The sequence below is a fragment of the Aulostomus chinensis genome, chromosome 2 (genome assembly GCF_037954235.1).
Source record: "Aulostomus chinensis isolate RoL2024-O1b breed Wild chromosome 2, RoL_Achi_v1.0, whole genome shotgun sequence".
Classification (NCBI taxonomy): Eukaryota; Metazoa; Chordata; class Actinopteri; order Syngnathiformes; family Aulostomidae; genus Aulostomus; species Aulostomus chinensis.
In genome coordinates, this window is record NC_141321.1 from 29704144 (window position 1) to 29773067 (window position 68924).

Consider the following 68924-nt stretch of genomic DNA (forward strand, 5'->3'; position numbering starts at 1 on the left):
ATATCTTGGATTTTATGTTCATATTTTTGTTGGGTGAATTCTTATCATAATTCTGTTTGTTCATAACCTGAGCCAAACTCTCCCTGCAGGCAAGGAGTAATTTGAGCCTGTGCAGTAGGTAGCCTACATGACGACTCAGCATGAACTCTGAGCACTGCTAACTTTAGCCACATTGTCATGGAACATTTCAGCTGCAGTAGAATTACTGGGATTTCGTTATTTGTTATTTATTTCATAGGGATTTACTTTTTCATCAGCATGATTAATTATGGATGTTTCTTTACATTTGCCTTGTGTTGAATATTGATACAGAGAGGCACAACAGTATTTCAGAAGCGCACAATATTAAAGGTATTTTTCATTGAAATTTCTTCTGGAAAAAAAAATTAAAGGCAGTTGTTGGCAGATTAACTAGATTGCACATTAGCTGTGAAAAGGTTTGTAAACTCTGTTTCAAAAAGTATGAATCACGTTGACAAAGACATTTATCAAATTCATGTATAAAAATTCAAATGACAACAGGTGAAGGTGAATATTAAATCAATCATAATATAATTAAATATTTATATATAAACAAACAATTAGGGAGACCCCAGGAAATAAGTTTGGAACCACGACAAGAATTTTATGAGAGAGAATATAAGGAATGGAGTTATTCTTTGGCCATTGAGCTGAGAATAGAACCTCCAGCACTGCAGAAGGTCAGTTTTATCGGATGACCTACACAGTGCGATGCAGTTGTGCGTGGTGTGAAGTCATGCTCTTGGCAGGAGAGTGACCATTACGCCAGAACAAAGTTCCTCCAACAAAAGACGGTTATGGACTCGCCTCCTTTTTGTATTTGTGTCTCAACACCTTGCTCAAGTCCTCTCCACAGTTTGCACTCTCGGGCAAAGTTTACATCTGTAATGCATTCCTCATAAAGGCCAAAAGTGCCCAATCACACCTAATGGTGGCGTGTTAAAACTCCGCCGGCGTAGCCTCTGGGGGTCCATATACTACCCAGAATGCATTGACCACTGTGACTACATCAAGAAGGGCATTGGTTGTGATCAAAAGACAGCAGTGAGGCTAGTGGGACTGGGAGAGCAGAATCAGCTCTCATTATGGCCGTGAGACATCCATTTGAGCATTTTTAATATGTGTATCCTATTAGGCAGTTTAAGTGCTTTTTGATAATTGTGCTTTGTACTTTTACAGCACTTCAGTCTATTCCCAGTTCAATTTCCTCTTTTATCGGACGTTTGAAATATTGATCTGTGACAGATAAAAGCAAACACCATAATCTCACTCGGGTGAGCTGGTGAGTGAGTGAGAGCACAGTGTGAGGGGAATACACGGGGGACCGGTCGCCCCTCCTACCCCTCTCTCTTTTATTACCTTTATTCGTCAACAGAATTTGCTTACTGCTCTGGGATGTTTATGTAAAGCACCTGCGTACTGATGGGTGGTTGATATGACCATCTCTCCCAGTCACCCCCCCCCCAACAATCTCTCTGCTAGCTCGCCTGTCTCCTCCCTTTCCATCACCCCCCCCCCCCCCCGACATTTTGCAAAACGCAGCACAGGGGCTCCCGGGGTGCTTCCGATGATTGCTGCTGCTTAAACTGCTGTCAGCGCTGTCAGGATAACAGTGATTTATCTCCATAGCACTTTATGGAAGTTAGTGTTTTCTGTTAACCTGAGCCCTGAAATGCTAGTCGGTGCGGGCTTAACCTGAATCAATCACATCTTGATTTTTCCATAAAATAAAAAACCTTCTGTAAATAACACTTGAGCTATTGGCGCATGAATACACTAAGCCCAGTAGCACCCCAGCTGAGCCCTGGTTGACACACAGACATCATTGTTTTTAGTATCCTTGTGCTATCGCAGGGATTCCACGCTTTAACTTTTGTGTATATTTTCTTCAAATGGGTCAACATCGAATACCAGAGCTGTCAAGATGCACACTGAACTTGTGGTGTTAGCTTGAGACCCAAAAAAAACAAAAAAAAAATGTTTTAAGTGAAACAATCATGCACATCAACTGTCTATGAAGCAGGGTATTCTTTAGTTTGAGGTGAATCTGTTCAGTTCTAGATAGCAGCTCCCTCTTGAGAGAACAGAGAGAGCTGTTTTGATGTCTAAAGCATTGCTAATCTCCTAAAGACTTGGGCTACTCATCCTGCTGCATATTTACAGTCCTGTCAGTTTAAGACCAGGCAAAGGGAAGGCCCTCCGGAAAATTATCCATCCATTTTCGATACTGCTTATCCATTAAGGTTCGCGGGGGGGGGGGGGGGGGGGGGGGGGGGCTGGAGGTTGGAGCATATCCCAACTGACATCGGGCGAGAGGCGGGGTTCGCCCTGGACGGGTCGCCAGTCCGTCGCAGGGCCATCAGGAGCAATTAGGGGTTCAGTGTCACTCTACATCTGAGCTATGCCACCCCACTGTGGAAAATTAATATTTTGTTTTTCTATTTGTTTGTTTATTTGTTTGTTTGTTCTCTCTTTAGCTTTGCAGACACTTCTTGAGATTTACCGTGGACATTTTACCACCGGCATGGCGTATTGACTGCGTTTGACAAGCGTAATCCTTTTCTTCTTTCCAGTCACTTCCATTCTGTGATCAATCAGAGCATCAATGCCCTGTAGACTGCTATGAAGTGCAAACGCAGTGTTCGATCATGAGCCAGGCACCTTGTGGACTTTCACTATAATATAGTGATTGATTCATCTTCAAAGATATCTTAAGTGGTTGGCCGGGCATGGTATATAATGCCTTTTGTTGACTGCAGCCCTTTCCTTTACCCTGCTTGCAATCCTTTAAAACAGCAACACAAGCACACACATCAAAACTTAACCTAAGAAAAATACACTGCCTTTTGATGTGATTCATTCCCGCTCACCCTCTGAATTTCTCTTGAGGGACAGACTAGAAAAATAGTCAAGTGTTGAGCAGCGTACAAACAGAAGATGCTCTTTGAATCCATTTTGATTTCACTTTCCTCTCTGAAAATTGCAGATTAATCTGGCGGTAACCCTGTACTTTAAGAGTAACTTGCAGTAGACCTATACTTCCAGCAAACACAGAGTACAGCCTAATAATATACTTTAGTGTTTTTTTTAACAGAGACCAGATCAAACCAAAGGATCAATATTAGCTTTTACCTCTATTTGAGTTAGTCTGTTCTCAGGTTTGGTTTCCTTATGTCTTCTATGATCAACTGTGACCTGACCTCCATGCCACAATTACAAGAAAACAAAGAACAGCTTTTATTATGTACCTTAAACCCCTTTACCATTGGACAGAAACCCACTAACACCTGCTAATATCTGGCTTTTGTCTGCAATGGGAAGGGCTTTCAATCCCAGGTCAAATGACCCTGCAGTAGACACGGGTGTTTATCGGCTGCAGCTCCGATCGGTATTGATGTAAATACAAAACCCAGGTGAACGCAGTAATTTGCCACCACCCACATACGACAAGCGGTCAGGGCTCCACTATCAACCACACATGCCAGGAGGCTTTGAAACTTGTCGCCTCCTCCAGTGAATTCTGTGACTTTTTTATCATCTCAACGTTGAACTTAAAACTTTAAATCTTCGTAATCATTTAACCGTCATAAGAATGTTGTTTTAAATGATCTCACATCTAGGGCTGCAAGGTGGTGCAGTGTTCAGCACTGTGGCCTCACAGCAAGAAGGTTCCGGGTTCAAGTCCCGGCTCGGGCTCGGGATCTTTCTGTGTGGAGTTTGCATGTTCTCCCCGTGCCTGCGTGGGTTCTCTCCGGGTACTCCGGCTTCCTCTCACCATCCAAAGACATGCAATTGGGGACGAGGCTGATTGGATACTCTAAATTGACCGTAGGTGTGAATGTGAGTGTGAATGGTTGTTCGTCTCTCTATGTTGGCCCTGCGATGGACTGGCGACCTGTCCAGGGTGAACCCCGCCTCTCGCCCGTTGACGCTGGGATAGGCTCCAGCCCCCCCGCGACCCTTACTAGTAAGGAATAAGCGGAAGATGACGATGGATGGATCTCACATCTTTATAATGTTGGATTAAGAATTGAGCTTTCCGTTGACACCAGTAGAACTTAACGTTAGCCGAAGTTATGGCTTTCTACTATACTGTTTGTTTACCTTGTTTTCCAGTGCATTCGTGACATCCAATCGGACCCACCAGGAAAAAAATTAGAAAGGCATATCTTCTTCTTCTTTAATGGGGCACCTGGGTTTTAAAAAAAATCCTCATATATGTGTGCAGCTCTGAGGATATTATTGGCTTACTGACAGTCACTGGAGTGAATAGTGAGGATATGAGGTTTGCCGGTCCGATTCAGGGGTTGAGTTAAAGAGTCAGAAACCTGATCTTTGTCATCTAATATCAACAAGATCAGCACATTAAAAATCAGATCGGCAGATCCCCAGAAATGAAGACAGCACTGAGTTCACACAATGCAGCTGTAACAGTGATCTCGTATTGATACGTTCATGTTCATCTTGTGGATGTGTGTGTCGGGAGGGTGGGAGAGCAGTTGCATTGCAAAAGTATTAAAGGAAGTGTAGTAATTACAGCCGAGGCAGTGTCAGTGACCTCGAGATTGCACTATCTTGTCTCCTTTGTGCCTGCCTTTGCAGCCTGCCTCATTGAGTGAAATTGTATCTTTTCACTTTGGCTCTCTTAAAAATGTTCATGGTATTGAGAGCCACTGAGGCGTGATGTTTTTTTATGCCTTTTCTCCACCTCCTTCCCCACCCCTCCCTCCAGCTCCCCCCAGCTGCCCCTCTCCTCCATCCCCACTGTCTTACTGGGAGGTATTTCATGAACAGCTGGGTCCCAGGAGAGGAGAGGTTAGTGAAAGAGGCGCACTGTGTATAATTCAATAATTATCAGGTGGGTGTATGTGTTCCTGTGTTAATATATAGATATGTGTGTGTGTGTGTGTGTGTGTGTGTGTGTGTGTGTGTGTGTGTGTGTGTGTGTGTGTGTGTGTGTGTGTGTTGCCCTCCCCCTCTATTGGCAGGTGTCAGGTGACAGGCCAGCCATGTCACTGGCTGTCAGCTGGCTCTCTATTGGAGCAGTCACTCTGTTCACAACATTACCATAAGCTGATGAGGAACACTTGAGCTTGTCTCAGCACACACACACACACACACACGGATGCGCAGTGTCTGCACACAGGGGACCCAGACCGTGTCCACTGTAACACACTTACATCTGAAAACACAGCTTCCACTCTGAGCTTTTATTTCCCACCAGTGGAAAATGAATTTATCCAGCGCTGAGCTGAAAACACTAGTTGTGTTTTCATAAACGTTTAAAGTTTCCCCTGAGAGACGGTTTACAGCAGACAGTCCCTCAAAATGCTTTTACACTCACTGTGGGTACACAGTTGTTGCCTTTTGTAGAAAAGAGTTCATGGGAGACTTTGTGTGCTTTTATTTTGCTTCCCAAGTGCAGCTTATCTGAGTTTGTTGAATGGAAGTGCACTCACAAGTCAGGTTTCCAATCATCATATTTTGCTAGATACTTTGGATGCATATTTTCTTTTTGGACAAATGTATGTTGGAAATGGCAAAAGAAAAAAAAAGAAAAAAGGTTTTTGTGGCGGTTTTTGCCTTTTGTGGAAAAAAGTATGTATGCACAAAATAGGAGATGAAAACCATTATTTTGAATAAACTCTGACATTAAAATTCCCTTTACAGACTGACCAGCTGTCTCTGCCACCATCATCATCTTCACGGATATTCCCAAACTCTGTCTTTGTCAGTAGACAAAGCTGGTTCTTAAGAACAATTACAAGTTTTTCCCACTAAAGGTAATTCCTGCAGACGTCTCTCCATGACTCTCTGTTAGAAGGCTCTTCCTCCTCTCCTCTGTTTGTCCCATCTGTGTGTTTCACATCAGAAAAGGCAGCAAAATTAAAAACCCTAACAATTTCACACGACGCATTTTTTACAGTTGCTGGATAGGGTTTTTGCCTTTTTCAAAAATAAGAGTGGAAGGAAACACACCTACCATGCACTTCCTTTTTATGTGAATCCTCCAGTTTAAATTTGCTTGCGTGACACCTAAATGGAAACACTCTCTCTAGCATCAAGTGATGGTGTGAAAGCTGTTACAGCTTCTCATAGTGGTAAAGTTCAGTGTTGGCTGCCACGTACTATGTTCACATATTTAATGTGTGAACATAGTACGTGGCATTGAACGCTCAAGAAGACTGCAAATGTATCACAGTGCTTTAGCAGCTGACATTGACTGACAATAACCTTTTTTGTGTGACTGTTATTGTGATTCTAGACAATACAGAGGCGCACACTAAGCTAAAATGAAGGCAACTAAAATAGCCGGGTGAGACAAAAGCTCTCAAACTGCAGTGACAGTTACTTACCAACTGACTTTAAAATAATTAATGAAAATTATCATTTGCTCATCATTTTACTCACCGTTATATGTATGTCGAATTCATGAAAACAATTATCCCTTTGTGTGGCTTGCTAGCCAGTGCTAGCTGTTAAGCTAGCACAGACAACTTTGGTTTAAAAATAATTCTGAATTGGGCCTTCATACAGTATTTGAGACCAAGCAGAAATGTGTGTTTGAACCTTGTTTGACACAATAACATAATTTTTGAATTTACTCAGCTTTTAAAATGTATGACTTTTATGTGGATATAGTTTTAAAACTCTATCCATTTAAGAAATATTGACATCAAGCTCATGCAAACAATTAGTGAGAAAGGGATTGTGAAAGATTTCTTCCGTTAACAATTTTGTATTTTATCCGCAGCATCTTGTCTACTGCAGGAGTGTTTTGAGTAAATAAATCACTTCAATGTGGTTGCATGTGACGCTCCATTTCAGATCCCCCCTGACTGACTCTCTGACCCTCCTTTTAACACAAGTTAACCTCCAAAATTTGCTCTCTAAACTCCGCATGCTTGATTATGCTGTATAAACACGGAACCAATCTGCCCATTACAGAGACTCGTTATGGGCAGATTGGTACAGAGGGGGTTCAAAGAAGGTCGCGCATTAGTGCTACCTTTAGCATGCTAATTTCTATCCCGCGTTGCAGGGGGGATAGTGTTTGAGATGGAGGGGATGTGTGAACTGGATCTGTTGTTTTTGTAGGTGGAGGAGAGGAGAGATGACACCAATGTAGCAGGACATCTTTAAACAACATCCTCCATTCATCTCAGACAGATTTCTTTGGATGCTGGTGTCAGAGCTGCTTCTGCACAGCTGTGTACGTATAATGTAGGCTAATGTATCAAATACCCTGTATGAGGTGAAGGTGTCAGTTGGAGTTTATCTTTGCAAAGGACATCTTATATAGTCAAAAATGTCTCACTTTTTTTTGTAATTTTCCAAATACACAAACACTTTGTGCTTTTTAGGAACACAATCTCCCTCCGGGGATGACGCCTCTGAATGGACATCAGACACTTTTGAAGGATGAACAGCACACACACACACAATAAAGAATGTGTTTGGTGGCCGGGCTACTTGCAGCAGTGATCGATAGCATTTGCTGTGACAAAATACATAAAAAGCAAATCAATGCTAATAAAGTGAGCTCAGCCTCACAAGAAAAGCCTCCACCCCTTCTGTTCACCTCCAGATTGTTGTCTTCTTTGTCCAGTCCTATAAGACACGTTCCAAACAAGGTCCGGGTCAGAGATCACATCCATTAACAATAATGACTGCCCACAGCTAACTATCACAACAGTAAGCAGGGAAGAACCCTATAAAGAGCAAGCATACTATTTTTGAGCAAAATCACCCTTTTTCCTCTTTATAAATTATTTTATTTTAATTTTATTTGATTAAAAACACTGATTTAGTGAGAGATTACAGTGTTGTTGAAATCTTCTTCTCAGTGGAACAGCGCTATTGCAGTATTTAGGGGAAGTATGTAATGAGGTGGTGTACTACTGTATGTCCTATATGCTCTTGTCCCTGTTTTTCCAGCTCCGACGGCCAGGACTTCACTCGACATACCTGTGCTACCCTCCACACTGTAAGTATGTCTCCCTCTCTTAAGTCTCAAGCACCTGTTAAACTCTGAGAACACTTGACAGCATGACTGAGTTCTCTAAAGAATCTCAAAATGGCCGAGTTGGGCCTGTAGAGCACAATGAGCTTGGAATGATCAACACTGTTTTTCTGCTCAGAATTAAATTAAAATACCATAAATCAGGTTTTCCTTTAAACCTTTTGTTGTTGTTGTTGTTGTTTTTGTAGTATGACAAACAGTCACCGCCAGATTCCCAATATGGGCCTTTTGTATACAGAAAGGAGAAGTGCAAGTTTTGTGAATGGATGAACGTTACTCATCCATTTCACTGCCATTACAGCATCACTTAATATTACTTTGAATTTGATAAATGTATTATTTTATGCATGTGATACTGGAAACGTTGACATTTCTACATAAATAAGTCAGAATAAATGCATTTAGGTGGATTTATATTACACATAAAATATAAGCGACATGTTTTAAATGCTCTTTAAATAAGACCTCTTTGCTGTAGTCGTGTTTGAAACAGGGTGTCTTTTTGCCAACTTTCCGTGTTTTTGTGGCTGAATCTGTTGGAAATTATGAAAGAAGCATTCGTCGTGGCGGGAAAACCAACAAGGTTCCTTTCGTGACTCTGAGATGTGCTGCGAATATAAAATATGAAACGATGAATGTGAATCACAATGCTGCACATTGATTTGGTGACCCAGCTAAAATCTCCCCTGTGGGCTGTGACCCAGGCTTCGGGAGCGAGGGCCATATATTGAGATTTAAATTAACTCAATACTTTAAAAGTGTAACTGTAAAGAATGAAGCAAGATAATATATTAGTGTAGTAAAAAAATCCTGTTCCACATCGTAGAGGTTTCACAGGTGTTGTTGTTTTATCGAGTTTACAGGCCTACTATGATGTTTGAATTAATCTTCATTCATGCAGTATATTTTTATGGAACCTGAATGAACAATCACATCACACTGAAACTTGTGACTTTATTTAACCAGAGATCAAATGAATGTTATTGAAACAACTTTAGAACATTTTCATTTCTGTTGTAATTAATAATCACTTATGCAAACCATTCTTGCATGAAATTACTGAACTGAATAAAAACCTGACAGCCCACCTGACAGCCCACGTTAAACATAGAAAAGATGGTCTGATACACTGCTGCAAATAAGTGAACAGATAATTAAACAGATAGTGAATGCAGTATTGGTATAGATTCTAGCATCGTCTGACTATAAATTAGACCCTTAAAGTACACTTCACAATTCAATGTGCAGTTATATACAGTCAACATTCTGTACACATATATATAGTTTAAGCACACACCCACACTAAAATATACATGTACATACATATATACACATATATAAATATACATCCATACATATAAATGTACATACATATACACATATAATTATCACATATATACATAAAATATACACATATATAAATACATGTATATACATATGTACATAGATACAGTATATACATTATATGCACATATAAATATGTATGTATGTATGTACATATACATATATACATATATGTGCATATAAATGTACATACTTATACAATATAAATATCACACATAAAGTATACACATATATACAAACATGTACATATATACATTACATGCACATATATAAATACATATATACACATATATAAATATACATTCATACATACACATATAAATGTGCATACATACATATATTTTATATATGTATACATGTACATACACATATGTATATACATACATATATAAATATACAAATACATACATATTTACATACATACATATACACGTGTAAAAGTATACATTCATACATGTGGACATATACATACAAACCTACGTAGATAGATAGATTTTTCTGTTTGCGCCCCACTATGAACCAAGTGTACATAAGTATATTTCTGAGTACAACTCTGGTGAGTACATTAATAGTAAATTGACTCAGTATTATTTTTAGTATGCAAATAGCACACCAGAATAAACTTTTTTGAAGGGATGTATTCCAGTGCCAAGTGTCCAAGGAAAAGACACAACTGGTTAAACTCCCTTCGTGTGTGTGTGTGTGTTGTTGTATCTGTTTGCGTGTGTGTGTTTGTGTGCATATGTGTGTGTGTTTGTAATATGTTTGTTCATGTGGGCCCAGCCTGTTTGCAGTTGGTGATCTGGAGCACAGCGCCCCACAGTGGCTGTGATGGAGACAGGTTTCTCTGTCCCAGCTCTCCCCAGCATCATCTCTGTCCTCCTGGCTACATGAGCTTCTGTTTCATGGTGGACAGAACATTTACATGAAGGTGCAACCACTTTGCGCCTGTGATCATCAACACTGTTTATCGTTAGATCAGCTATGACTGATGCTCTGTTAATACAAATTTAACTTAGCGTATTTTTCCTACCAAGGGACCCATGAAGAGGTTCAATTACAGAGCAATCTCATTAATTCGAGAGCTTGTTAGGGAGAGAAGACAGCGGCTTTTTTTAAATTCTGGAATGCAGATGTGTAAGGGACATAATTAGTAGATAAGAGTCCTAATTGGATCCTGCTGTGTGGATGCAGAGGGTGTAGCCCTCGCTATGTTTTACAAGTTCCACGGTGTGGAAGTACACTTTTTTTATAACCTACTCTCACACACACACACACACACACACACACACACACACACACACACACACACACACACGCACCATCCGTCACACACCAAGTGGGTGGGGAGTCCTCACTGCCCTGTGCTGTTGGTGTAGGACATGTGCTGCAGAATAATTTCCCTTTGAGTTGTGTGACAGTTTTAAATTGATTCCATCAGTTTGTAACTGATGTCTTTATTTCCATAATTGATCGAACATATTTCAGAAATTTGTAAACTTGAGAGTAATACACATGCAGCCAGTGGACATCTTTTTTCGGTTGACAAAGAATGTGGGGTGAAAACTTCAAACAGTCCTGCTGCCTGCTGCACAGCACCGTTGTAACGTTTTTATGGCAGGTTTTTTTTCCCGACCTTGTCTCCCAGGCTATGTAAAATGTCATAGAGGTGGAGGGCTGAACGAGCCCACAGGGCTGCTCGACGGAGGCATAAAAGGCAGACCACCCCCTGGTCCAGCACACACAGCCAGATTCATTGCGCTTGTTAGAGGGCCGTGTTATTTAAGCATGCCAATCTCTTGGCCTCTGTGGGTGGACCTGCTTTCTAGAAAAGGGCAAGCAAGTTGCTCTCTGTCCTCTAAGGGAAGATACAAGCTTTATGCTACTCATCATGATGGCCCTCTCAGGTCTGGAACCTCCCCCTCTGTTAGGGCGGGAGTACTGGGCAGCAGACTCAGACCCAGTAGTGCCACAGCAGGACTTGAGAGGTGGGGCCAAAAGGAAGGAGGCATCAGCTGGGTGTGGTGGACAGAGTAACTTCAGCTCTTGGTGGCGGATCTCCCCCAGCTGTGCCTATCTGAGGGGAAAAGCAGCCCAGAGGAAGCTCCATTAGTTTCAGGGATGGCCGGGGCCTTGAATGGCTAATGGCAGCAGCAGAGCAGAAACACACTCTCCCTCTCTTCCAGCATCACTGACCCTCCACACTCAATTACTTCTCTGGGAAAGAGGTCTTTGGACAATGAACGCAGCCTCACGTTGGAGCCTGTGGAGCACAGATTTATACCTTATTTACACAAGCTGCTTCTTGTTCTACACCAAAATAAGCTTTTGGAAAATTTGCAGTGGAACTGTTGGGATGCTATTTACAGCATGTTTCTCTCTGATGACCACTGACTCTGAACAGCATCCAACTTGTACTTAGTTCCAAGTAGTGTATCACTTAAAAAGCAATCAGTAAAGGAAGTCTTACAACATGTCATGTCTACACAACAAAGTCAAGACGCAACAGAGAACAGGAGCTGAACTTAAAGTGGTTGGTTTTCTTCTACATTGCAACATCAGTATAAAGACCTTCTCCCTCTGGCCCAGAAACCTGCTAACACCCTCTAACATCTGGCTTTTGTCTGCAGAAGGAAAAGTATAATTGGCATTCAACCCCGAGTCAAATGACTCTGCAGTAGACACGGGTATGTGTCGGCTCCGATGTAAACATCCTGCATGAACACGCTAATTCTTCACAACGCACATGCAACGAGCAACCGGTGCTCGGAGATCGACAAAAACGTTAAATACCATGGAGGCAATAATAGCTTGACACCTCCACTGCTAACTTCTTTGACTTTGCGTCATCACCTCCATGAATTCGCCGTCCTGCGTTCATGTAAAACTCAGTTGGGACTGAGTTTGGAACGAGAGCAAAAAAATATTAAATTATAGCAATAAAAACAAGTCACTGCCTGGGAGTTTTTGCATATAAAATGAACACAGACAGTTAAACAAATAAACATAAACTCCCCGGTGGAGGCAATGAAGTTGGTCCAGCATCAGGATAAATGTGTGAAGTGTAAAAGTGTGAAAAAGCAGTATAATACTACTTTTTCAAAACATTTGTATTGCTGGAGGAGAACAAAGTCACTGCGTACAGTTTTATAGAGTAGGATTGTGTTAAAATCAAAGAAGCTCTTGCTGAGTTCTGATTGCTTCTCCAGATGTTGAATCATTCACATCCTGTTGTTTCTTTTAAGCTAAAATGAGGCAGAAATGTTTGGTATTCTGGGAGATGGGACTCTTCATCTTATTTCTCTGTAGAAAAGGCTTCAGTTACCTACTGAGCATTATCTAAATTACAAATATAGTCTCCTGTTCAAATATAGTATCTCACGTCCTCAGTCAGACCATTTCCACGAATAACTTATTTCAAATGTTGCAGCCTTTTACATGTTGTCTTCATGTAATAAACATAATATTTTCCCTTTGTCTCGATCAGCCAGGGGATTCTTTCCTATCTTGTTGTGATCGTTGTTGTAGGTTAACTGGAGGAATACTTCAAAAGTCTTCAGTGGGAATGATTTGCTGCAGGTTTTCAAGGTTCAGGTTGTTTAACGTACATTTGTCTAGTGCCACAAAGGCAGACCACTTCAACATTCTCCCTCCTCTTTCTTCTTATTTTCATTTGTCTGTACTTTTCTGTTGTTGTTGTTCATTCCACCTAGTGTGACTCTGTGTCTGTGTGTCCGTGTTAACCCTTGTTTGTGTGTGTTTGTTTATGTGTCTCGTAAGTCTTGGCCAAGCAATCTCGGCCTGGCTGCCTGCTGTGCTGCCTGTCATTCTTGCTTCCATTGACATTCAGACTGAGCAGCTGTGCCTCTTCATGGTTTTCAATCAGACATCACTTCAAACCGGCCCGTTTGGAATTTAAAGAGCTCACTTTCCTTGTTTACACACTCTGGGAACACGGGGAATAAAAGTCTGGTGCATGGATTTTTTTTTTCTGAAAAATATTGACATTAAAGCATCGTTTCTTTTCTGTGACCTTGTACTTTCATTGTGGATTTTCCGATCGTGGGAGAATAAGAGGAAGCATATGTCAATCAAATACAAGAAATTGCTTTTCTGATATGCACACAAAAGGGGTCTCCATTTCCTTTAAAATGTTGGGGCACTTCTCAGAATTTTAAGAATTTAAAATCATCGGATGATACTCTGCCTTATCTCAACAGGTGTTCCCTTTGTGCCAGGAAAAATCAGAGCCCCCCAGTTTACGGACTAAATAACCCAAAAGGTTGGCAGTTTTCCAATCACAACAGAGGTGTCATTTATGTCCCCGTCACCAGGCATGACCTGGACCCAGACTGAGCCCTGAGGAGACATGCTATTGATCCGCACAGCCAAGAAAGCCAGCTGCCATTAAAGCCATGACAGTGGAACTGTACGGCATCGATCGGCAGCGCCAGGGCCCCACCATATTATTTATAGAGGAGAGCTCCATCTACTACTCTCTTACGTCTGATAATTGATGGCAAGTGGGGCCTTGCTTCCTACCCTGACCCCGACAAACTGAAAGTCAGATGGATTACAGCTAACACAATTATGATTGATATTATCAGATTACGCCACCCATGACAAGGCATGCTGGGTGACCCGCGCCGTGCTATTCACTCCTTCACGATGTCTCGCACAATTCCTCCAGTGGGAACATGGAGTTACTGTGTAGAAGGGATGAAGGCACATGCAACTGTGTGCAGTGCGTGTGTGTGTGTGTGCGTGTAAATTGGACAAAAGTAAGATTTATTAGCTTGTAAACCCAAAAATGAAGTCCTTGAATATCAAGTAAGTAGGAAAATTATTTTTATTAATATTATTAAAATATTCTCTCATCCATGATGCAAATGGTTAGCAAAAAGACAAAATATGGTTTTCAAGCAGCATGGCAACATTTCTGTCTTTTTTTTTCCTCCAGGCAAATCCTAGTCGTCGAATTTCCTTCCCTTTACTCTGCAAATTAATTGTTCTGAAACCAAAGTTGCTGCATTCCCTCATTGATTTATTTCCACCACATTAATATGACTCCCCAAGTGAAATGATTGGATTGAGCACTTCACATTTTCTTCCACCTCAATACATTAACAGTGTTTTATGGTTTGTGGCTTCCATCTAACCCATCCTCCTCGACCAGCATCTTCTCAAGCAGCAACAGAAGCCACTGAAGCAATCAGACGGAGAATTTTATAATCTGGTGGTCTCACAACAAAAAGAAAAGACTCTCTTCAACTGGTGTTATGGTAGCACTGAGGGCTACGCTGGCGTGCTAGATGGAAGGTCAAAACTCACCTACACACAAAAGATCAGTAGATGCTAACTGCATGACTGGGAAACAACTGCAACTTTGACAGCAGAAAAAAAAAAAACCCTCTTTGAAACACTTAAAGCAAAGAGACACACAAGAACGTGTGTGCAGACAATAGGTTCATCATTTTATTTATTTGCAAACTAAAGTCTGAGAAAAAGAACTTGAAAGCTCCACGTCAGAACACAAACAAGCAGCCCATCATTTACCGTCGCATCCCATAACCTGTAGCTGCCCTCTGCAGTGGGAACCTCAACTTGCCCCAGTCTTCAACAGAAGCCACACTCTTGGTCTGTAATCATTTTTCTAATACTTTCTCCACTTCACAAGAACAAATACATCCAGCATTCTGCTGTAATAATATTAGCTTGAACTGGAGTCAGAGCCCGAGAAGGAACACAGAACCTCACATGCAGAACCTGAGGTCAACACGTAAATGTGCATGTTTACAGAGTGGGACTTGTGTTTGCATGCACGTGTGAGCGAGCTTTTCCATGTTCGTTGGAAGGAGTTCTGTTGTCGACGAGGCAGGCTGAAAGTGGTACATTCAGAGAGCTGCTGCAGCGCAGACCCCATCAATGACCAGCATACTGCTCTCAATCCATTTCTTTATATGTTATTATTATGTAATTTACTTGCATTTTTCCTCTAATCCGATTACTCTGGATGACCATAATGCAATTTAGACATTGTTTATTATTCAATTACAGGACATATCTCTTCCTCCCAAACATGCAACGCTTGCCCTTACAGCCCCAATTTTATGGTTCAAAAGTTTCTGCTTTCTGTGGAGATCATTGTGATCAGGAATTGAATTAACGTGACAGAAGAAGTAGCTCCTTATGAGACTTAAACTGTAACGACAAGCCTGTTAAAATTCATTTTCCACTCTGCTTAGATTTAGTGTGATCATCATCGCTTCACAGATATGTCTGTTCTTGGTTCATTTTTCTGAGAAAAAAACATAAATCTCACAAATTGGTTCCTGTCTCTTCTTGTTAAAGTGAGATTTATGGTTCAGCTGTAGCACAAGGTCTTAACTGTTGCCCGTCCTTGCCCACATCAGCTGCCTGAATACACCAACAAAAATGTTTCATTCTCCAATAGTCACAGCAATTGTATCAAATCAAATTAAATCTGCATCTGTGTGCTGTTACATTTTTATGTCCAATTCATTAGCAAAAATAACATTCTTATTAGATAGTCAAGGGAGAGTAGCAGTGGAGTACTTGAGCTAAATGTCTGCTTGATGTTTTCATAAACATATTTAATGTAATGAGCACTTCTACTCTGTGTGTGTGTGTGTGTGTGTGTGTGTGTGTGTGGTTTCTTGTTTGACATACTTTGTGGGGTCTGAAAATATGGAGCTCACTATATTTTCACGGCTAAAATGCTGGACCCTGAAATGTGAAATTGTTATTTTATGGTTAAGAACTGTGGCATTATTGTCACTTTTCTTGGTGTGCGTGTGTGTGTGTGTGTGTGCGTGTGTGTGTGATGACATTTTGGCAGTATCAAAAGATAATTTCCAAAAATCAACAGAAACAGGGTGCAAGCACATGTCATTTGAATAACATCTACAATAAAACAGACAGAAAGAAAGAAAGAACAATTGTTCCTTTTAGAGTGTGTGTGTGTGTGCGCACAGTGGGCCTTTCTTAAGAAATGTTCTTGTGCACAACTTTGTTGACTTTTTTAACCCTCTGTTTAGTCTGACAGGTAGGAAGCAGAGTCTGATAACTACTTGTAAGGTCTTTCTCCTGAGATCTATTGTAACTGTCAATCGCTCCGCCTTACAAAGACTTTCATGTTACAAGCTAAACAAATCTGAGTGTATTAGTCCCATTTTTTGAAACTGCCAACTCTTCCAGGGATGGTAGCGGATCTCTTGTACCTTTGTGTTTTGGGTCCAGTCTGAAGAGTTTGGGAAGCCCTGTCCCAGACATCAGCTGTGTCAATCAAAAATGACGGAAAGTTACATTTCATTTGGGTTCATAGTAACACTGGTCATGTATTTACAGCTAAGGGTCTTGTTTTTTTTTTTTTAATGTAATATGTCTGTCCTTTCTGCATGAATGAGTGAGGGAGGTGGGGGCGGGGGGTGGGGGGCAGGCAGACTCTCCTGCTGGTCTGGTCTACCAGCTGAGCCAAGTGTGTTTTAACACCTGCAGTCTCTTTCTAAGTAATTCACTATAATATTGTTCAATAGGGCCAACTTAACTGATGGGGTGGGGGGGTGGGGGGTGGGGGGGTGTAACTTGAGATACTGAGTGTCAGCCAAACACAAAAATCTCCCATTCAAAGGATGGTGTGTGTTACACTATGGTTAGTCTCTATTATAATGGGCTCTCCTCATTTGTGATATTTGATTTCATTTTTCACCTCAGCAAAGACAAGAGCTGCTGTATGTATGGTCAACATATGGCACAGATAAGATTACTCATATATTGTGTTTAGTTGGGGCAGTCTCATCTTTCTCATCCAGTGGCTTCATGCAACATATGTTCTCTCCAATTCCTCATATCACACCAACTATTGAAGTCATGAAGATTTAATACCCGTTGTACCAGCCCGAGTGGCAAACAAGCTGCTTTTATTATAACAAAGACGCTAACTATGAACATGGTAACATTCAGGATCAATCAGCCACACTTACTGGAGCCAGTTAGGGCTTTGTTTGAACGCAGTTAAATTCCTAAGAGCTATTTTACAACCTTAAACTTGTGCATTTATAACACTTGGCTCCTACAGTCATGCTCGCAGTTCTTCCTAAACATCAGTTGACTGCACTTAAGACGGCCTGTGCTTCCACCTAAATGCTGACATTATAACCAAAACAGAGGCTTAACCATATGAGCACAGCACGTTTGCTTCCAAACACAAAATCCTAGCCTGGTGGTCCATCGATACGGGAAGGCAAATTTTTAATGTTGCTGTTGATCTAAAGCTAATGTTACTGTGGATGCACTGCAATGGCTCCAGTTGGTCATTTTCATTTTCTATCAGTGGATAAATGGTCAGGTAATCAGGAAAATAATAACACGTACAGAAAAAAAAAACATGAGAAAAAGTTTTTACGGAATGAATATGAGACATATATATACATACATATATATACATACATATATATATACATGTATATGTATATATACATACATACATATACACACATATATGTATGTGTATATATATATATGTATGTGTGTATATATATATATACACACACCATATATATATATATACACACACACACACACCATATATATATATACACACACACACACACACCATATATATATATATATATATATATATATATATATATGGTGTGTGTGTGTGTGTGTATATATATATATATATATATATATATATATATATATATATATATGGCATTAAAGAGTTCCCTGTGCACCATTCAATGGTAAGATGGGCATAAACAGGCATTTCATTTTCCTTAGATTTCACCATTTATAGTGTATAGATGTTTTCTCTGTTTTCATCATAAACAAACTCTTACTTGACCTTTTTGTCTGACATTAATAGATTTTCTTCTCTTCACAATTAAACAGCTCAATAAGGCCACTAACTGGATATTCATGCCGTAGCTTTTTTGTGATTGTATCAAAATGCCTTTTAGTAAATTTTTGATTTGTTTAAATGGAATTAAAAGTACTGATTTGTCTGAGGCTTCAAACATTAAAAAAAAACAAAAAAACACTGATGTTCCACCAACAAGCCATGAAACACTGGAATACTGCTTTGCTGAGGGAACATGAGTGACATCATCCTGGACACAACTGGACACCTTCCTGTTTTTGCCCTCACAAAAAAACATAACAGCAGTTTGTCTCTCTGGTGGCGTCCAGTCTTTGTGTCTCTCCCCTGGAACAGGAAATCCACGCTGAAGTGTGACACTCCAAAAGAAATTGATGAGTGGGGAGAATGGAGGAAACACTTTTGATACTGTCATAGCTAGTCACGTTGAACTGCTGATGAACGCGTCAGCGCGCAGACATAAGCTGTCTACTGGAACACAATAACATTTTTGAAAAAGCACTTTCAGCACTGTATGTTTTTATAATTTTGGCAGTGTGTTAAATTCAATTTTGTGCCCATTTTTAGAAACAGCTTTACTCAGAAAGAACGCAGGTAAGATGAGATTTATTTTTCTTTCACCATGTTCTGTGTGGCATCGCAAATGAATCATCAATTGTCTCATGTCTCTGTCATCATCTAAATTGTATTAAAAAGTCAAAACACAGTACAATACATCTTCAGCACAGCTATTGTGGCAAGTAATTGAACATATCAGTTCACAGAAGCTAATAAGTGCTAGTTTTGTATTGTAGGGAGTGTACATTGACAAACGGATTGCATTTTCTTCTTCCTGCCCTGCTTATTATCAGTAACTTGTAATATAAATATGCAAATCTGCTGCTTGAACTTTACAATCCTCTGTTGAGACTATTCATCTCCTTTAAAGTGTTCATTTACATGTGGAGAGCCCTCATGCATCAAGCCGTGTCATTTTGAAAGCAAATATTAATCAATTTTGCATTGTGGATTAGCCCCGGAGCAGTGTGTAATACATGCGGTGTCTCTGCCAGGATAGATGCACACACATGCTTCTCCACTCAAACTTCTGATAATAACTGTGAAGAGACGGAGGACTCGGTATCAGAGTATCATATTAAGCGCATGCTTTCCGGTTTTTGCTCTGTGGCTAATCCCGTCTATGCTACACTCCTCGTAACAGTAATAAAATGTTGGCATCGTATATTTTGGCAAACTACAGATACGTGTAATCCCAATTCTTCTGAACCAAAAAACTGGCTAATATCAATATTTTTGCGACAGTGATGAGATGACGTCAACAGGTCAGTTCTCCCCAGGAGGCAGTACGGCCTGGTTGTTGGTTTCTATTCAAGTGGCATTTCCAGCAGATGTTTGACAACTTTAACCCCTGCCACATTGTTCAGGATTACTGTGCCAAAAAAATTAACCACACCTGAAAGTGATGCTGAATTCTAAAAATGCACCATCCAGTACAATCCAAGTCTTTGCTTTCTTTCCAGGAAGTTGCACCGAACACCATGTGAACATCCAGTTGTGGAGTCTGGGATACAGGATTTCAATTTAGCTTAACTCAGCTTAATTTAACAGGATTTCTCTTAACTCAAATTTATGTCCATGCTCGAGCATTTCAGATTTTATTTCTTTAGTTTTTAGCTGAAATTAAAGTGCTTGAGGAGAATTGATCATGCGGCTGGATATATGGATTATACTGGTATGTACTGATTACATACTGATTATACCGAGTTTGAGAAAATCGATGCTTTGCATAATTTTGTAGATATTAATCTTCTGCCTCCATTTGCTTACATCAAAAAGTACGAGACTAACATTTTCTGAATTCTGACTCACCAAGGTGTCACTCAGGAGGAAAACCAAATCTTCATGGATTGAAGAAATCAAATGGTGAGTTATGGATATACAAAATGATCATTTTAGGGTGAAGTTTAACTGTAACGATGGCAAGCTGATGTTAGACTATTTTACCAGAGTGGATTTTGTATCAACAACCATCACACAGTTCTTTAACTATAACAAGCGGAGAACCAATTTAGCATGTTTGCTTTGGAAATTCTCAAATAAATACTCTTTTAAAGTTGTGGATCCGATGTAAGACAATTAATCTGTCGACCAGCTGTCACGTCAGTTTACAGGACAGTCTAGCAGTGGAAATGTGACGGTGAATCATCCATATCGTCCGTTGAGCTCACAATACCCACCCATGATAATCTTTCAAAAAGAACAGGCAGAAGTTTGTTTGAGTCATGCAAACGGGCCTTTTCAGCTGACGTGGTCTGTTAATGTTAATACAAGTCAGAACTCGTTACCGCCGTTCCACTGGGCCGCAGCATGACAATCCAGTTTCAGGGCAAGCTTCACTAGAGTGTAATGCATTGGATTAATACTGTGATTTCCTGTGCTCATCGCTCATACTTCATATCATTTGCCTCTCTGCTTCATAATTGTGCACAAATTAGCTCCAAATGCTATGTCATGACTTCATTTGCTGGGCACCGTTAAGATCATCTGCTGATCACAGTGAAGGACTGTCTGGCCTTTATGAACTGTTGTCAAGCCAGGTCATGTTAGTCCATCTTTTCTTTTCGTGGCTGCGTCTGACTCAGTCTTGGCTCGTGAAGTATTAGCGTGGCGCATGATGTCATAGGGTCCGTTGTAGCCTAGTCCACTGTTAATGATTTGGCTATAAAAACAGTGGACAAATTGTGCTAAGCGAAATGACTCGTGTCACTGTCATCGTTTCATCCGTTTGGCATGTAACATTTGGAAACTTGTAAGAGTCACATGATTAAACTATTTGTTCGCGCTAGCAGAGTGCTAACCAGAATTAGTCCTCCTGGCCATTTGGCTGTAAAATGGCGTTTAAATTCTGCCCCAAACCCAACAGCATGAATCATTGTACTATCGGAATTTGACCCATTTCGTCCGCTGACATAATTGGGAGTCAAGAAGAGCTGCGCGATGAAATTAAATGTCCATATTCAAGGTAGTAGCCAATTAGGGTATAATGAGTATTTTGTGAACTCCTTTAAAAAAGGCTTGAATGAAGAAGAAATTAATTTTTATGATGCCCTGGCCATTGCTGCCATTTCAAACAAAAAAAGTAATATGAATGTTTCCCAACCTCATGATGGCATATCAGGCTTCAAATGCGTCATTGTTGGGATAAAACCTAACTGTATCGCATGTTTTAATGCTCATCCCTGATTAGGGACCTTGACAAAAGGGCAAACTAACTATGTGAACTCTTTGGTCAATAACTTTCCAACGGTTCAGTCATTCAGGCACTTCAAACCAACCTCAGTTTCAGTGGGATCTCCTCCCATTGCAACCAGAACACACAGTTTTATTTTTGGTTGTTTGTTTTATAGTATATTACCCAAAAAGCTATTGTGGCCTGCTTTCTGTCTGTAATTTCTTTGCTTTTACCTTGGACATATTTTACCAACTTTACATTCACTCATTTCTATGATAGATTTCCACACAGACCATTAACAGTCACGTTTTTATGTCAAATTAGCTTGGACTGCATCCGAGGCTCAAACATGCACGATTAAATCCTAGCTCAAATATTGTGTTATTTCAACTTTTTCTGTGTGCGTCTGAACCAATAGAAATCCTACACACACTTTTGCTGCATGTTTGAGCTGCTTGACATCTGTTCTGTCATATTATTTCATTGTGTGTAAATGCAGCCATAGCTCTATAGCCGTTCAGGCCTTACAGAGCAGCTTTGTTGCAGCGCCACTGAGGCCTTGACGAGCCGTCATACTGAGTAATAACACAGGAGACCAGGCTGTTGGTTTTTATGAGCCATGTAGCAACCCTTACTGAGCAATGTGACAGGCTGGAATAACAATCCTGATAAAACCAAGCAAGCAACTAAGTAAAAACTGAGCATACAGCAAATACCGTAAGGTATATGCCCCCATTTCCCTAAGGGCTGCCGCCTACTCAATAGTGTCAGACACTGCAGACAAACGATGATAAAGTGATCCTCTCATGACTTTGACAGGCACGACAGACAGCAGCAGGGCTGGCCCACGCAATAATGCCAGTCAACCGGGCTTTCGTCAAACCACACCACAGAGACACGCATTTCATCGACTAGAATGCAGTCAAACTAAAGACATACGCTTGCAATCATGCCCTTAATTATTGCCAACAGCTTGTTAATAAATAAAAGCATATTGCTGCTGTCAAGTCTGCAGCACAGGTCCTTCGTTTTGATTTCAGATTAACAACCCAGCCTTTTAAAGAGAAAGAAGTTTTAGCTGTTTCAGTATTTGTGAACTAACATAGTAATCTTTTTTTACTTTGTAAAACACTTAATGGTTATATTGCCTTTGCCTGACAGCCACTGATTCCATCTCACTCAAAAAGACTCCCACTGTTCCCCTCTCTTTAATATGGGAGGAGCATCTGTGTATACAACAGATAATTGACACCAAAATAAAATACATGCTTGTGAATAGATAATTATGTCCAGAAAGTGGCATTAAGCTGTGAATAAAAATGAAAACTAGTTTCAGTCACCTGTGTCACTTCCTGTCCCTTGACAGAAGGTCAGTGATGCATATGATTCATCTCAAGTTTTGATAAGGAAATCATCTTTTTAACAAATGCAGCCAAAACAAAGATGAATCCATTAATCCCTCTTGACCTTATTCATCCCTCTTAAACTTCCTGCTTACATTAGATATCCATCCATCCATCCATTTTCTACCTTTAATCCTGTTAAGGGTCGCGGGGGTGGGGGTGGAGCCTATCCCAACAGCCTTCAGGCGAGAGGCAGCGCTCACTCTAGACGGGTCACCAGTCCATCTCAGGGCCAACACATAAAGACAGACAACCATTCACACTCACAGCCACACCTACAGTCAGTTTAGAGTATCAATCAGCCTCGTCCCCTCTTGATGTCTTTGGACTGTGGGAGGAAGCTGGAGTACCAGAGAGAACCCAGCAGGAACAGGGAGAACATGGAGACTCCACACAGAAAGATCCTGTGCCCAAGCCGGGACTCAAACCTGTAACCTTCTTGCTGTGAGGCAACAGTGCTGACCACTGCACCACCGTGCTGCCCTGCATTACATATCTTCTTAGAAAAACATAAAATGTAAAATGTTATAATTTTATATTGTCCTATATTATACAATTATATTGTATTATGTTATATGATGTAGTTACGTAAGTTATATACAAGAAAAGTCAAAGGGCAGTATTTGATGTGAAGCCATTCAGGCCACACAACAAGTGTAAATCATTGATTTCTCTGTTAATTATGGTCATATTGTTGCATCCAGCGTTCCTTAACACATCCTTTGTTTTGAATCCTTTTTGTCCCAGGTAATGGAATGTCAGCTCAGTGTGATTCCCGTGTGTCGCAGAGTGTTTGATCAAAGTGACCTCTGTACCCCCGTGCTCTTGCAAATCAATACAGTCAACAGGACCTGAAAGAGGGAGACACAACATATAATAAATGACAATTCACTATCGCAGTGGCAAGAGCATATCTGACAACTACTGCTCATGGCAGTCATTTTCATGTGATGCCAAGCTGTTATGTTCAAAGTGGGATTCATTTGCCAGGACTGTCTCACACAGATGCTGATATTACAAGGCTGACTTGTAAGCACCTCATCCCCCAGTCATATGTTCCTGCCGAGGCTGTCCCGGCCAAGTGCTGACAGAGGCAGCGGTATTACAGTTGTATCTTTTTATTGTTGTTGTCTTTCAAAGGGAGCTTATATTGAAAGCAATTTTCCTCTTAACAGAGCAAATTGTTCACAGAAAATTGTAACTGCCATCGCTCGTAGATGATTGGCTGCATCTTCGGCGTTGGCAGCCAAGAATGGAAGAATTTCATACACAGGACGGAATAGGAAGAGAAAAAAAAGGAGCAGTGCATATTAAACAATGTGTTGTGAAGAATGAGTGTGAAATTTCACACGCTTCGGATGATGAAAATGGCTGCTGTTCTGCCAGGTGGAGGGGAAATAGAAATCTGATGCGTATTTGTTGAAGTGCAAAGAGGTTGAGGCAATGTGTTGTGAGGTGACGAGATGCTGTTTTTATTATAAACTACAATGTGGGGCCATCAGATCCACTGAGACTGGCAATTTCCCCTCATGTTTTGCAGCTTTGTAAGGATCAAGAGGATTTGTGTGTACTGGCAGCTTGCCCGTCACCTGAAACACAAAAGCCAGTTAAAGAAAAGGGTCTTCTGGGAAGCCAACCAAAAATGAAGCGAGATGTCAAATGTCTCAAGAGTTCATTTAAAACAATTTCAAAAATACTGCCCGAATTTATCCGTCAGCTAGCGAACGTTTCTGCTTGAGTGATCCAGATTTAGCATGTGATGGCTTAAATACGTCACTCGAAAGTTATCTTTTTTTTTTTTAATCAGTTATCAGCTAATTGAGACTAAACGTTAATAACAGCTAAACTACACAGGACATCAATCTACCAGCTCCCAAAGGCTCCATCCAAACTGATAAATGTCTTATATATCCAGTCATATTCCTGTTGCAACACTTTGATTTGAGCTTAAACGACCTAACTGAACAGTTCTGGTTCTACGCTCTGCAGGGTGAGTATGAAAATGCTTGTGGTCAATCTCATAACATGCAAACATCCAGCAGTAGACCACAATGTAGTTTGTTTTTTTTGTTTTTTTAGGCAGTTTTCTTTCGCTCATGTCAAATTGTCTATGAAAGAGAGTATACAACTAGATAAAAAAGATGTGGAAAGGATATATTTGGACAATTTTGCTGTTGTTAATTTTCGATCTCCATCAGCTTCCAGCAACTAGTGTGCGACTAACCTTTCCTGGCTTCTCAATTAACAAAGGAATCATGCAGGGGGAAATATCTTCATGAATTGAAGGCATCTAACACTGGGCACTTCGTAAACAAATGAGAATTTGTGTGTGATGTATCGCTTTAAATGTTGTATAAACTGAATGTATATCTATTAAAATCTGCTCTCAGTATGTGTGAATATTTTTCTCAGCGTTTGATGCACCTGAAATGCTACACTAAACCTTCTGTATTAAATAAAGTTATACTTTTTACATAAAACTGTAACTGAATATATAAAAAACTGTATTTGCTGCTGTTCTGTCTGACTGACTGTAGTTGCTTTTGCTTCCTCTCTGTCTCCCCACCACCACCATCATCACCAACACCATCACCACCACCCCCACCCCCCACCAACAACAGGTCCCTACAGCTGCTGCTAATTGCCCAGATCCTGACATTTCTCTTACTATGGACATAATGAATTATGAAAGTGGCAGAACACACCCAACCTCTGCGCACACGCACGCACGCACACACACACACACACACACACACACACACACACACTGTCCTAGAGCTACCTATAAACCTGTTTGTTTTGAGCTAGCTTGGCCCATCCATTAGTTGTTATTGTTTTCTCTGAACATGACATTGATTTAATTTACCAGCAATCAATTTGTAATGGTTCTGACATTCAGATATGACCTTAAAGCCAGGCAGACCAAGAACTATGATTAGGATTAAACTTTTGTTAATGAGGTGATTTCTCTTCACACAGGGGGCGTGTGACACCATCCAACAGGAGTGGTCAGTAAAAATTAGATCAATTATTGTGAACACAACAGCTTTAACTTGATTACCCTTGTGCCCGCTAATTTGTGTAATTAATAACCTCCTCTCAGCTGCAATGAGCAGTTTATTAATAACAATCTATATCTGCACTCCTTAATGAAATAGTGAGGCCCAGGCCATCCGTTCTACAGGTAATGTCATAATCAATGGTGCCCAACACACATGTTAATTACCACAGTTATTAATTGTTACAGTTGGACCTGAATGCTACATGCTGTCAGCTCCTTTGTCCTGCTATGTATAGCAATCAGTGGATTGAAAATGGCAAATCTAATTAGCCATTCAGCAAGCAGGCTGGGAATCCAAATGAGACGGTATCAGCCCTGACAGCTGGCAGCCGAGGCGCCGTTCACACTGGGCCGTGAACAAAACCAGCATTATCCCATGCCCCGGGAACAACAGGAAAAGACATGTATCGCAAACTAATAAATACATTGACAGCAGCAGCCTGCCATATCACACAATGGTCTAATGAAATGCCTGCTTGATGCCTTTGTTTGGGTACAAGGAGTGTTTATGCAGTTATCTGTACAGGGTGTACCTCGTCCATCCAGCAGGCAGCAGTATTTTTGAAGGAGCAAGATTCTAATCAGTGTGGTTTTACCTGTAGAATTATATCATATTATGTAATAGTGCGGTTGTGTGGGGAAGGTGAAATTATTTTTCTCATTTGCTTCATTAAAAACTGATGTTTAGTTTGGTTTTGTTTTGTTTTGTTTTTGTTTTGGGGGAGTTTAGGAATTATTTCTTACAAGTGTGACATTTATAAGGTTACAGGTTGAAGGTAGTTAGTGAGAAGTATCTATGAAAGTACCATCGGTTCTGTTGCGGTCATCATATTCTGGTGTACATTTCAAAGCATTTAGAGAAGGTTGATGGAATTGGTAGAATTAAAAAAAAAGAAAACCTCAATACCTCAAAAGAGTTTTAATGCTCACTTGAGGCGGTTTTGTCTTTTGTAAAAGAGTAAAAATGGGAGAGTCGTCTTTTTCAAAAAAGTGCTGACGTAGCTACTCTTCTACTCACGTGACTGACCTGGGATCTGTGGCCGTCCTCCATGACAGCCCCAGACTTTGTCCTCGTCAGCATGCAACATGACCGTTGGCTGGAACTTTGGAACAATTACACACGAATTGCAGGAAAAAACAAACATGGTAGTGTAACAGGTGTCCCGTTTACAACTTTATCTGTTTATCTGTTTTCTGAACATTGACCAGGTGATCTTTTGTGTCTTTTCTGTGCCTTCACCATGAAAGGATCACAATGGATTTGAATTATTTCTGTGGCGCTGGTGCGTAACAGCGACGGTGTCGGCGTCACCATGTAGTGGAGTGTTACAAGATTGAGCTCACTTTCATCATCAAATCGTGTTGACCAACATTGGTCGATGCAGTACCTTTGAGGCCAGTCTCTTTGATTGTTCCTCTTAAAATTTTGTGGTTAGAATCTGGAATGATTGTTAATTTTTTTGTATGTTCTGTTGTGTATGGACATCATCAGAGTGGAGGGTTATCTTGACAGAGACTGCTCCACATCACAGGCTCCGCTCAGGAAACAGCACGCACACGCGCATACTAACCCTAACCACTACTTCCGCGACCTGAACACACACCCACACTGACTCACACACATCCATATTGAAAGCAGACAGCAGTGCGTGTCTCCGTGTCCAGTGAGCGTCTGTAAATAATGCAGTATAATGCAGTGTTAAAGCTGGCAGGCTGGAGGGGATCAGAGGGTAAACAGGTGTATGAAGACCTCACCTCCACCCCTCATCCTCCACCCACGCACAACCATCAGAGTCTCACTCTCAGCCCAAACCAAGATGCTGAGCTCCACCGTGGAGGGAGGGCCGGGGGGACTGCTGGCCTTTTCCTCTCTGCCATACTCAAAACAGTGACGTGCAATAAAAACACTTCACACCTTAACTGAGAGATACGAGTTTAAATATTTTACACACATTCTGCATATGCAATTTATCCACACCTGGTTCTTAGAGCAACAACATCTGGTAGCTGTTGCTTAAGAGGTAATTAATATATCATCCAAGTGGCCAGGGTCCTTTCTGAAAATGTGGGCCAAGGATTTATGTGATAATGGACACCAATACCTACCGGTGAATTAGATATTTCAGCAATTCTTTTCAAACGTTTACACAAATGTTGTCGGCTACAAAGAGGATAACGTCACAATATGGGATGTAGTCGCACTTGCATTTGATGAGGGGTGCGTTTCTTGAAGCTAAAAAAAATTCCAGGGGAAAAGTTCTGAGCTAATGAGCTATAAATTTGATAAAAATTCATCAGTATTGGAATTAGTGTTGTATTATATGCTGATTATCATGATGGACTTAAAACCGCACCTTAAGTGGTATATTGAGTTAGGAATAATTGGCTCAAATCGGTTCACGCTTTTTTCATCCTCAGCGTTGGAAATTGCCACTTTCCTGCTGTCTGAGTGGCTTTAACCATCCACCTTCCCTCTTCTCTGGTAGGATTCCTTTGTTCATTGCTCTGTTCCCATGGGAATGAAAGTAGATTTGGAGTTCAATGCCAAGTGAGAACTGCTCTGTAGGTCCATACACTGTATAACAACCGGAGACACCATATTAGCTAATGAGAGTGTGTTCACCGCGACCATCCTGCCGTGTACGATCCAAGGCCTGCATCTATGGCATGGATGTGAGAACAGCAGCAATGAAAATCTCAGCAAGGTTGTAAAAGAACACAACAATCCTCTGTCGGTGTATAAGAACAGGAAAGTCAGACGTTTCAAAATCTGCACCAAAATAAAAGTGAGAAAGCTTTAGTTTCTGTTGTGAGAGAATTTTACAGTTTAAGGTCAAGGTGGGGGAAAAAAGGACCCGTTGTGCTGGACAGAAACGACTAAAACTCTCCACTAGATATTTTCAGTCACCGTGTACGCTCTTCTCTTTCTTTGTTTGGGTTTGGCTGCTGTTTTGGTGAATAAAGAGCTGCAATCCAGTGCAACAGGTAAGGTTAAACTATTTAATCTTCTTGCCTGTGCGTTTGCGTGGAGGGTGGGTTAAGGTGTTAGACGGACACTGGTTGTACTGGCTGTTTATCATAAATACAGCCTAGCCCAGAGAGGTCCATCTGCTTTGATTTTATTTAGTGACTCCCCCCAGGGGCCCTGAGCTGGAGCGAGAATAACAATACTTGAGCCCATCTGTTCCTGCAGAACCAGCCCCAGCTAAATTACCACACGCTACGAGCGGCTGGCATATGCTGTGGCATAAAGCTACAAGAGGGCATTGTGTGCCAGCTGTTCTGTTGACAAATACTTATCAGGCACTTCTGAAGTCAGCTTGCTAAGCTGGTTTCAAGTCTGACTAAAATCTAAATGGGGTAAGGTGTAGAATAGGGTTCCTGTGGGGGAGATGCATGTATAATACATGCTAATTTATCCCGGGGTATCATTTTATAAGAGGCTGTCTGGAGAACTGGGTCACTGGATGTAATCTGAACATATAGGCCAGACTAAATCCAACTCAAAGATCAAAACAGACAATACTTAATCTCTCTCATCCTCCAGTAAGCATAATAATCTGTGGTCATATTGTTGATTAGGTTGATTATGCTACTTTGATTTCATCAGAAACTGACCTTTGAAGACGTCCTGATAAAACTGGTTATCATGATGGACTTAAAACAACAACTAAGTGGTATATTGAGTTAAGGGCTGATTGGTTTAAAACAGACCCTTTTTCATCTTCAGCGCCGGAAATAACTGCTTTCCTGTTGTCCGAAAGGCCTTAAACATTTACTTTCCTTCTGCACTGATAGGATTTCTTTGTTTTTTTTACTGTCTGTTCCCATGGGAATGAAAGTAGATTTGGTTTTCAATGCCAAGTGAAAACTGTTCTCTAGTCCCACATCCAGTATAACAACAGGGGACACCACATTATCCTGCGAGATGGCGTTAACTATGACCATTCTGCCCGGATGTGAGAAACTGTATAAATTAAATCAAAACAGACTACACTTAATCTTTCTCATCCTCCTGTAAGCATGACAATCTGCAGTCATACAGTATTGTTGTTATTGTACATGTTTACAACTCAGTGGATGATCCCTACTTCTGGGAACCTAAATTGATTGTAGTAATCCTATCAGGAAAGATCTTCTAGATCTAGGAAGATCTTCTTTCACACTTGAAAACACTGAAAAATACACCGGGAGGCCAGGCGTTTACAGCTCCTAACACCTCACTAGGAGAGCAACATCCTGCTGAAAGTAATCCAACATTTTCAGAAAAACAATAAAAAATACACTCCGCCAACTCCTCCCTCTCTCAGCTTCCACGTTGAGTCTTTTGGAAAAGCAGACGTACCACCTCAACTGCTGGTCAGTTTGCTCACCATCGTTTGTAACCACAACCAGGAAGAGCATCCCACAGTGAATCCTCATGTTGACGGAGAACTGTAGTTCTATTTTCCTTGACACAAAAATGATGAAACGTGACATAAAGGCAGATTCGGTTATGGGTGAGTTCCTGTCCTTTGAGGAACGTTTTCATGCTCTTGTTATGGCACAAAACAATGCTGTTTTTTCAGTATCATTCAAATTTAAACCTAATGAAGCACACTGCATACTGGAGAACAGTGGGCTTAATTCAGTATAAATAACCCATGAACTCCTTTGAAAAGCAACTTTGTTAAGTCCCTTTTTTGTTTTGCTTTTTCAGTTTATTGCAGTTGCAGTCATTGCGGCTGCTTGTTGGCGTGTGCATTTACTTGTGAAATAAACTAGACATTACTGTAAAGTCAGAACAGGTTTATTTTCCTTTTAAAATCAAACCAATGTGTTCAGTTCTCAAGAGAAGTACTTCACTGCACTGTACAGTTGTTTTACTTTATGGTTTTAAGTCTGTTGCATCTTTGACCCCATGAAGCAGTGAAGAGCTGTAATATGATGATGAATAGCTGTCAAATATTTAAGTGAAGGAGGCATAAATTAGTTAAGGTCCAATGTGTAAGATCTAGTGACCTCTACAGGTGAAGATTAAGATTGCAACCACTCACTGGTTTGCTGTTACGTTGCTTGCATGTACGAGCAATGGTATGAAGCTACTGAATGTAAAATGTAGAACAGCGTGTCAGTGCAGCAACACTGAGCCCAAGAAAAATTCTCCAGAGGTAACGAAGCAGATGCACAAAGTTTCCGTGAGTGATCCAGTGCCCCCCAAAATAGGAGAGGAACAGGGGCTTACCTGTTTCTGTGCAGTGTTTCCTCAGTGCTGGTGTTGCACTCACAGACGTCCCAGATATGTCAGAAACCCAAACTTCTATCTGGGTTCATAGCAGAACCAGAAGACACTCACAGCCGTCTCTGAACAGCAAGCCGGCCAGCTGCAATGAGTGGAATAACCACATCAGATTTAACCTGAGGCACTCAACTTGTAGAATATGAGTTCTGAATGAGTGTGGATCAGGTATGGGGGTATGGAGTAATCCTGCGTCAGCCTCGGCCCCTGACCGCCCCTCTTGACCTACCGCTCGTTCCTTGTTGCTTTGTTTTCCTGTGTGTGGTGATGTCTGTTGTTGTTGTGGTCACCCAACACGCGCTGGCTTCGGCTAACAGCGGGCCTCTAGTGTAACAATAAGACCATAGAATTACCAAAGTGGAAACAGAGGAAAACATTTTTCACACGCTTGTTCTGAGTGTGCCCTTAATTAATTATAAAAACGTAAAACATGTTTGATCGTAAAGAAAAAAATATGACAAATTATAAAGTTGCCAGTTTTTCATTTCATGACTACATGTTGCAACATGGCAGGCTTTATGGAGAGCAACCCTCTCTCTTTGTTTTTTCTTACGTTTCCATGGGGGGCCAAAGCTCAAACTCAGAGTGGGTCACAGGCCAAAAATGTGGACATGTTGATAAAATGTCTTGTGTATCACCGGCCAGGCTCTCCATTTTTTTTTTTTTTTTTACTTCACAGGCACCAGACTGTCACCTGATCAAATTATGAAAGCATGATTAGGAATTCAAGCAGAAGCAGTGTTTTGCATATTTCATATATTCATCACTTTATCGCTAAGCCCGCAATTATTTTAACTTTACACATGGCAGGTCAGTTCCATCCTTACAGCGGGTCCTGCTCAAAATCCTCCACACTGCTTCTTTAATGCGAAAGTAATAATACATTATGAGGTTAATATTACTCACCAAACTCACTGTCACGTCCATCCTGGATTCTCTCCTACGCTGAGTAGACAGTATACAAGTTTACCCTTCAAAATGGTATTTATTTTGTTAACATTTACAGGAACATCACTGACATTAATTTCCACCCATTACATATGTCTACTCTGTACAGATGCAACAGATAAATCAGAATCCTGCCTGGTTGTGAGACATCTCTCACAGAGAATGTGCTCCAGTCAGTGGCAAGATTCAGCAGTGCAGTGAAGGTCAACACGGAACAGTCCCCCGTCAGAATCCCTGGGACAGTGAAAACGACCACAGAGCAATACGGAACACGTCGACTGGAACCTAATTTATAAAACGCCCTTACACACAACTCACAATTAAGTCCACGATTAAGTTGTGGTTTAGGGAAAGTTACAAATGATGCTGACGTCAACATCTGCCGTTCATCTTTATCCAGTTTTGTTTGATATATAAAATCTAACATATACTTAACATCATTATCCAAGGTATGATTGATATACTTCAAGTATTCTTTAAAACTGGAATACAAGGGAATCAAGGATCACATTTTCCATTTTTGATGTCATTTTTTTTTCCTTAAATACATGTTCATGGCGCTTCAAGGTTACCAGCCTTGTGACTCTTCATTACCCACTCTTAGAAAACGCTGCACTGTCCAACGTGTCACTATTAACATTCAGTAGTTGCTAGGAGACAGCGTAAACTACAATAACTCACTTCAAAATAGACTACGTAGAACTTACAGTATCAACCCTGTTTCATTTTCTTTAAAAAGGGAGAAATATAAGGTTCTAATATGATTAGATTACAATAAATAATAATATTTAATCACAATTGTTTTGTTATCTGGCTTATGGCTGGAAACAATGCATGTCACATCTTCATGCAAGGCAGCGAGAGTCAATACTTGCTCCTCTTCACCCACTGGAAATCTGCCATTGCTGGCAGAGAGAAGGCTTTGTAAACATAAAATATAATTTAGATTTAGTCAACAACACACTGAGTCAGAGACTAGCAAACACGGTATGTGAAAGTCTTCACCAAAAACTTGAAAAAACAAACAAAAAAAAAAACAAGAACCAGACTTTTTCTAGTATTTCACCTCATTGACCCTATGAATGCATGGAGTGCTCCACCGACCCGCTTTACAACAGGAGCCATTGTACAAATCTCCCTTCATGCATTTATCTGGCATCTACTCTGCATTAGCAATGCAGACCATTCTTTACAGCTACAGAGGAGAAGCAAATTTGTATTCAGTAACACAAAACGATGTCTCCCAACCAACAAATTAGCACTCACTGTGACTTCCAATGGGGGGGAGCAAAAAAAAAAAACCCAAAAAAAACCAGAAGAGCAAAAACCTAAATGTTTCCTGATAGGTCCACTTGGGGATGGAGCAAAAGTGCAGCACTTTCGGAGCAAATAAGAAGAAGTAAAACGTGAGACTTCTACAATGGCTACATTTGTTTCTGCAAAACATATACTGTAAAGACATTTACACAGTGTGATGGAGAAATATCTAAACCGGTTCACAGAGAGCAGAACACTCTGGTCTTAATGCAACTGCACAGTAGGTTGACATCTATACTGCTGATGTTACTACCTGGAAAACTCTATGCTACTAAGAGATTTACACAAGTTTTTTGTTGTTTTTTTTTAGAACAGTACACACATGTTGGATGATTTTTGCGCACTGCATTACTTCCCTAATGAGGCGTTATGAAAAGCTCCCATCTTTTACAGTGATTAAGAAAAGCAGGACTCCTCTTTTCTTAAGGTAAATGAGGTGGCTGAGGTCCTCCCAGCAGCTCATCTTGTTTTTGTTGTACATGTTTTGCCAGTTGCAGCGACACATGAAATGACGCCCCCACCCGTCGTCTCCTCCTTACTCCCTGAATAAGGAGTGAATCTTCGTAAGGCCTAGCTTTGCTTCATCGTCCACCACAAATGCTCAGCTGTGAGACACAGAGAAGCTACATAGGACTACATGAAGAACACAAACACTTCAACTAATGCAGTGCAAATAGGCTCCTCCCCCTCTCTTCCATCTCTCCAACCTTCAGAAATGAACAGGCGTCGAGGAGAGGTGGGGCGAAGAGGGTTAACTCTGGACAGGACCCCTGCTGACAGGCAGCCTTTCTTCTTTCAGTTTATTTTTCATTTTTGGTCTTTCTGGGAATCATCTGTCCTGATGGAGGGGTAGGTGGAGTAGCCAAGGGGCTGGAGGAGAGGGCTTGGGGTTGGGAAGAGGATTCTACTTGTACAGGCTCATGGTAGGGCTCTGGTACATGCACATGTAGGCGTCACAAAGTAGGCGTCGGGCCTGGCCTTGGATGCTCTTGGGATCCAGGGTGTGCAGCTCCTCTGGGGTCATTTTCAGGTAGGCCTCCACCTCCGGACAGGGAGACACCTGAGGGATGTTGAATCCATTCTGTCCTCCTACAGAGCCACAAGCACAGCTGCCAATCACAAACAACAGCCAAGCAAAAGGCATCTGACTCCCACATGAGTGTTAGGCTATGAAATGCAAGATGATTAATGCAGCATCCCATGGGCTGTAAAGAGTAGTTTTGTACTTCAAATACTACTACGACAACAATAGCAATAATAACTATCATTATTATTATTTTATTAGATGAATATACTCTGTTCTGTGTTAACAATTCATGAGCACAGTTCTTTCTTAACTGGAGTTTGAAGACTTGCTTACACCACATGTGCCATCAAGTGCAGTGAAATTCTTACCCAAGTGTTCAGAACTATTTACTCTTCATATCATGGGGATCATTTCAAGGTTGGATTTTGATGTCATAACGAACCAAACATCCTAAAATCGCGGCGCTCACCGTCTCGGTCGGCCATGCTGTCAAAGAAAAGCCAGGCAGAATCTGCGCTGCCGTACTTGACAAAGGCCACGTAGTGACTGGTTTCGATGCACAGCACAGCGAACAGCTCCATCCTCTGGCGGGGAAAAATACCCTGTCTCCCCGTACCGTCTTGCAGCTCCTTTGGGACTGACAGTTTACCGTGCCGATGTGTTTTTCTTCTTGGGTGGAGGTGAACCTAAATCAAGTATAAGGACATGCAAATCATAGACTATACACACACTCAGTAAAAACACTAAACACATGGATAGAAATGAGTGGGCTGTGTTTAAATCTTCAGTGCAAGTCACTCCTCTGCAATGTAATTCTGCATTATGACAGTATTATTTCTTTGGATTTGGCGCCACCAAGTGGATCACCCAGAGCAGCACTTCAAGACTTGGATTTGTGGAACAAGCGTTGCAATATTGCTCTCTGTTGTTTACCTGCGTGTTGCACTTTTCACAGAACTGTTTAATCTTGCCAGCGGTGATATCCCCGTCCTCGTAACAGTCTCGGCACTCATAGAGAGCCAGTCCTCCACAGATACGACATTCCCTCGGAGCTGCGTTATTACAAAAATACCGTTATCATTGTTGACATACGGCGCCGAGGAGCAGTTCTTTAGCAAGCTTGGGAAAAAAAGGGTTCTCTTATCTTACGTGATTAGTAAAGACAACATTGCAGATTATCCTTACAAAATCCAACAATGTGCCACCACTGATTGACAAGAACATGAAAAGAATATATATTAGATACAACTCACTGTCTTCAAGAAGGTCTGTGATGTCTAATTCTAGCGAGGGGAAAATCTTGTTGAACATTTTGAAGTCCTTGCCAAAGCGGGGCATCTGGATGATAAGGCAGGAGGGAGCCTGGGTGTCAGGAAAGACAGAGGGAGACAAATTCCATGTAGTCATCAATAAAGCAGTACGGACACACCGGCAAAGCCTGGTGCTCACGAGACCTGACACCTGAAGCCGAGGGGCTGCCACATCAGGCCTTCTAGAGTCAAGTACAGGCAAGAGCCATCAGATTTCAGGCCTGAACAATTAAGATTAAGATATAAATGATAGTTTGAAAATGTTGTTAGATGTATTCAACCATTTCAAGTCGGAGCAATTACGTCAAACTTCCGGCTCGCCTGTTCCCCTGTAGGTTTGTGATCAGCGGTGGAAGCTGTTCTGAATCTGCGAAGTGTTGGGGACTTTAGTGAGTTTAGACCTCAGAGTCGTGTGATTTCAGCGGGACAGGATACGGACACAGACACGCTTATCTGAGTGAAACCATTTCCACTCTCCAGCGCCCTCACTATTCAACCCCTTTGAATCTCAGCAGCTCAGCTCTGGGATCACTACATGCGCTGACACCACGTGTGACCTCTTTCTTTCTTACCAGATATCTTGATTTCCTCATCAACAGCCGGAGACTCAAACAGCCAAAAGCTATGTTCCTTAGTCAAAACTACAGATGCCGATGCAAACATAGGCTTGGACAATCCAGCTAGTTTTCTTTGAAACCCGAAAACTCAGAGCCGTCCATGACTGAGCCCTACATACCACCGAGCTTGAGTAGTCTAAATCTGAACCCCCACTCCTTTCACGCTCTCATGTGGTATGTTGTCTGCTTTTGTTGGCTAAAAAGGCTTCATTCTGAATCAGAATGTTATTAATATCAAAAGTACTCAGAAATTATTTTTGCCGGGGTTCTGTAACACACCAGCATGGCATGTTCCCTTCCAACTCAAGATATGATTGGAGGCTCAGGCATGTCTGTAGCACAAAACCTCATTCATGATACTTCACTTTTCCACTTTTTGATTTTGAAAATTTGACTAATAGTTCCTGTCGGTGTAATACTGTTTTTTTATTCACATGATAAAAGCCGTATTACATCCTATTGCATATTCTATTTTCAATGTTTCAAGCTTATTGAAATCAACACAATATTTGTATTAAATTGCTGTCACGCTGGATGTCACTTTACGAGCAACATATAACCCAAATACCATTGGAGGCTTTTGAACTCGGGGGCAGCACCGGCTCAAAGATGTCGGCGTCAGGTTAGCATCGATCCACCGAGGCTAAAGAATCAAACCATTTTTAATTTGTACCTAAATCAACACTACGAAACATTTGCTGACAAATCCAGCCACCGCTGCCCCAAGTAGGAATTACTGCCCTGCTGTGTGTCAAAGTTTACTCAACACTGGTGGAGCAACTCAGCACCCCAAAGTGTTACAAACCTCTCACGTAATCACACCTGAGGCAGAATTCTTTCTGGTACAAGTCAGAGGACCGTCAACAGGATTTTACAGCTGTTATTTTGAGGTAAAACAGACACATAACATTGATTTAACTGAGACTAAACTGTTTAACAACAACAACAACAAAAATTCACCTCTGCAAACTTCAGGTCACTGTTGATGAAGGACCACTCCAGGAGCTGTTGGATGGTGGGAACTCCCACCTTGTCTTTCTTGTCCATGAAGATCTGATAAAAGTAACAGTCCTGAACCTTCTGACCTGCCGACCTGGAAAACAACAGCCAAACATTTATCTATCGTCTTCATATGTTTGCCTCACATTTTCCTTTTTTTTGTTGGGGGGGGGGGGGGGGGGCACTTTATGTTATGTAGAATAAGTGAACCAGGTGTTTCAAAGACTTGTACATTGATGTTTTTTAGGCCAACATGAATCGCTATGGAGTTCTACTGCACTACGGTGCAACAATGGGAACGATGAGCTCCAGCTCTCCGAACCAGCGCATCGGCTCATTTTAATTTTTGGTAACTGAACATGTCAACAGGGGAATTTACCCTACTGTGACCAAAATAACGAACAAAATGGAAAACACCATGGCCAAACTTTCCAGTACCTCTACAGTAAACAGGGCAGCAGAAGTGAAACTTTCCTTCCGACTCCGATATACATTTTGACTTTAAGTTACTTTTATTCAACCAGCAAGTTTGATCTTGATTGGAAATGACACGAGCATTTTCCACAAGATCATAAGACGACGTACAAGAGGCATCATTGTGGAAAGCTTTTATTTACATTTAAACAAAAAGGGGCATGTCCAAAGTCATTCATACCCTTCTCAATAATCAATAGAATCAATTGGCTATTCCAGCAATCAAATGCTTCCCATACTTGCTGGCTGAACAGCTTTTTGCACGTCTCCACTGCTATTTCTGCCCATTCATGTTTAGCGATGAGCTCCAACTCTAAGGTTGGAGGGTCTCCTTGGCATCACTCTGATCTTTAGCTTCCTCCACAGATTCTCATTTGGATTCAAGTCAGGACTCTGATTGGGCCGCTGCAAAACGTTCATGTTTTTGTCCGCTAACCATCTCTTCACCACTTTAGCTGTGTGTTTTGGGTCGTTGCTGTGCTGAAATGTCCACTGGTGCCCAAGGCCAAGTTTCTCTGCAGACTGCTTGATGTTGTTGATGTACTGCTCTTTTTTTCATGGTGCTGTTCACTGTGATTAGGTTCCCTGCTCCATTGGCTGAAAAACACCCCCAAAGTATTCTGCTCCCACCACCATGTTTGACAGTGGAATGATGTTCTAAGGGTTGAAGTCTTCTCCTTTCTCACGCCAAATGAATGATACATCATTGTGGCTAAACAATTCCATTTTTTTTCCATCTGACCGTAAAACAGAAGACCTGAAGTCTACTTTGTCCAGAAGAGCATTTGCAAAGGCCAAGCAGACTTGTGTGTGCCTGTTCTGGAGAAGTGGCGTCCTCCTTGGTCTGCGTCTGTGGAGCCCAGCAGTGTGCAGTGTCCGTCGGACTGTCTGTCTTGAGACATTGCCACCAGCAGAGCCCATATTCACCAGGACGGTCTTGGTGGTGATCCTTGGATTCTTTTTCACCTCTCTCACTATCCTCCTGACTGGCACAGGTGTCACTTTTGGCTTCCGACCACGTCCTCTGAGATGTTCTAAAGTGCAGAACGTCTTGTATCTTTTAATAATACTTTGCACTGTAGACACTGGAACTTGAAAACATTTAGATATGGCGTTAAAGCCCTTTCCTGACTTGTGAACAGTCACAATGCGCAGCTGCAGGTCCTCAGTGAGCTCCTTGGGCTTAGCCATGAGCCATCGAGCAAACCGCAGAGAGCTGCTGTTTTTTACCTGTTGAGTTGACTAAAACAGCCGTTCCCGAGGAATCAGGGCAATTAGGATGCTATAGAACAGCTTGGACTACTTGGAATGGTATAGGGTTGAGAAATAATTCTTTCCACAATGATGCCTCTTCTACATCATCTTATGATGTTCTGGGAAACGCTTGTTGTCATTTCCAATCAAGAAAAAAACTTGCTGGTTGAATAAAAATAACTCAGTCAAAATTTGCCAGGAGTATGAATAATTTTGGGCGAGACTGTACAAATCACATATTTAGAATAGTTCTGGTAGAGTACAGTGGTCTAACAGTGACATGGATGAAAAAATATGACGGAAAACATTAAACTACTACCAGTTTTTCTTCAGTTTGGAGAAAGATGGGAGTAAAACATCGCTCGAAAACAACACCACTAGCTGTCTTAATTATACAAAAACCTGATGGTGTGAAATTTCAACACTGTACTCGTAGCAATTTTGTTCCTTTGTCCACTAGATGTCACCAAAAAGTTTCTGTTTTTCTGTCCTTATAAAAGTGGTCCTTACCTTAGTTTGAGCAACGGATCCACCCTCAGTATATGATGGAAAAGGATATTAAGGAACTCCTCAGGATCTGCAGTACAAAGTGGGACTTGAGGATATTTTTGTAACACTCCTTTTGTTTTTCGTGACTTACCGCAGTACACGGATTATAATTCAGCGTCTAGGCAGTTACTTTAATTTTTGAGAAAAGATTTTGTGTGATGATCAATAATAATACCTCAACAGTACAAAAATCATATCGCCATCCATCTGATGATTATGACAAACTATCAACAGACGACTGAGACTGAAAGTTTAAATATCTATTACTACATACAGTATATGAGTATGATACCTTTTTCCTCAGAAGTAAAGCCAGAGGCAGCTTCTACTTTCTCCAGGATCCTCCTCAGTTTCATCACTTTAGTAGCACACACATACCCATGTCTGCAGGGAAAGATGCAGGAGTTAGACGGATAAATAACCATAGTGGGTGAAATGTCATTGGCTGTGCGACTGCAATTTGCTTCGGATGTTACGTTCAATTTTTGATGAAGAAAACAATGATAGGAATTACACTATAGATCCAAAAACACTTTTCTACTTGTTAAGTGAACACTTATCAGAAATTCCAAACGAAACATTAACATTACTGCGCATATTAACGAAGGACATGCGTCAAGGTAAAAACCTGCAGCGGACAAGGTTACAGGCCTGTGGCTGCCGACTCACATGCGCAGGGGGTTGACTATCTCCGTACGCAAGAGCTCCTGAGTCTCTCTGTAATACTCCACGTCAGTCTTTGAACGTGGTCTCAGCAGAACTGTGTCCAGTACAGAGCTGAAGGAGAAAAGACTGCGGAGAAAAACAGATGAAAGGGGGATGGCAGTTTAATTTACGCAGGCTAAATGATCATTAGCGATATCCTTGGCTGATGTCCACCTCACACTAAATCAGACACAATTTTAACATTGTCGATCTTCATGAACGCTTTCAATTAAGATCATATTTGTAGTGCAGTTAGAATGACTTTTGTTCTGGATGTTGTTTGTATTATTTCAGGAATGTAAACTGAAAAGTCCAAACTGGTGGCGGTGTATTTAAAGTAAGTGATATTCAGTGGTTTGGGTCAGCTGCTCTGTTCATTTGGCAGCATTGGCAGACACAGCAGATGAACCACTATCCACCAGCCAGTTGACAGCTGGGATACATCCTTCTGTCCAAGCCAGCAGTCAAAGTCAAAACAGTTTACTAATAAGCCTCTGCCTCCAGGCAAACAAGCACTGTTGGCTGGAACACAATACAGAGTCCATCAGAGTGACTGGAGTCCTAAGAATGATGTTGACAGTTCCTATAGATATGGAGTTCATTCATTTCATAAACTGGATCAGACAAAGTTTATCGGCCAGGCTAAAGGGGTACAGACCAGAAGAGGGTTGAATCCAGGTAGCAGGAGTTGTAATGGCCCTGAATGCCTTTCTTTTTCCCCACCATGACGTCCAGACCGTCGCTCTCTGTGCGGGGTGGGGTGTTCTCATGTACTATCTCGCTCAAATATCCCCCGAATGCTGCACAAACACACAGAGCAAAATTGTAAACACAAACCGTTTTGGGAACAATTGTTAATTTGAAAACCGTTATGAATCTTTTACTGTCATAACCCCCTCCGTTCCTCCTGCTGACTCACCAATGGAGTTACAACGTTCTATAGGGTTAGAGGAGTGGTGCAGGGATGGGAAGCGAGAGTCGGGCCGGCAGCACTTGAGCTTCACAAACAGGGCTTTTTTGGGTGGGCAGGTGAAGTACCGCGTACCTTTGAAGGTGCCATCAGTGCAACCTGGGCACTCTTCTTCCTGGAAGAGAACGTCAGGCGTTGGTTTTCATTTCCTCGTCTGCTCCCTATTGAATAACTTCATGTTTGTACCTGAACCAACCATAAAAGCTCCAGTTATGTGTATTAACAGCTGAAAAGAGGAATAAGATTCATAAACTGTGCAGTCTAGTAAAGGTCTGAAGTATTACAAAAATAATAATAATGATATTTCGAACATGTGGTCCTCTGGTGTATGACTTTATCATTTGTCCCACTAGTATTTCACAGTTATATTGAAATCTAAATCCAAGTGAGTGTTGCCTCACCAACTCCAGCCCTGCCAAAGGCTCCAGCAGGCCAGGAGGCAGACCCACCCAACGGATGACACCACATAGTGGGGGGTTCTCTTTCACCTCCACCAGGGAGCCCACCTCTAGACCGGGCTGTCCTCTGGGAGGTGTCGAAGGCCGCAAAGAGGGAGGGGCAGTAGGTGACGGGGACTCGGGCTGCTCTCCCATCACTGACTGGACAGAGAGGGAGAGAGGCCCATGACTCATGCTGTCAATGGGCCCACTCTTCCGGTTCAAGCTGAAGGGCAGAGAGTGGAACTTGTTGTCACTGGACAGCGAGGCAGAGGCCGGCGCTCTGGTGGGCGGGGAGGACTGGTTGAAGTCAGGTGGTGTGTCAGTAAGTGACTTGGCAGGGTCCTCCCCAACTGCAGGAGAAAAACCAGACACAAAAACATAATTCACAGGAAAAACAATACACAAACTGCAATTAACTGGACGAGGAGACGTCTGATTAACTTAACACCCAGCTGAACATCCTTGTTTGACTCACCTCAGCTGGTTGAAATGTAGCAGTAATGGTGTAAGATGCAACCTTACAGGAGATCAGCCAAAACATGACATCCAGCTGGTGTTTCACTTCAGTAACACCAAGAGAGGGAAGAGGGAACCTGCACACTGGTGGTGTAAGAAGTAGAAAATCCAAAATAGCAATTTCAAAATTTCAAGAGTGAAGAAAATTTGGTTGAGATTCTTGGCTTTTTGTCACTTGGATCAACTAAATAGGGCATTTTCTTCTGGCCAGTGTTTAAGTCACAAATGTTTATTCTTCACTTTTATCTGTATCTAGGCCAGTCAACAGACAAAGACTTTTTTTTTTCCCAGATAGGAACACGTCTCCACTGGCAAGTTCCAGCTAGGATTTTGTAATAAGATGGAGCTGAGGTATAAAAATATCTGTTGTAAGACTACAAGCAAAAGTTTGAAGGCATCTAAAAATATATGCATGAGTCACCTTGGAGAGACAGAAAGAAGGAAGACTACTTCTGAATATAGTTGACATATAAAGATATGTCAACATTATTTTTAAAGATATTCATATTAGGTCGTAGTTTTGTTATCATATTGCTGAAAAAAAAGATGTACGCATGCTGTTAGTTGAGGTAAAATATCAGGTGTGCAGATTTCCTCTCCACTTGATGGTGTAAAATATTCTTTACTGTGCTTCTGAGCTGATACACATTTTACATTCAACATCAAATTCCAATTTTCAAAGATGTCAAACTTTGCATCAGCTTTTTTTTTTTTTTTTAAGAATTTAGTGAAGTAAGCTGTGCACAGTTATTAGTAGGACACCTCGCACCTTTCACAACACACGCTTATTCAATTAAAAACCACCTGATGTCCAAGGGGAGCGCCGCCCAGCTCAAGAATACACAAAATGAGGGCTTGAGTCACTACATAGAAGCGCGTGGTCATTCTAGGAGGCCACTGATGCAGACGCCTTCATCGTATCCACTTCTCCGCTATAAAAACAGAATGACCTTAAGATTCACATTCATAATTCAACTCAGGACTTTTCCACCTTTAAAAAAACAAAAAACAACAACCTCTGCTCCAATATCATTGTTTGCTTCCTGCATTACTGCAAGAACAAAAAAAGTACATACAAAGCGACGAAACTGCCATGACGTGACGCTTCACCGTGAACCCTTGAGCTGGGTAGCGTTCACCTGTAGGTGCGTACTGTAGATACAAATAGACAGTTACTATTCCCACATTGAGAGAACCACAAGAGTTTGGAGAACAGATTCCATGAAGAAACAAAAGCATCGTAAATAAAAAGAACCATGACTGAAAATGTGACGTGTGCCTGAGGACGATGAACGTGATCACACGGACGGGTAATGAGATGTGAAAGCGCCACTTCAGCCATTTATGACTGACCTGTCCTACTTTCTGCAATGCAAACAGTAAGTTAGATAACATGCATTTGTAAAAAAATATATATATATAGAGATACTTTTGCAGAAATTTTAGGATGGAAGTTTTTGGCAAATAGTTGTAGCAGAATTTTACACAAATATACGGCGATACTTACCACATTTACCGTTGCAGCTTTTCTATTTTTTTTCCCTTCGTTCTCGCTGTTATTTTCTTAAGTGCTAAAATGTTGTCAGAGAATTGTTTCATTCTCAAATTCTTCACAAGTGACGTGTCGATGAGCACATGAGCAATGGAACAAAAAAATGATTTGGGTCCTGACGCCAATGAAAATACAAAAAAACAATGACACAATGTGCTGACTGAACCAGTCAGTCCCAACACCAGATTTGTCCTAATGCTTTTACGAATGCTCCGGCTTGCAAATTGTTTCAGGCAGAAATTTGAGTCTTTCAACTTGTCCAGCAGCCAGTTAGGGGTCATTCGCAGTGCTGAGCATTATTAAAAGCTTTAGTCGACACCAATTATTCCATGCAGGTGAATTTTCACAGAAAAATGGTGATGAAGGACAAAACTGCTGGAAAGGCCTTTATGGCAAGTTACTGCAACAAACTACTGAGTGTTTGTTTGGCAAACCATGTTAGCGGGTTTACTATTACTTCAAGCCTGTAGATACTGATTGTAGCTACCAGAATGTTTTAAGAAATGATGGGACAATCCTCTTTTTTACTCAGAGCAGCTTTTCATCACACCATAACAGCGGTCATTATCAAATATTATGTTTGCACACGAACATATGTAGCGTGGATCTCCCTTTCCCACACTACTTTAAAAAGGCAAAATGAAAAAAGCTCTAGAGGACACTTGATTTTTCCCCTCCAGATTAGTACAACTTCCGCTTCCTGTTAGGTATCCTATTACGAGGCTGAACTATTAAGAGTTCTGGGATGAGTCACACATATCTTTACTCAGGTCTTTTCAATATTGGTCCCAGAACTCAAACAGGACCATTTCTACAAGTGAGCAGAATTACACAAAACCACCAGGTCAGATTTCATGATGCTTAGTAGAGGAGTGGAGCAAGTGCCAAAACTCAACCCCCGAAGTTTTGAGGCAGACCCAGGATTACTAATATCAATTATTTAGTTGCTTTTAGCGATACGTTTGTTTTGTTCTCATTAATTTATTCTAAAAAAAGATTACATAGTCTTACGTATATCCAAAAAATATATTTCAACAGACAATATCTATAAATGTGTGAGGGGTGGTGCAGACCCTGAATTAAGCTAGGATACAAGGTGGACACCATCTTTTCTTTGAACAATGTTGATCTAAATTAAATAACTATCGGCCTTCTCTGGGCTCTGATCCTTCTAATTATTCTTGTGTTTCACGGTCATAATTGATTCTAATAAGTCACTGAATCATAACTGAGAAAAAAAATGACAACTGGAGGAAAATGAGGAAATGGGTTCCCAAAAATCACGAAACCATTTACCACATCTTTATTAAAAGCCTTCATATTCCGGTGTCAGAAAATACTTTAATATTAAGCAACTCGCAATACAGGAGTGCATAGCAAATGAGACACTGCTAATCCTGGCAGTGTTAGTGTATTAAACTGAAGCCTTTGAAACAGTGAGTAGCTTGTTGTAAACAGGAACTTGCCAGTAGAATGGTTGACATCCCATGAGTACCCGTATTTTACCTTCATCAATGTACCATGTGCTTTTGGATTTGGACTGGACTGGGGGATCAACACAGCTGCCATTTAAAGTATAGTAAAATTCAGACTTGCTCCTACTGCCACACTGATGACCTAATCCTGTAAATAACACAAGTACATGAAAAAAAAGATATAGAGATAATAAAAATGCGTCTATGTATAAGCGCACATCATGTGAGCGTATGCAAATGTGATTTGGCTGCATGTTTTCTCACCGTGTTCCAACAGCAGACCAAGAAGGAAATGCAATTGCTGCACATTTCATCGACTGTTTAGAGTTTTCTCCAAAAAAAGAAAAGGTATTTCCCACATTTTGTGTAAGCAGTTAAGTATGCCATGTTATTATTCATCTCCTTCCAAAACATATTTTGCTTTTAAAAGGACTTTCCACCAAAACTATGTTACAGGTTGCTCTTATTCTCTTTGCTTCCCAGAAATAAAGGAATTCGCATATTGTTCTCTGGGTCATGGAAGCAAATTGCTGAAGAGGAATCACTGAAAATGCCAGATTAAAAACCTGGGAAATATCAAGGAAGGGAAACAAACAGCTTAACGCTACTGTTTATATTTGCAATGTCACAACCAGAAAAGCTGATGGAATGCCCCTTTAAGGATTATCATCAGACCAGGTTGGCGGTTTGTCTGTTAGGTTTGTATTTGTAACAGCCATGCAGTACCTTTGCTCTTTGGTTTACTTTGGCCAGAGGACGACTTGTCACTGTTGGTGCCTCTGGGAGCAAAACTGTGCTTCTGCAGCCTTTGGTCCTGCATGGAATATTCTGTACAGGCCAGATGTACATCCACATTAGAGGAACATCACCTCTGTCAGCAAATGTTACTTCTAGACACAATTATCTGTGACTCATGCTGATCCTGTATCATTTTGGGAGTTGGTTCTCTTAGGTTCCTTGTGTGCAAATGGGGAACTATTTCAGTGTGACAGCCCATAAGCATGAGCTCACACTACTTTGCCAGTAACCACAACTGGTGCGCCACCTCGAGAAGGTTCTCGGTCAAAGATATTGTATTTACCTGCAAGTGAGTAACAATGTACAAGAGACATGTTTTCCTCTGCCTCTCTCTTTGCTAACAACTTTCCTGTATCACAAGCATGATTTACTGGGAGGCAACAAATAAGGTATTTATGAATAAATGTTAAAATAGATCAAACAGTGGACAAAGTTTGTAAAATTACCAATTCTGATTCTCCACATTTCCTTGATGCCAGTCTGAACAGTCAGAGAGGCGTCAGTGGAACACATAAACAAATCAATATGCCAATGTGGCGAACAAAAGCCTGAGTATCTCACTTGATTTTCAAAACAAGTGAGCCTTCAACACAAAAGGCACCCTGTTCCCACTGCAAGCAAAATACAAACTCAGAAGGCTCAGAGGGAGCTCAGAGCTGCTCCGGGCGATGGAGGAAGGCTGAATGCTTTTGAATGGCACAAGATTTGATGACATACACAAGGAGCAAAAACAAGGGACTAACGGTACTGTAGGTGGCTCACCTGGCATTACGTCACAGATGGGGACAAGTCGAGTGTGCTCCAAACTGGCAAAATTACACAGCAGCTTCCCATCAAACACGCCGTCCCACTCTCCGATAGGATTGTCCTGAAAGAGTTGAAGGCATGAGAACTATATAACCCTCTCACATGTTCATCACTCGCGTTACAACTGGAGTGCCTAGATACCACAGCAACTCCCTCTCCAAGTATCCTCTTGCTGAATTAAGAAAGTAAGAAAAAAATTACACTTGAACTTGATTCTCTGTACAGTGATAATCCAACTGCTCATCAACAAAAACAGACCCTCAAACTGAAAATGTTCTCCCCCAGAAGCTCAAATTTCTCTGCAAACAAAACCACACTCTTCTTCCTCCTCTTCTTCTCTAGTTTGTAATCCAGGATACAGCTCCTATAGGATAATGGTGAGGCCACTAGCGATACAAGGCAGGGCGAGGCTGGACGCAGAGTGAAGCAGAGCAGTGGGCTCTCCTCAGCTGCCTGCTGGCCCCTTGCCATGCTGTTGGGTCATACAGCACTAAGTCTTTACCTCACTCCCCGCGTGACTGCCTTGCCTTTGTGTGGGTGGTTCAGATGCACTGAGTGGGCTGCTGCTGCTGCTGCTGCTACTGCTGCTGCTGCTGCTGCTGCTGCTGGTGGTGGTGCTGCTGCTGCTAACGATCAGCAGTCAAATGCCTCAGTTATGTGTTTCAATCTCCCTATGACTACAATACCCCTCCCGCCTGACAACAGTAGTCATAGATACCAGCTACTGTAATACCAAGCAACAAGACATGTTCCTTCAACTTAGAAATGAATGGTAACAAAAAGAAAACAAAAGACAGGCATATTACAAAAAAAATAAATAAAAATTGTGATGAAAATTTGAAACCTTCGAAAATCTCCAACACATTGCAGGGGAGGACGACTGGAACAACAATCAAAAACCAAACAAAAATGGCAGGACATCATCTTAAATCTTTTAAATTCTGAACTCAGGCGTACCAATTTGCAAATTGCTATCAGAAGCATCAACATAGCTTAGCTGAGCACTGACAGCAGGTTCAACCAGCATAATTTCTTATCTTTAAATTCAAATAACCAAACTGTGATTTTTATCTAAAACAGAAAAAAGGTCACTCCTCGGGGTGCTCAATTAGAAGCAGTAAATCCAGACGTTTGAGCAGCAAATGTTTGCCATGTTTACTTGATAAAAGGTAAATATTTTCCTTCTCTATCCATTTGGAGTGAGACGCACTCACCATGTCAACTCCCACATAGTAGCCCAGACTCTCATTGCCTGGGAGCAAGTCACAGAAAATGATGGTGCCTCTCTCCGGTCCCTCCCTGGTCTGCACTAGGACCCTGGAGTTGATCTCTAGTGGAGGGAAGTCCTGGTCCTCTTCTACCAAATTAACATGATCCACCTCCAGCTCGCCCAAGTCATCATCATCATCATCCTCCCAGAGTTCAAGCTTGTCCAGGGCCACAAACACACCGCACTCTTCCTCACAACGGAAAAGCTGGCGTCCCTGGTAGGAGCCCTCCGTGAAGCCCTGGCCCCGGCCCTCCTCCTGGTAACAAGATGAGCAGAAAAAGGAAAGAAAAAGCACAGAGAAAGACAGCAAAGGAGAGCCGGAGAGATGAGCGATTTGCTATCATAACAAGGGCAGGTAGGTTGCTCAGCATTCCTCAGGGAAGAATTGTCAACATCATAGATCCGTGGGACCATATTTTCGACTGCTGCAGCACAAATACAGCAGAACTCACTCTAAAAATGAATGCAAATACTAACTTGTACTGACCCCACAAAACATAGAATGACCAACTGTGCTTCTTTGCTATCACGCTGGCTCTTTAGCCAGGCAACAATGTCAAATCATGATCATTGCTGGGATACACAAAGAGAAAGGATACACTGATCCGTCTGTATTTGGTAAGAGAACGCTTGAGCTCCATCAGCCCACTCACAGACAACAGCTGAACACAGTCCAACAGAAACTAGCAATTAGAAAAACCTATGTATTTTGCTGCTTACATTACAGAGCACTACAAACATGATGCATGGCAATCAAATACAATAAAAATATTAATAGCAGTATCAAAAAAATAAACTCTATCTCTCTCATATATATATATATATATTTATATATATATATATATATTTATATATATATATATATATATTTATATATATATATTTATATATATATATATATATATTTATATATATATATATATATATATATATATATATATATATATACACACACACATACATATACATATACGTACACACACACACACACACACACACACACACACACATATATGTATTTCTGTTAGGCAGAAATCCACTGAGCTAAAAATAGACCTACACTCAGCAAATTGATGTTCCACACTAAACCACATTCCTCTCTCTGTCTTATTTACAGGAGCACAAAGAGTTTGTTGATTTGAATCAGCCAGAACATTCAGGTGCGTCAGCTCCCTAAACCTATAGCATTTGCAATGACACAGTTAAACACTGTGTTGAATACATAATGCTTAACACAATGTTTTCATTATACTCTCAAGGTAAAAGCTATATTCTCCCTGATTGGTTCTTATAGATTGGATAAGACTGAACAGAAAGCTATAAGCCTTACAGTCACAGAGGCAATGTTGCTAAAAAAAAAAAAAAAAAAAAGTTGGAATATGTAACATTTTTGAAAGCTAGACTAGACTAAGCCTGATGCAAAAAAAGTAACAATTGAAAAAAATGCATTTCAATTCTTACCAGCAGCTCCACTCCAAACCAGATACCAGAAAGGGCTCTGTCAGGGAGCAACGAGCCCTTGAAACGGACCACGCCAGGCAGAGGTTCATCCCCAGAGCGCAGCTGGACCCGTACCTTCGAACCACAGTCAATATCCCGGATTCTCTCCAGCCGAGACTTGTTGCAGAGCAGGGCATAGCGCTCCTCACAGTTGGTAATGGGGAACAACAGCTCAGCCAGCTTCTCATCCATCTCTACAACATCCCGCTCATCCAGACTCAGCACCACATTGGTCTGGTCCAGTATACGGAGACTTTTCTTGCCCTTGCATGGTGGTAGCGTGCGCCCCAAGCTGTTCCTTTCCTGACAGGCCTGGCCGAGACTACCGCGGGGGATCCTCAGGGTCTTCTGGGGAGGCTTCTCCACCGTACACTCCTTCACCACCATATAGAAGCGCCAGTCCTCCCTGAAGCCCCCACTGGGCTTCTCCTGGCTCCACAGGGCAGAGCTCATGGCTGCATGCTAGGCAGGAGGGGCAACATCAAGGCAAGCTTGACCTGTGGTCTGTAGTAAAATGTAACATAAGGTAAGCTTAACACCTGTGAGAATGGTTTATGTAACAGATTCAAAATATTCCTGAAAAATGTCTTCAACCAACACAATACAGCCACTGATGCATGTACTATAACGCTGCATACACACATCTATCAAGTTAAGTTTTTGATGAAATACAAGCGCATTTTGTAGTTGTGAGAATACCACATGCTAGGGATGCAATCTTATTATCACGATTACTTCATATAAAACTTTGACATGCAGATATTATTGTGCATCTCTACAACAACCCATAAAGCAAAGCGTCACACAAGGTTCAATCATAAGAGCTTTGCTATATCGCTGACCACATCCTGATCATGACACAGATTTCCAGTTGGTAACATGAAAAGTTACATTCCAGAGTACAAACTTAAATGAAGTATTTAGCCAATAATATGTGTAAAAGCAGGTACTGCAGAACATTAATCATGTTGCTCTAGTTTTCTTGTATGTAATAAATGATGATATGCTTTTAGGCCCCGTCATTCCTTTAGACCTGTGTTAAATTAGTCATCTACTTATTTACATAGTCCAAAAATAGACTGTGAGCAGGCAGTTGACTTTTTTTTTCTGACATCAGGGTTAGACTCATACCAGCTAAATGGATTTCCCCTGGTGTTACTTCAGATATTATCTACATCCACCAGACACAGTCAGCTAACACACACATCCGTCCCGGCGCTATGTCTGCTTGACTGAGGCTACTATTTTAAAATTAAAAAAACTACGCATATTACATTGCAATAATCAGCTAATGCAGCTTCGGTATAGTGACATATACAAATTCGAACAGCTGTAATTTGGGAAGCGCCGTAGAACTAACACAGGGAACTTAATAGAGCATTAGATGAATTAGAATTACATGTACATTTCCACCTGACGTGGATTAGCTTTCTCTGGATTTAATTAATTCATTTTACCGTGTCACACATGATGTCAACAAAAACTTAAACAGCCTCGTTTAATCCCGTGCCACCGGCATCAATACTATGACCGGCGTCCGTGAATATGCAGCGTGTCATCATGAAGTCAAAGCTGTCAGTCAGGCCCGTTGACAGAAGGAAGTAACGTTAGCCAAGGTGTCGCTTGCTAAAAATGCATCACACAGTCATTTACGTGTAACGTTGACGACATAAATACCTTACCTTTGGCACTGGCTAGCTCAGGAGGAGGTTACGGATGACTGTCATTTCGAATATCCATCTCAATTAGATAAAGGCCTCTGAAAACAAGCTCGATTCCCCCCCGTGGTAACCTCTGATTAGCTAAATGGCTAGCTAATGCTAGCGTCCTAGCCAGCTAAGTATCGCACTAAAGTTACCCTAACGGGCTGCTCAACAGCAAGTAGGCTGGCAGAGGACTGCCACCCTCCACAGTATGCTAAGACCATTTATTTAAAATCTGTTCTCAATTGACAATGCATGAGATCACACTGTGTAACGTTACAGCTATAGGATATATTATTTACAGCAGACGACCTCACAAAACTTAATGCAAAACGTCATCACAGTCCTGGCAACTCATTGGCTAAGCGCTTTATTCTCAAGCGCTGATTGGCTGTCAGGCGCTGCAATTGCCAAGTCCCACTCTGTGGGGTTTTCCCATGGAAGGCAGGACATGAAGTTCGGTTGAATTGTAGCTTCCATGGCAAATGGTAGGAGAGGAATCAATTCTAGAAGGCAGAATAGTATATAGATGATACTTTTTAAAAAATGATAACAAATAATTTGTATCATAATGATACAAAAATTAAAAAAAACTTGTTAATGTAATTTAGAAATGTAATTAGATATTACATGATTAAAACTTGAGAAATGTGCTCCAGCTTCCTCTCATAAGCAAAAAAAAAAAAAGTGAGTTTAGTTAATTGGAGTCTTTGAAATTGTAATTAAATCATTCATAACTAAAACGTACGGAAATATGCTTTGGCTTCCTCCCACAGACCAAAAATATGTAAGCTGAATTAATGAGAAAGTTTAAATTGTCTGTTGGAGTGAATGTAAATGGTTGGTTGTACCTTCATGTCAGCCCTACAGAGAGGTAGCGTAGCCTCTCACCTAGTATCAATAACAGGAGTTTTTGAGTTAAGATATGGCATTTATGATGTGCAGTACCTGATCCCATCACCGCCAATATTTTCCAAAGAAGACCAAGATATGCACAAGTGTAAACAGATGGTTTATTTGGACAGAACTTGAGCAAAACTAAATGGCGATGTTCTGGTTGGGAAGCAGAAAACAACACACACATGTTTCATGCAATAAATGAAACATCAGCCTGTCATAGATCAGAAGATCAGTCTTGATTCACGTTGTGTCATCTCCTCTACCTCCTCCAAACTGAGACAATTCTTTTTCAACCTGCAGTGTAACAGCAAAACAAAAATCAATGACCACACACATCCAGTTTAGAAAGTTTGTGAACTAAACTATCTCGAGACAGAAACTAGCAGTCGGGCCATGCATTGAACAAGACCGCCTTGGTGTGAAGCCAAGAAACAAATGGTAACTTCTGTGGTTTTTTTTCTTTTAAAAATATTTTCAGTGTATATTACATACCATACTGACTTGACATGAGTGTTCTGTTCCAGGGCTTCAATCAGAAATTCTACCCCTTGTCTGGTTATGCAGTTTTCTGTTAACCTTTTACAGGAAATGAGAAGGAGGAGAGAGGGTGGAGCAACATAAGAACTTCTTTAACAGCTCAAACATCTCTTTTGACATTCCTGTTGTGGATGTGTAACACTCACCATAGTTCTTCCAGTGATGAACATTTCTTTATCATTTTGGAGAGGGCACAAGCTCCTGCACTCCCCACACCGTTGCCTACCAAGCTGCCATTACATAACATTGCATTGAGCTTCACATACTTTGTCAAGCACATATGCAAGAAGACGTATCACTGGTGGGAACGACGACAAATAACTGTTCATAATAACTGTCTCTTTATTTTTGCAATATTGTTGTATTTTAATGTTGTTGTTTTTTCCTCAACATAGGAAATGTGTCCTGAGGTGCCAATATTTAAAAGAAAAAATGTTACCTTAGCCACACCAGAGTTTTGCTACTCTCTAGGGCACTGGCAAGGGCTTTGGCTCCCACATCTCCTATCCTATTGCCCCAAAGCCTGAAAAAAAGACAAGAAAATACCTGAGTGAAAAAGATGAAACGTATCAAGTCAAGTCAAGTCAAGTCAGTTTTATTTGTATAGCGCCAAATCACAACAAAAGTTATCTCATGACACTTTACAAGTTGAGAGGGTGTAGTACCACACTCCTTCTATGAATTTACACCCAACAATTCTCCATCAGCAAGCACATCCTGCAACAGCAGCGACAAAAACCTTCCTTTTTAGGCAGGAACATCGAGCAGATCCAGGATCAGTGGGGACGGCCTTCTGCTTTGACCGGTTGGAGGGAAAGAGAGCAGGAGAGCGGGGCAGAGACAAAGACAGATAATGGAGGAAGACAGATATGCAGAAGGAAAGAGAGGGACAGAGATAAAATGGGAGAGAAAGGGAAGAGACTGATGGACAGACGGGGACGTGAGCAGGAGATGTATCACATGGCATGATGTAGAAATACTTTGAGATTACCCCAAAAACTGCAGTGAATGGTTGCCTTCTAGACCCTCTGCTAGCTGCTTCGCTCCCTCTGCTGTAATATTATTGTTGCCCAGCCTAAAACAAAATAGAGAAGTTAATTTACTGTTCTTTTAGATTATACACCAATGCACTTCCATTTTAGAAGCACATGTGATGTGATGAAAATACATGCTGACCTCAGAGAAAGGAAATTCTGCTTGGTCTTCAGAAGATGAGAAAAGTGCTGTGCACAAGCATCAGTTAGCTTGTTGTTGAAGAGCCTAAAGAGAAAAACGATTAAGCATGGCTATTAATTAAATATACTTTGGCACTTCACAATAGTGTTATTAATCATCTTGACAAAGCTTACGCAATTTTCTGGAAGTTGTCGCACTGGATAACCTTAGCTATCAGTTTACGAATACCCTCATCCGTGATGTTGTTATTCCTGAGGCTGATGAAGGTTGTAGAAAAAAAAAGAAAAGAAAAGAAAAGAAAATGTAAGCACAACACACATTCTTTTCATGACTATGGATGCTATTGGAGGAAGTTTGTTCAGTCAGTCTTTTCAAACTCACTACAGGGAATGGCAGATATGCATGCAGGGAAGGAGCTGCTCCACACCCACATCCCCTACAGAGTTGTTGTCCAGCTGGAGGCCCACAGGATTCCTTAAATGTTGGAGCACATAGGTGAGTGCAGTGCACTCCACGGGGCCAATGTTACAGTAGGTCAGTTTCAGGTGGTCCACCTCCAGCTTATTCATGACATCTTTAGCAAGCTTGTGCTCCTGCAGCTCATAGATGCATTTGATAAGCCAGACAAAGCCTGGCATTGCGTGCATGCTCTTCTTCTCCCCCTCTACAGGCTGAGGGATGGATTTGAAATGTTTCTGCATACCTTTGTAGAGGCATTTAACTACCTGTCTGACTTTTTTTTCCATGACAGGACTCAGGCAGCAGTGATGCCACAGTTCTTGATGTCGCTGAGACAGAAGTCCTGACACAAAGGTGGCTGTGATTTGCAGATTTATTTTTTCTGCTGCTATGACTTCCCCTTCTAAAACTCTCTCATGCTGGTCAGCACTGGCCAAGCAGGCCCTGAAGCACGTGTTATTCTGGCCAGTCCCCCTCCTGTCCTGTTCCTCAAAAATCTTATGGGTAATTAAAAGGTCAGTTTTGTTAGATAAAACAATGTACAGTGCAGCAAAAAAACATTGCATCGTCATATGAAGGAATTCATAGCATTTACTCTGGGTGGAGGACATATTACTTTGAATGAGAAAGCCCCTGCTGATATCGTTTTCAGTCAAATGGGAAGTCTCCAGCTCAGTGTCGGTGAAGACGTAACAGGATTTTTCTATCCCGTTGAATGCAAGCTGGCCCAGACGCGAGACTGTTTCTAGGTTCTCCTGTAACCAACATGACCCCCCAGTTGTCTTTAGGGGGCTTCTGTGTTGTAGAAAATGCTGTAAGATCATTACATAAACATCCGTTAAGGTTTTTGGACGACCCTCTCCACAGCCTAGCAGCTCCTTGTGGCACTGTGAGACAATCCAGCAAAGGACTGGACTGTGACAAAGTCCAAGCAAAGCTGTGTTTGTTTGTAAGGACTCCAAAACCTTGACAGCCACTGTGGGATCTCTGTGCTGTTTCTTTACAAAACGGTCAATGCCAATGGGGGAAAAGCCTTTCAACAGGACCTCTTTGCGTAGGTGCTTCTTCAACATAGGACCTATAGCCTCTGGTCGACTAGTTAGCACTTTCCGCACCCCCTTCATTAGGTAACCCTGAAGTAGGTTGAACAACAGTATGGGAACTGGAGCACCCTGAGTTGGGCAGCAGACCCTGTGCTCATCTGAAAAACTCTGCTTCAGTTCATCAAATCCATCAAAAGTGAAGATGATAAGATGTGGGTGATCGAGGATGAACTGAAAAATCTCCTCCTGCTCCCTGTCTGGCCAGCAGCAGTGCTGAAACAGCAGTTCTTGGACAGACAGTTTCTTGTGCTCTGAATTAAGTCTACGACAGCTGAATGGAAACAGGAGGAGGAATTCTTTTAGGGCTACGCCTCGAGCCCAAAGCAAGTGCAGCCTCTGCAGCAGGGTGCTCTTGCCACTGCCTGCATCCCCTGATACCAGAACTGTGTCTGCTTCCTCATTCACAGTTCCCACTACACCAACTATGTCCTCCAATTCCAAAGCTCCATGTGCGCCAGCACAGTTGTGCGGTAGCTCTAGCTGGCCATCAGTGTAGATGTCATCCAGTGACATGTGACTGGTCCCTCCATAGGTGCTGAGAAACCTGGACTGGGCAGACAAAGAACTTCGGAGCTTCTTCTGATATTTTAAGAATTCTGTGGCAAAAAGTAAACATATAAGATTTTTACAATAAATGCAGATGGTGTACTGTTTTAGTTTTCAACATGATTATGCCACTCAAATACCTTTCGTAGGGGTGGAGCTCTCTAGGTTCAGGGAGGACTCGGATTCCTGCTTTTCCTGAATGTACTGCAGTAAAGCATTTGCTGCTGGCTCACCTTTTGATCTGACATGGTCAAGCAAACGTCGAGCCTGATTGAGATGGAACAGCAACAGTCTGTTATTAAAGGACTAACTCAACATTTTGGGAGATGTGTGTGTGTGTGTGTGTGTGTGTGTGTGTGTGTGTGTGTGTGTGTGTGTGTGTGTGTGTGTGTGTGTGTGTGTGTGTGTCCATTTGAGTCAGGACAGCGGTTGTAGTATTTCACTAAACTAGACTAAGTGTCTGATTGTGCATGGTTCATATTTACAATGTAAATAAAACATCAAACGTGCATTAATGAAATAAATAAGTTGATCTATTACTTGACAAATGGTGTATTTTTTGTATGAAGATCACAGGAAGACAATGATAAGTAATATAAAGTTCATAGCATCTGTTTCAGTGCAAAATTGCGACTAGTTGAAGAAAGATAACAAGAACGTACAGTATATGGTTATAGTACCTGCTGAGAGGGCGTATGTATTGGTAACTGCACTTCATTGCAGTCCTCAGCGGTGAAGTTTCCACATTCAAGCAGGACCTCCAAAGCACCATCAACGTTTTCTTTTAACTTGCTGACCAGGCTTGGTCTTTGAGTCAGAAGTGTCTGAAGAGATGTGCTTTCTTCTGCTTTTCCCAGATTTGACCAGCACCTTGAAAAATTTAGTCCAGCTCCCAGTGCTTCAGGCAGCACCTGCATGAGAGCAGTGAGGAAGCTCTCACAGGTATCAGCACCCTTTGTGTACACCAGGTCAAGCAGCTGTCTGACCCTGGCATGTAGTGTGCTGCCCGGTACCTGTAAACACTGGTAATCCTCCCATATGAGGGCCCCGCGAGCCAGAAGAATATCCAGAACCCTCTCCAGCTGCTCAGCTGATCCGCTGCTGCACAGTACATGAAGTATCCGTGTCCGTTGTTTCAGCACAAGTTCCTGGGCAAACATGCTTTCTGACTGACAAGTTCCATAATTGGGTGCAAGCAGTGTGTACTTAGGGTTTCCAGAACACAACCTGTCACAGCAAAGACACAGCCGTCATTCTGCTTTGAGCAACCAGAACGTACTCATTTTTGGCTCTCGACTTCTCATTATTCCAAACATGACATTGGTATGGACAGAAAAGTTGTGTAGTGTTACTCTCAATTAATCAAGGGACACTAAATTCCAGAAGCATATAATACACAGCAAAGCCATGCTAAAGTTATCACTCACATAACCGCGGTCACATTGGAGCTTCCTTTCTTGTGTCTGTCATTTGGGCTCAGCCGTTGCTTGTTCCTCATTCCACTGCCAACATGAAACTTGTTCTGCCACCAGGTCTTAAACAAAAGCTAAAGCTCTGCCAGAAGAGTTGATGAAACTTCAACAGCTCAAATACCAGCTGGACTGACCAGCAAACCTCTGGAGTTCATGCATGAGCTGCACACATGTCACAATCCCTCCTAATCCACTTCCTACATTTGTTGTTTAGAGACTGTTTGATGTTGCACGTCTGCCAGTTACTGCAGTGTGATCTCTTTACCACATCCTCTCTTCAGAGTTTTTTGAGGCAGTGGTGTAGGTAGAAAATGAAATTTAGATGAACAATAGCTTTTAAAAATGCAGAAGCTCTTATGATGCTCCATGGAAATTAATGGTTTTCAGTAACTGCCGTCAAAAATGCAAATGAGGGAAAGTCAGAGTTCATGACTGGGTGCACTGTTGTCCCTCAACCACTTGATGGAACTATTGCACAATTGACTCAACACTCATTTTCTCATTTGTTTTTTTTTTTCCCTTCCCCTTAGTCATTTTGTAATCCTTCTCTCCTCTTTTAAGACTGCCCCATCACTCCTTACACATGGTGATAAGTTAGCAATATTTCATTTCTATCACCTGATTGTCAGACGCTTTATTGAGAATCCTGGATTCTTACAAGCTGTTTTAAGCCTGTTTTAAAAGGTTTGTTGGAAATACATTGTTTCCATTGCATCTGTGGTATGGCAGTAATTCCTCAGTGTCACTAAAGTAATATTGCAGCAACTAGAAACATGTGGCCTGTTGTGTGTTTGATGTAAACTCAATAAAACACAACCCAGGAAATGGCTCGCATTATATTCCTCTCCTAATTTTCTTTGATGTCAAGATCAACAGTGAAAAAATAATTTTTTGGACAGTCATATGATTGCTGTATTGTATAATCATTTTTATTATTACTCCCACATGAAAGGCCTTATTAGCTCACTGTGTTCCTAGTTTCCCTGAAGTACTAGTTACTTCTTTTAATCTCTAGTGGACGAGGCATGGAGCGTTCAGCCGTCAGTTTAAAATAATTACCAATATTTTCATTTACTAGATGAAGTAAATATATGTATAGAGCTAACATATGCTGTAGTTCTGTCACTCAAATCTCAGAAGATGGTCAGGGACGTTGAGAAAGATTTTTTTTTTTTAAAAAGATAGGAGTGATGTGTCAGTTAAAAAGAAAAAAAAAGTACCTTAATCCCAAAAGTCACCTTTGATTGTTTCTGTCCTCCCTTTCACTTGGACAATGCAAGGCTTGAAACATTCGTTCGACTGTATAACCACATTCCTAACAGTCATGACATTTTTCAGCCTACAAATGACTCACAAAACAAAAAGCTTATGAAAGATACAAAAGATGTTTAAAAAAATAGTTTTTGCAATCTTTTAAACTACAAGTTTCCATCACCAAAAAACTATCAGGTTCCTGTCAACTTTTTCATTCATTCGTCGTCTTCCGCTTATTCCTTACCAGTAAGGGTCACGGGGGGGGGCTGGAGCCTATCCTAGTATCTATGGGCGAGAGGCGGGGTTCACCCTGGACAGGTCACCAGTCCATCTCAGGGCCAACATACAGAGATGAACAACCATTCACACTCACATTCACACCTACAGTCACTTTAGAGTATCAATCAGCCTCGTCCCCTCTTGATGTCTTTGGACGGTGGGAGGAAGCTGGAGTACCAGAGAGAACCCACACAGGAACAGGGAGAACATGGAGACTCCACACAGAAAGATGCTGCGCCTGAGCCAGGACTCGAACCCGGAACCTTCTTGCTGTGAGGCCACAGTGCTGACCACTGCACCACTGTGCAGCCCCGTAAACTTTTTAATTAAACAAATATTTGTCACCTCTTCTGTCCAAAGAGTGAACAACAGGAGAGAAAATGGATCGAATGGAAGTTTGGGTTGAATGTTTTCAGGCTCCATCCAGAGCTGTGCAGGTTGGCTGGATGCCTGGGACATCCTGTTTGGTCACTGTGTAGTTTTTTTTCTGGTTTTATTTGAAATCACCTGTCACATGATGCTTTACTGCCATCCCATAAATGTTTTTCAAGCAGTTTTTGTGTTCACAACACCCATTAATTAATCAGCCCTATATGTATTCCAGCCTGCTGTCATTCAGCTGCCTGGCTGTTTTCATTCTTCCTGTATGTCAGACCAGTTTTTGCCTCCTCCTTTCCTCTGTTGTTTCTCACTGCCAGACATCCTGCCTGATTTCTCTCCCTGTTCTCACCTGTACAGTTTGCTGCTAACTAACATCTTGTGCACAACATCAAGGTTTCTGGTAAAAACTCTTTTGGGGCCTGTGAGATCTCTGCATTCGAGTCTATTCAATATTAATGGTTTACAATATAAACACCAACAAAGGTTTTAGTTTGTAATGGCAGAAAGTCAAGAGTCAGAGGCTGGTGACACACCTGTCCAATGCCATTTTATACATCTTCTCATATGTTTTTCACCATCGACCAACACATAGGTGGACCTGTTTGCTTGCTGTCTACTAGACATAACATTTTATTGGTATGTAAATGAATAACAGTTCTGAATCAGTCACTCTGTGCAGAGGTGGCTGCAGTAAATTCAACATAGTGCCTAACTCTGCAGGTATCGGACGCACATGTGGTGAGCTCAGTGTTAAACCAGCTACACAAAGGTACAGCACGTGCGCTGGTTTCTTCACCAGGGACCCAGAACTTCTCACATGTAAATCTTCCACATATTTTTCCCAGATGTTGCAAATGGTCAGTTATCTTGTTGCTAAAAGTTACATTTTTATGAACAGTTGTGAGAGACGGATGAATACACCGAGCAAGACCAGCAGATGCAAATCAATCAAAACCACGATTAATGACAATCCAATGAAAGAAACTGGAATGGGAACTGGTCTACAAGGCAAAAAAATGAGGGCTGCAGAAGCAGATGAACAACTTCTCAGCTCACACTAATTCATCAGTTCAAAAAAAAAAACAACAAAAAACCAACAACAATGAACTAAACAAATAATTCCTCCTTCACCATTTGCATTCTTTGTCAGTTTTGTTAAAGAGACTTTGAATGTATGTCTGCTTACTTTAGAGAGCCTTTTGACTGCTTTAAGAGAGCAAATTCTCATGTCCACACAAGGCCAGGCGAGGCAAAGAATGACAGCCATTTTAGTGTCAAGTATTTATTATGCATGCCCTAAATGAACAATTTACACACAAAAAAACAATATTGATCTGATTGGAGTCTAGTTACAATCTCAACCCTCAAGCTAGAAAGAGAGCTACTCAATAGAGAAAGCAGATAGCACATTTGTCTGAGGGGACTGCTTTTACTGGCTGAAGGGAACACATGTGCATGACCATGTGTGTGTGTGTGTGTGGGGGTGTGTGTATGTCAGTCAGGATTTAATTAACAGGAAGATTAAAGTTCTCATCTAAAAAAAACCTTTTTCCTGGAACAGCCAAATTGAAGCAGTCTGGTCTCCAGCGTCTGCCCAAGGTTTGGGGTGCTGCACTCAAGGTTAGCGCTGGCACCCCGCTGAGCGTGCGCTGTCTAAGATGGGTCCTACTTGTTGGACATTCATTATCAAACTCTGTTTGCTCCTTTCATCTGCAGCTCTCTGCAGCACTCAACGTAAACTACAGAGGCACCTTGCAGCTTGACATCTCTCCATTCACTCTGTACCTTAAACAGCATGCTGCCACATCAAAGAGCCGCGGCTGCCTTTGATGCTGCAAAAAGAAAGAGCTACAATGATCTACTAAAAACCGATGCAACTTTCTGAAGCCTTGTTTTATTCATTTATCTGGAGTCAGTGTCCAGAAAGCAAACTTGGAATTAGGAAAAGTTGAAATCTGCTCCTTCAAAATCAGGTTCACGAACAACTGGCCCAAAAAGGCACTGTGTGTACAGTATGCTGCACAGCAGCGGGTGGATGGTGGAGCACTGCATTATTCAATGGGACTGTCACTATTACGCCATGACAAGGCTTTGTAGAGAGCACAGGGAAACGTCAGTCTACCATGAACTGAGTTAATAAGAAACTCATTAACCTTGCCTAGGGATTTCTTTACTGTAACAACTAGACACCCGTCACCCTCACCTTGAACCTTTCAACTCCCACTTGAGTTCCCGCTGGACATTTCTGGCAAATTTGAGAAGGTTTCCTCAAAGCATTGCTGAGGTATCGCAATCGTGTGAGCGGTTCATGTGGCAGTGACCTTTGACCACCATAATCTTTTGAGTTTATCATCAAGTCCAGGTGGACATTTGAGACAAATTTGAAGAAATTCCCTCCATTCATACCTGAGATATGCATGAATTCCAAGAATCCAAACAACTTCAGCAGTTCCACGGGGGGGCGGTTAGACTGAGCAGCTGTACTGAGATCATGAATCAACAGAAGTTTGACCACCAACCTCATTTTTATTTCATTGTTGATTTGCAGGATTATATCAGTCAGGAGAAAATATCTCAAGGTGTTCTTGAAATATTGTGCGAACAAGAACAGGACGGACGGGAAGACGATCGCTCAGCCTGACTCGCTCACAGACACATTAAAGGGATAGAAGCGCCGTTGTCCTTGAAGAACTGGACTGTCCTTTCACTCCACAATCATCCCACTTGCTGCCGATGACAAATGTGTTTTTGCTTTGCTTTTCCCGTGGATGACCACTGATGGTGATGGACGACGTCTGGCACAGAGACAGATGTGTTCTGCTGAGGAAGTTACAACAAACTAAAAAAACAGAACGTCCCCTTGACACGAATGGCTCCTTTGTGCTGCAGCTGCTCGTCATTTATTTGACCCATTAAATTTTGGAGGCTGTGACTTGGAACGATAAAGTCACTTTCACAGTCGCTCCTGGTCCATGGAACTGACATCTCTGACTGTTTCCATATTTCTTTATTTTGTCTTAAAAAAAAAAAAAAAAAGGTTTGTGTGTGTGTGTGGAGGGGGGGGGGGGGCTGAATCGTGACACAAATTAATTGAACGAATCATCAGAGATTAACAAAGCCCCCTCTATGCACTGCCAGCTTGGTGATTATAGAGTGGATTTAATCCTGCTAATTATAATTTCATCAGATATAACAAGGGTAATGTCAACAGTGAAATGTGATATTTAGCGCAAATGGCCAGTGGGGCGGGAACATTGAACTTTAACACTTTGTCAGCTTGTTTCCTAATTGAATGAACTTGACAATAATTGAAGTGTTTTATTTTTGCCCCTCTTTCAACACATAAAAGGCTGCCATGCCAATTAGCATTAATTCTCCCTTTTTCCCTCTTTCGTTTCATGCTCTTGAGTAAGCAGAAACCAGCATATTCCGATCATTTGCATTATCCAAAGTGAATCTGCTTTGAAGTTCTGAGATTCTGTAAGAAAAAGGATCCACTTATCCCGCATGAAAAAAATGTTCAAAGCTCATAAATTCACTGGAACAGATGTACATTATCATTGGATTTGCCTTTTTTTCTTTTTTTTTTCTTTTTGCTCCTGTATCGGTAATAGACTACCTCTTGTCCTTCTCATCCTTTAGCATCTTGCTTTTACAGAAGCTAGCACCCTGCTGTGCCAATCCACACATCAAAGCTTTCTGCCTATCTGCTGGAAACAAAGCACACAGAACACATTATGGCAGCCTCTCATTTCCCCATATTTAAGTCAATATCATTTCATTTTTGCCTGTGGCAACACAGAAATATAGGCTTTATTTCTACCAAAAAAGACCATTTTCTGTTGCCCAACAAAAAACATATGAAATAAGGCGCATGCACTGGAGAGGTTTATTCTTTTGTAGTAATCATATATGTGGAAAAGGAAGAAAATGGTTCGTATTCTCTGGGGAATTACATCTAATCAGACATCATATCTTTGGCTTGCCAAAAGAAAATGTTAACATCATCTTACTTATCTTGTTCATCTGCTTCTCTTCATATGTTGATCAATTCGTCAGAAACGTATAATTACACTGCACTGTTTAATGCAATTTACTGGCCACAACACAGCCAGAAACTGAATATCTCTCTGACTGAAATGTTTCACATTCTACCCTTAAATACATCTGGGTTCCCAACTTGCTGCCCTGTATTTTCTCAAAGGTCCCATCTATGATTGTGCAGCCTTTGGTCAGGCAGCATCATCCCTTCCCGTGATTGACCTTGGTTCACTGAAGTGTAGTGAATCGGAGAATCTATCCATGGGGTGATTTCTTCCTTGTACTGATAGTTGTAGGCAAAGAAACATAGCATTATTTCATATTTGCAGGTAAACGACGATGAGCTCAAATTGGGAGACCTTCACTCTACATTGGCACTGATTGTTTTTAAAAAAGAGAGCATATGTCACCAGCCTGAGAGCAAAAGAAGCTGGGGCCACAGGGCAGAGCGGGAGAGACCAGGGTGATGGAGACAGAGCAGCAGACCTCAGGTGGAGCAGGAGGAAAAGCCTTATGCCAGTGTGTTGCAGAGCTGCGAGGACACCAGGGGCTGGACCGATGGCTGAGAACAGGCCGTGTCAGCTGCTGAACCAACAGAAGCAAAGAACTAGCAGTTCTGACGACTTGGACTGCTCTGCCTGGCGTTGCTGCAGGGACGGCTTTAGAGACCCGGGAGACCAACGACTGGAATCCATCAAGCTAAGTCTCGGGAATGGGACTGACAACTGGAGAGCCTCAGCCTGGGTGTTGACCAACAACCGAAGGCCAGCTGAGCTGACGTCAGAGGGAACAGCCGAGAGTTCAGGAATCAAAACGGCCTTGGGGTCTTTAGGAACAACTTAGTCATCTAGTCGCAGTGGGATCAGGTCTGGACATTACAGAGATTGGCTGGGATGCAGGTTCATGGCTGGCAGGCAGGTGTGCTGGGAGAAGCAAGCAGACCAAAAGACTGAAACAGGTCAGACTGACAGGCCGAAGACCCACAGACCTGAGTGGCCTGCAGTCCGGAGGATTCGTGAGCTGTCCAGGGAACAGGTTTTTGCTGGTAGGCTGGCTGAGGCTTGAACTTGTAAAAACCTATCAGACACCGTCGCTCTGCACAGGAGAAAAGTCTTCATTAGCACCAAAGCTCATATATGAGTTGAAAATAGGTCGAAAACAAAAGTGACAAGGAAAATGCCAAAAATAAGAGCCACGCCAGGCGAGTGATGAAATGCAGTCAGAAATAACCTCTTTGTCCCTATGACATCCGAGACCTGCAATGATCATTCAGTTTTTGAGCGTTTTCTGTCTGAGACCATTCCAGGGGATAAAGACAATGTTGAGTTTGATGTGGATTTGGCGCCTACCATCAGCATTTCATGTAAAACCAGAACAATTCAGTAATCACAAAGTCCTGGGATTCAGACAGAAAACATCAAGGTTCCTGTTTGCTGTGGTTGTGGGTTTGGAACGGTAATTACACCTCAACAGATTAGGTTTACACAAGGTTATGACAAGTCTGCTGGTGTGTTTTTCTTTCTCTGTGGGCCGTGAAACTCTGCTTTCATTACTTATGTCAAATATGGGAAAGCTGTTTTTGTGTGGGGTATTAAAACACACACGTTTGCGTGGATATTTGAGGCCTTGTCTCGTGCTCATGAAACAGTGATTTCCCGTGTGCAACCTTTAGGTCGTCTCCTTTATTTTCTGTCTGTCTGGGTCAGAGTTCGAACCACCAGGGTGAACTAAATCCTATGAGCGCACTGCTGTGCACCCTTCTGCAGGAGCAATTCTGCCGCCAACTTGAACATTTCTCCACGACCATCATTTTGGGAATAATAGCCGTAAGTCGCACAGAGGAGTCACTTCTTTTTTGGTAGTCATTTATAGGCACATACTCTGACACAAGCCAGGACTACATTTTCTTTTCTCTGGTGTAATCACAAGTACATTTATCTCATAATACTATAGGAGGTGACTTTAAATGCACATCTGATGCCTCTAAATTGACAAAGTGCCATGGTGTCATAGGCTAAAGGTTGTAGGTTACTTTTTATGCAGCCTTTAAATATAAATATATATATATATATATATATATAAATATATATATATAAATATATATATATAAATATATATATATAAATATATATATATAAATATATATATATATATATATATATATATATATATATATATATATATTTGTCCCCTGCTGAAAATTTCTCCTTGTATTATCATGAAAAAATACTTTTTTGTTTCAGAAAATTACAATCATGCATGTGCACAAGCCATATGAAAAATTTAACAAATACTTAAGAGAAGAATTTCAAATATACTGTATATACAGTATATATCAGTATTGTATTTAATATAATATGATATGATGGTATGATATATATATTTAAAATTCTTATCACTAAAATATGAATATGTTGCAACTATAACAACATCACATTTGTAGTTAAAAAGTTTTGATCGGGACAGTTTATGCTTTAAAGAGCTGAAATGTCTGAATCAGTAGCAATAATGGAAACAAATAGTCATTTTTGTGGGAAGAAGGCGTATCATATTGCCAAGAGGCAGATACTCAGTGGTTGGCCTGACCAGAGATAAGCTGCTAAGCTGCAGATGAAAGTGTGTGTGCACGGAGAGAGCGTGGCGTGGTGAGCAGCTGTGGTCAGCCAGATTTGGGAACCCTCTGACACTGCGATTAAGATACAGAGAAGGATGTTTACTTCACCGCACGCACACACGCACACACACACACACACACACACACACACACACACACACACACACACACACACACACACCCTTTCACACATGTAGAATTTCCCTTTGTACGTTTGTTGTTTTTGCTCTGTTTTTGACCATTTAAGTGTTTTTAGTAGATTGAAGGTAAAAGGTAGACCAGAATAATAAATACACCACAATTACAACAACTCACATATGTCAAACAACGCATCTGCCCTTGAGTTCTCTTGTTTTGATGTGTATGTCCCACTTTGGTCGAAACGCCACAGCCCAGGCGAACGACAGCATTGCCTCACTGTGAGAGAACCATGGGAGGGAGCTTCTCGGTGGGGGATGCTCTCTGTTTGTGGGATTGCACCAGGGGCCCCTCTTTCCTCCCTCAGTCCTAAAATATGAGGGCATGGTGAACATGAGGAGCAGGAGGAGTGAACGTGCTTTGACAATCATTATCTGTCTAAGCAAGCATCCTGAAGCCAGACCAATATCATATGTTGTAAGACTGGACAAATACGACAAACCTCTTTTTATATAATTTTAGGCGTCTTCTGTTTTATGAGTATTTTACAAGTTGTTTTTTTTTACAATAGCCCTAATGTCATGTGACCCAGCAATTCCAAATCAAGACTACATAAGACTGAAAAAATGAGACATCATCGTCATAGCATTTTAAGCTTACAAGCTTTTTTATCTGAATTTAGTCCTTCCATTGTCCATCCATCCATTTTATACTGCTTATCCTATTGAGGATCATGGGGGGGTGGAGCCTATCCCAGCTGCAGGCCAGAGGCGGGGTTCACCCTGGACAGGTCGCCAGTCCATCGCCAACACATAGAGACAGACAGCCATTCACTCTCACAGTCACACCTACGGTCAATTTAGAGTATCAATCAGCCTCGTCCCCTCTTGATGTCTTTGGACTGTGGGAGGAAGCTGGAGTACCAGAGAGAACCCACACAGGAACAGGGAGAACATGGAGACTCCACACAGAAAGATCCCATGCCGGAGCCGGGACTCGAACCCGGAACCTTCTTGCTTTGATGCGACAGTGCTGACCACTGCTACCATTCCGCCATCCTGAGGAGTTTTCATGTAACGTTACCCAGTGACCACAAATCAATACAGATTATTATTAACAGACTGGAAACCCACACACACACAAACCTTTGTGGGTGACCTCAGAAGAGCCCCAAAATGATCACTTATATTTAATAAAATAGCAGCCAGTCCTCTAAGAAATCTCCTGGAAATGTGTTAATTGTTTGATACAGGGCGGTTAATGTTCAATTACTGACAAGCTCCATGAGTCAATGAAATGTCAGCTGTAATATCAGATATAGGACAGTGCTGGTGAAGCTGATGTGTGTGGACACTGGCAGTAGTTCATGTGTGTACCACAGACTGCGTGAAGTGTGGAGGTACATTTAACATTTGAACTTGGACACTTATAAAAGAGCCTATTCATTCACATGTACTTTCTAAATCTTAGTCATAATAATGTCCAGAGAAAAGACTCTGTAAGCCAGTGTGTTTATAAAGAACAGGTTCATACTTTAATAAACAGGTATTTCCCCTTGGCACAGATCTGCTATCAAATAAATAGAGCAATTAATCAACTACATCTCTATAACCTAAAAGTCATGAAAAAACATTAAGATAGAGGGTGAAAGAGATAAAACAGCTAGTGCTAAAATTTCTTTTACAACAAACAGCCCATTATTGGATAAAAGTGTGTTTCCTTGTGGTAAGATGGAGAGATAGCACATGTTAGAGACATATTTATTCCTGGGATTGCTGAGGGGGTCGTTGGAATACTAGCTGACAGTAGACAAGCGTGACAGTCATTTAATTATAAATAAGCCTTATATTCTTTCTACACGACGCTGGTTTTACCTTTCTGCGCTCCGCTATATACATCATACTGTTATCAATGTTGATACAAGGAAATTAACAAAGCAAATTAGTGGTGTGGTACGTATTAGCATGGCAAATGGCTCTGAATATCGACAGTCTTATACAACGGAAACAAAGCAAGTGTGTCTAAAAATGAATAAATGAAAGAATTCCTCAAAAAAGCGGCAGGTTGTCCAGAACGTCCAAAAACAACGACAAAAACGCCATTGTGGTGGATCTGGAGCGGTAGCTGCTGACTTGTTCGAGGGAAACATTGCCACAGTATGATGAAGAACACGAGAGATGGTGAAAGTGAGTGAATGTTAGAAACTGAGTTTTTTTTTTAGACCATAAAGTCACAAAATTAAGTTATTCTCTGTATGAGTGTGTGAAAACAAGAGGAAAATTATTTTCCCAACCCTCAACAAGTAGTCTGTAAGGAAAACCTGCTCATTTCTAGTGTGAGTTCAGATATCAATTGAAAGCTAAACAAGCATGAATTCAGCAATGAGTTTGAATATCGCAACTTCGCGTGGGTGCGACTCAGCCTTTCACCAAAATTCCTCCAGCAGCCCTCGCTCTCCGTGTCCAATCAGACCACCCTGCAGGATGAACAGTCACCTGCTTGCTGCCTGTTAGCACAACCACATGTCCA

At 41.4% G+C, this 68924-nt stretch overlaps 2 protein-coding genes and 1 long non-coding RNA gene across 6 annotated transcripts; 1 reads left to right on the forward strand and 2 right to left on the reverse strand.

Annotated features, from left to right (window-relative positions):
- Positions 1-20024: 20024 nt before the first annotated feature.
- Positions 20025-25317, forward strand: LOC147269684 (uncharacterized). Its single transcript, XR_015111533.1, has 2 exons — positions 20025-20213; positions 23673-25317. It is a non-coding gene; the product is annotated as an uncharacterized LOC147269684 (long non-coding RNA).
- Positions 25318-32235: 6918 nt separating this feature from the next.
- On the reverse strand, positions 32236-51811 carry cyld (cylindromatosis (turban tumor syndrome)). 3 transcript variants are annotated; one of them, XM_086189190.1, is made up of 17 exons: positions 51475-51811; positions 49754-50296; positions 48237-48548; positions 46978-47083; positions 46144-46245; positions 45449-45565; positions 41836-42224; positions 41384-41549; positions 41123-41264; positions 40429-40551; positions 40052-40143; positions 39721-39787; positions 37444-37576; positions 35810-35918; positions 35490-35608; positions 35026-35242; positions 32236-34618 (listed from the first exon to the last, which is right to left on the reverse strand). In XM_086189190.1, exons 2-17 carry the CDS (start codon positions 50243-50245, stop codon positions 34434-34436), a joined length of 2871 nt encoding a protein of 956 aa, XP_086045316.1. In that variant the 5' UTR covers positions 50246-50296; positions 51475-51811; the 3' UTR covers positions 32236-34433. The 3 variants fall into 3 exon arrangements, with proteins under 3 accessions (XP_086045316.1, XP_086045323.1, XP_086045331.1); XM_086189197.1 differs by lacking the exon at positions 45449-45565; XM_086189205.1 differs by lacking the exons at positions 45449-45565; positions 46144-46245.
- A 701-nt stretch (positions 51812-52512) lies between these two features.
- On the reverse strand, positions 52513-57879 carry nod2 (nucleotide-binding oligomerization domain containing 2). Of its 2 annotated transcripts, XM_086195584.1 has the most exons (12): positions 57644-57879; positions 57230-57443; positions 56897-57127; positions 56357-56483; positions 54490-56266; positions 54282-54365; positions 54109-54192; positions 53924-54007; positions 53372-53455; positions 53079-53162; positions 52888-52971; positions 52513-52689 (listed from the first exon to the last, which is right to left on the reverse strand). In XM_086195584.1, the coding sequence occupies exons 1-12, from the start codon at positions 57712-57714 to the stop codon at positions 52617-52619; spliced, it is 2997 nt and encodes a 998-aa protein (XP_086051710.1). In that variant the 5' UTR covers positions 57715-57879; the 3' UTR covers positions 52513-52616. The 2 variants fall into 2 exon arrangements, with proteins under 2 accessions (XP_086051710.1, XP_086051701.1); XM_086195575.1 differs by having other exon boundaries at positions 56897-57443.
- Positions 57880-68924: the final 11045 nt, after the last annotated feature.

Excerpts from the sequence above, each read along its gene's own strand:
- cyld (XM_086189190.1), bottom strand. The coding sequence starts at position 50,245 with ATGAGCTCTGCCCTGTGGAGCCAGGAGAAGCCCAGTGGGGGCTTCAGG. Across the intron at positions 46,246-46,977 it reads CATCTGTGACGTAATGCCAG|AATATTCCATGCAGGACCAA; the intron begins GTGAGCCACCTA and ends TGGCCTGTACAG. Across the intron at positions 41,550-41,835 it reads CTTTGGCAGGGCTGGAGTTG|GAAGAAGAGTGCCCAGGTTG; the intron begins GTGAGGCAACAC and ends GTTCTCTTCCAG.
- nod2 (XM_086195575.1), bottom strand. The coding sequence starts at position 57,714 with ATGAGGAACAAGCAACGGCTGAGCCCAAATGACAGACACAAGAAAGGA. Across the intron at positions 56,267-56,356 it reads GAGCTCCACCCCTACGAAAG|AATTCTTAAAATATCAGAAG; the intron begins GTATTTGAGTGG and ends TTTTTGCCACAG. Across the intron at positions 54,366-54,489 it reads CATATCTGCCATTCCCTGTA|CCTCAGGAATAACAACATCA; the intron begins GTGAGTTTGAAA and ends AACCTTCATCAG.